This window comes from Hyperolius riggenbachi, chromosome 4 (assembly GCF_040937935.1).
Source record: "Hyperolius riggenbachi isolate aHypRig1 chromosome 4, aHypRig1.pri, whole genome shotgun sequence".
Lineage (NCBI taxonomy): Eukaryota > Metazoa > Chordata > Amphibia > Anura > Hyperoliidae > Hyperolius > Hyperolius riggenbachi.
The window spans coordinates 424,086,038-424,158,126 of record NC_090649.1 but is presented as its reverse complement, the minus strand read 5'-3'; the positions used below and the strand labels follow the sequence as shown (position 1 = coordinate 424,158,126).

The following is a 72,089-nucleotide window of genomic DNA, read 5'->3' as shown; positions in this document are numbered from 1 at the left end:
GGCCAGGAGGACATATGAAGCCTCTGCAGGATTCAGAGGCTTCCTTCCTCTTAGGAAGTGTCTGTTTTTAACCTTAGCTTTGCCTAAGGTACACTTCAGTACAAGTGACACCATGCTCTCCTGCAACCTGTTGCTATGACAAGGGAATGCGGTTTGGAAGAAGATAATTGGCGGTAAGATTTGAAGCCTGTGATGACCATTTTATGGACTCACAGGAAGAAAAATGCCTGTACTGTAACTGGTATTGTTCTCTCTCCTCTACAGGACTACATATTCTATCTAATGGAGTACCTCAACGGTGGAAACCTAAAACGACTCATGCAGAGCCACTCTCTGCAAGGAGAGGCGGGCAAATTTGTGGCTGCAGAGATCCTCTGTGGCCTGCAGTTCCTGCACAGCAAGGGCATCGTGCACAGGTAACACATGGCTGTCTTATGGAATTATGGTTCTCTAGCTGCTAATAGCTCTTACTCACATCTCACTCTCTTTCTCTTCACAGGGATCTGAAACCAGAGAATGTACTTATGGACAATAATGGGCACATCAGAATTACCGATTTTGGCTGCTCTGTAACGGGTGTGTTCGGATCCCAGATGGCGAATGGATGTGCTGGGAGTTACTTCTACATGGCCCCTGAGGTAAGGAATGAACATTTCTATCTGCAGAATGGATTTCAAGTCAAGTGAAGAAAGGTTAGAATTTCTGTCAAGTCTTCATTTTATATGTGTCTTGGTTAACTAGAGACCCGCTCACTTCTAGGACTCAAACAGGATTAAAAGCCTGACAGATGCTCTAACCATTTGACTGTCTATACAAGGCTAAATAGATTGTCCTCGAGATGATCAGTGTAAGTAGAGTTCAGCAGGAGCAGTGAGACTCTGTAAAGCGGGCATTGTAGAGTCTTGAACTCTTGCAGAATGATCTTTGTATTTTGGCTGTGTTTGCTGTTTGTGGGGATGGCCATGCCTAGGAGAACTCAAGGAGAAGCATGTGATAGATTTGTAAGGCTCTGGTTTGCTGGTCATGATCATGCGTTAAACCAGGAAGTCATCACAGCAAATCAGAACGTTACAAATCTATCACCTGATCAAACTGATCACATGCTTCTCCATAAGTTCTGCTAGGCAGGGCCATCCCTAGCGTTGTCATCATAACTGTGCACAATGCACTTACCCTTCTTCCTCTCTCCACAGGTCATGAAGAGAGACTCGCACAACGGCATGGCGGACCTTTTCTCTTATGGCATCTTAGTCTTTGAGATGTTTTTTGGACGCCACCCATTTCGGTTCAGAACCAAAGAAGAGCTGATCAAGGCCGTGTGCAGCTCCAAACCCAGCTTCCCAGCAGATGCCGATCCAGATCTAGTAGACTTACTAAAACGAGTAAGTAAATAGATTTGTTTTATTTAGATTATACAAGGAAAAGGTTGTGTTATATTTCTGACACTAATGCTCTATTTCTTTTCCTCCTCAGCTCCTATGCACAGACCCTGTCAAGCGTCAGGCGCATGTGCGTGACCTCCGTGGCCACCCCTTCTTCAGGCAAATCAACTGGAAGGAGATGGAGGCAGGAGTCACCCCCTCTCCAGTTGTGGTGAAGCATGTAAGTACACGAATACCCCAGCAGTAATACTGCTGTAATTATTATACACTTCTATAGAGCTGACATTTTCTGCAGCACTTTACTGAGAACATCAAACAATTCATGGAATTAAAGCTGCCCATACATGAATCGACTTTCCATCTAGCTATTATGTGATTGACTTTATTGGGCGATCAACAATGTGTTTAATCAAAAGTTGATTAAATAGAGGCCCACACACATTGCAAGCAAGATCCTAAGTGATTCTCCTTCACAAATCAATCAGAAGGATGTCTGTGCCTCCAGGCTCCGAATCCAAAAATCGATTCTGTGTCAATCAAAATCATGAGAACTGTTGCCAATTCCTTTAGGATTAACCAATATTTTCCATCCTGCCCAATCGAGTAAATTGGTGGATTTGATTACATTTTGGCCAATCTTCTTGGCTCAAGCAGAATAAAAAATAAGCAATTCTCCACAGTTCAGATAAAATGTCAAATGGAATGGTCAATCAAGCAGAAGCATTGAGTAATATATGAGCGCCTTAAAGTGAATATATTACTTTCTACCGATCTTCTTCTGTATAATGTTATAATTATCTTTAATCTAAATCTCTCCTGGGGTGACAATTCTGAGTAGGAAACCAATGAACTTATCAGTATGTTTTTGAGATGTGGGAGGAAACTGGAATGTCCAGAGGAAACCCACAAATACTCCATGTGGTGGGTAGGGATGTTCTTGCCTAGGAAGAAATCATGGAGAAGCATGCGATCAGTTTGATCAGCTGGCAGCTTTGTAAAGCTCTGATTTGCTGGTCATGATCATGTGTTAAACCAGGAAGTCATCACACCAAAGCAGAACCTTACAAATCTATCAGGTGATCAAACTGATCACATGCTTCTCCGTAAGTTCTCCTAGACAGAAGCAGAGCCATCCCTAGTGGTGGGAAATTGTAGTGAGCTAGAAAAGAATTTGCCAATGACCGTGTTAATGTGTTTTTGTCTTTGCAGCTCCCAGAGACAATTCTGAGTAGGAAACCAATGAACTTATCACATGCTTCTCCGTAAGTTCTCCTAGGCAGAAGCAGAGCCATCCCTAGTGGTGGGAAATTGTAGTGAGCTAGAAAAGAATTTGCCAATGACCGTGTTAATGTGTTTTTGTCTTTGCAGCTCCGAGAGACTGGGGTAACAATTCTGAGTAGGAAACCAATGAACTTATCAGTATGTTTTTGAGATGTGGGAGGAAACTGGAATGTCCAGAGGAAACCCACAAATACTCCATGTGGTGGGTAGGGATGTTCTTGCCTAGGAAGAAATCATGGAGAAGCATGCGATCAGTTTGATCAGCTGGCAGCTTTGTAAAGCTCTGATTTGCTGGTCATGATCATGTGTTAAACCAGGAAGTCATCACACCAAAGCAGAACCTTACAAATCTATCAGGTGATCAAACTGATCACATGCTTCTCCGTAAGTTCTCCTAGGCAGAAGCAGAGCCATCCCTAGTGGTGGGAAATTGTAGTGAGCTAGAAAAGAATTTGCCAATGACCGTGTTAATGTGTTTTTCTCTTTGCAGCTCCCAGAGACGCCAAACAGCATCGATATAGATGAGCTTGTGCCGCCCACAGATGCCAGGAGATGCCTCTCAGAACAGCAGCAAAAGCTGTTCAGCGGCTTCAACTTTGTCAGCCGCAGATGGAGGGACATGCAGAAGCAATAAAAGTTTCCCAGATCCATCTACCACACAGAGAAGGACGTTATGTTATATTTAAGCAAAAATATACAAAAAATAAAAGGTTCCAGAAACCAAGTGTGTAGTGAGAAGTGTCATTGCTGCCATGTCATAGTAGTAGTGTTGTGTCATGTTATCCATCAGGAGAAGCAGAAATAGGAGGAATGCTAAAAGGCGGCCCTTCTAAAGAGTCTCCCCACCCAGAACTTGATGTCTCCGGTGATCTCTTCCTGGTAGAAAAATTCTATATTCCAAATGTGGCCTTACTAGAGAGTTAAACAGGGGCAATATTATGCTAGCATCTCAAGTTTTTATTTCCCTTTTAATGCATCCCAAAATTTTGTTAGCTTTAGCTGCAGTGGCTTGGCATTGAGTGTGATTATTTAACTTGTTGTCGATGAGTACTCCTAAGTCCTTATCCAAGTTTGTTGTCCCCAACTGTATCCCATTTATTTTGTATGGTGCTAGACCATTGGTACGACCAAAATGCATGACTTTACATTTTTCAACATTGAATTTCATCTGTCGTGTATGTGCCCATATAGCCATCCTATCCAGATCCTGTTGCAATATGAAACTATCTTCCAGAGAGTTGATGATTCTGCACAATTTTGTATCATCTGCAAAAATAGCAACATTGCTCACTACTGAATCTACTAGGTCATTAATAAATAAATTGAAGAGCACTGGACCCAGTACAGACCCCTGTGGGACCCCACTGCTAACAGTCTCCCATTTTGAGTATGATCCATTGACCACAACTCTTTGTTGTCTGTCCATTAGACAGTTTCCTATCCATGCACACAGACTCTTCCCCAGTCCTTGCATCCTCAACTTTTGCACCAGACTTCTGTGGGGAACAGTGTCAAAGGCCTTTGCAAAGTCCAAGTATATCACATGTACAGCATTCCCAATATCCACATTAGCGTTCACTACCTCATAAAAGCCAAGCATGTTAGTCAAACAGGACCTGTCTTTAGTAAACCCATGTTGATGCTGAGAAATAAGATTATTTTCTACTATGTAGTCATGTATAGTATCTCTTAGTAACCCCTCAAATAGTTTGCATACAACTGATATTTTAAGCTTACAGGTCTATAATTTCCTGTTTCTGATTTTTTGCCCTTCTTAACTAATGGGAAAACGTGGGCTGTACACCAATCCACTGAGACTCTGCCAGTTGAAAGAGAGTCACAAAAGATAAGATAAAGGGGTTTATCTGGACTGAACTTAATTCCCTTAGGACCCGTGGATGCATGCCATCCGGGCCAGGTGCCTTGTCTATTTTTAATTTATTTAGTCCTGCCTTTACTTCTTCCTGCGCTAAGTATGTAATATTACAGTTGGAAGATTGAGACTCTTCTGCCTCTGTAATTTGCAACAGAGATGTCTCCATTGTGAAGACAGAAGCAAAGAAAGCATTTTAATAACTCTGCCTTAACACCCCCCCCCCCCCCATCCTTTAGGAGTCCAATACAGTCCACCTTTCTTTTTTTGGAGTTGATGTACTTGTAAAACTTTTTTGAGTTAGATTTGATATCCCTAGCGTTTTGATTTTCAGCTTCAATCTTTGCCAGCCTAATTTATTTTTTACAATTTTTATTGCGCTCCTTATAAATGTTTAACGCAACCTCGGTCCCCTCCTGTTTTAGGACCTCTCTAACCTTTCTTTTCATCCATAGAGGTATTTTTTTATTCCTAGATATTTTGTTTCCATATGGGATATACATACTACAATATTGATTGAAAGTAAGTTTAAAAGCTTGCCATTTCCCTTCAGTGTCCTCCCCTTGTAGTACATTATCCCAGGTCACCAAACTTGCCTGTTTTTTTCTTTCTGTCCTAAATGAATTGTAAATGCCTCTGCAAGTGTCTGTCTGCATGGTGGATTTCACGGCTTGGTTCGCACTGCCTCCCAATTATTACTGGTATCCAATCAATCTCTAACCACTACAGCAAAATACAATCCGCTGGATCACAGCACTGTGGAAACATCACCCTTTATTTGGAAGCCTGGTTCACACCAACTCTCTGCAGTGATTGCTGGTTATTCAGCATAGGGCTGTTAGAAATTTCATTAGGTGCATGTGCGGCCCTGGAGAAGCAGTTTGATTGGTTGCAACCTATATTAACATTCCAGTCTGGATATCCAGATTCCTAGACAAGTCACGTGACCTTGTATTACATGATTAGGATTTAGTGGGCATTCTCTAAGCGGTTCTGGGGTTTTTGTGGAGGGTTGAGAGGCAGGACTGTGGATACAATGATATGTGCTACATAGTTTTTAGTGCTATTTTAAGTACTCAAGCCTCTCACTAGATTCATACGTCGATATTTGGAACATTGTAAGTGCACTTTCTTTTAAATTATTAATAAAACGGAATTACGCTATGTTGAGCCTTGTTTGAGTCTGGTCTGTGCTAGGTCAGCATATGGATCTGGTGAGAGGCTTGAGTACTTACTTGGTGAAGGCACACAGGGTGCTATAGCTACGACCTGGGGAGCACTGGTGGCATTACATGTCAAATGATTATACAGTATTACACTATTGCTGTACACCTCTTTTTTTGCATATGTGGAACACTGAAGACTTTGGTAGGCCAAGTGCAGGACATGTGTTACCTGGCAAGGCCACAAACGTGTTTGCTGATCTTATCTGGTCAGCCATCTGATCTGGTGAGCGTATATCATTATTGTATGAAGGATTTATGAAGAGTATCCTATCTAAAGGAGCCTGAAGGGACTCTGAGAATACTGTATATTGGAGACTTTTATTTTGGTTCTATGTGGATTTTATAATTTTTATGGATGGAACTATCTCTCCCATAGTGTGAAACATGCCCTCAGATGTGATTGTAGTGTGAACCACTAACCCCCCCCCCCCTTTTTTTCTATCTGGCTGTTGTTGAGCACCCTGCTTATTCTGTAAATCTATTAATTGTTTAAGTAAAGCACACACTTTAGTGGCACGTGGCAATCCAACCAGGATGGTGAACTACATAAGAACTGTATATTTATCTTTGCTTTAGAGTGTTTTGAGAAGCGCACGGTCCCCCCTTGGATTTTATAAAGGATCAACATGATAGCCAGGCAACTGGTATTGCTTAAAAATAAATAAATATGGCCACCTCCACATACCTCGTGCTACTGTTTTTCCTTTAAACAAGACGAGAGTTGTGCCCTTTTCAGCCACCCCAAGTCTGATGTATGAGGGGAACTTATGGCAGAATTTCCATCCTGATATTAACTGGATGAGACTCATCTTATTAGAGTTACAGACAAATACGCAGCTGTGGTCCAGGAATGGCTCATGTGGTCTGTCACAGGAGCCCTTAGTGGTCAGACCGCAAATTGCCTTCCAAACGGTGCCAGCGCACGGACCGTGCAAACTCTGGTCGCAGTCAATGCGCAGGAACCGTTGGAGAATGGGCCGCAGACAAACCAGAAGGGAGCCTGTGAGATATGGGTGATTACAACCTACACACGATTCAGGGGTATAACTGCCACCACCACGGGTAGGGGCCAGTGGACCCGACTGCCTGACTGATCCTGCAAATAAAAACGGTTAAAACACGCTGTATTCTGTCTAGCCAACAACAAACAAACAGTAGCGTCTCTTCTGAGGTCTGGTTCAGTTGTGCGGCTGATAAGCAGGGTAGCGGACAGTGAATGACTTTGAGGAAGTCTTTTATTCACAGCAATATAAATAATTAATATATACAGACAATTATTAAAATCAACAATTATTAAAACAGTAATAGCCAGTATGAAAAATAAAAGGGAGAAAATACTTAGGGTTTGTGGAAATATGTCCTTTGGTGGGAAAATCATCAAGTCCAAGCAAAACGGTTTCAAGTTCTCAAAGTTCTTTGTTCCAGAGATAAATTCAAGGTTCAGTAAGATTTAAAATCCAAACAAAATGGAGGATGTCCTTTGTTTCAATTCAGACAAGATGGCCGCTAGCCATGTGCCCTTTGTTTCAGCTCCGGCAAGATGGCCACCACTTGTTCCTCACGGTGGCCGTGTGTTCATGAAGATGGAAAATGGAGGAATGCCTGAGTGGTTCCTTCCAAACACTTTTGAACAATGCCCACCTTTGGGTGGAGCCTCAAGTACAGCCCAGGGGTTGGACAGGGGCGGTGAGCCCCCTGGCTGGGTGCTCTCTGCCCACCAAATATGACATTTGTCATATCTCGGCTTATGCTTTCCTCACACACATGACCATCATATATTCATATTTCTCAGACTAGGCCAGTTCATATGATACCAAACTTGGGCATGTTTGCATTCCCGATTAAAAAACAGTGGAAACCCCCGAATTTTGGTTATGCCAGTGGCCCCAATTTAATATCAAAATACTCACAAGATCCGGACCAGCAGAATGATATAACTTTCACATTCCTCACCTGAACGGTATTCCTTAAATATGCACAGAACCATAATCAACATTCATTTCTTCCTGCTTTTGGCTGCAGCCAGGATGTCTAGCTCCAAGCTGTGACTAGCTTCCTGGGATGCCCTGTATGAAAGGGACCTTATGGTTCCTGTAATTAGCATCTGAATGTGAAATCAGCTGGGACAAGCTTTCTGAACTCAAGGGTTTGTCCCTGCTCATTAGCATATCAAAAAAGCCATCCTGCAGTTAAGGTGATGCTATCTCTCTGCTGAGAAAAGACTGCAGACTCTCCTACACAATAAATCCAGATTCTATTGATCTGAAGCGCAATCGATGCAGAGAATCGAGTGCGATCGCTTTTTCTTCACGGGCGGTTCCAGGACGCGTCTGCGGCCCCGCAACCGTCCGTGACAGCCCCCCTCTTGTCTGCGGCTTAGACACACATCCGCAAGATGTGTGGCGGCGCCGCTAACCTGGCTGATGGGTCTCGAGCTGCCGGCACGGCGGGAAAAACCATTGGCGCCTGCGGCTCGGTTCCACTGGACAGGTCGCGGTCTGCTACCTTCAGGTTTGACCCGACATGGACCGTTCTGGACAGGGCGTTGGCGCCACTGCGGTCAGATGTGGTGTCTGCCGGGACTGCTGACAACGGGCAGTGGTTTGGGTAGGTCAACAGCCAGCCCACGCAGGGGTTCCCTGCGAAGTGGCTGTGGACCTAAGGGAACTCCGCGGGAATCCCTGGACCTTCCCAGCTCCTGACAGACGGCACATGCTTTGCAGTGGTTTGCTACATCCCTGTTCATCCTGGGCCAATAAAACTGCTTCCGAATACATGCAAGTGTCTTGCGGACACCAGAGTGTCCTGTCAGGGAATTATCATGTGCGGATTTCAGCACATGTCCTCTGAACGCACTCGGGACCACAAGCCATTTGGTATACGCATGTGATCTACCGGTAGGGGGCTGTACAGACTCGCTGTACAGTCTCCCACCTTCCCAGTACACCTTAAAAGCGGCCTCGTCTGCGAGGGGCTCAGCGGCTTGCTGCCTGAGCACCTCCAGGCTTGGGTCCCTTTGTAGTGCTGCTGTGAGTACAGCGCTGTCAGTTTCAGCCACCTGGCTCATGTCACATGAGGCCAGCGGCTGAAAGGTCTCATCCCTGCAGTCAGAGGAGGGGGAGGAGGCCGGAACCCCCTCCACCTGTTCTGAGCTCGGGTTCTGAGCAGTACAGCTGCGCGGTACTGCTAGCACAGGTACACCTTCAGAAGGGCACAGACGGGGCATTACTCAAATCATTGTTGCATGCATTAATGACATTGACAGGTATAGACATTTTTTCATTACAGACAGGTTGTACAGTAAACTCAGGTACAGTTACATCATCATCACAACAGACAGTCTGTACATCAAACTCAGGTGCCTTTGAAACAGGCACTATTGAACCGGGTACCCTTAAACTGGGCACATTCAACCCACCTCCCCCTGGTGCTCCCCCAAGTGTATAAAGTACCTGGTGGTGGGTGGAGAGTCCGTCTCCTTCCGTGAGCGACAAGGCGGTCGTGGCAGGTTCGTAGTAGGACACAAGCTTGCCCAAATCAATCCCCAGCAACACAGGGACTGGGAGATCCTTCATAACCCCAACAACCCTTTCTTGGATTCCCACCCCCCAATCCATCTTCACTCTCGCGTGGGCTATTTGAAAAAGGGTGCCCTCTACTCCAGTAAGGGCAAGGGATCGGCTGGAGCTGATGCTCTCCTTTGGCACAAGGTGTGAGTGAACTAACGTGATGTCAGCTCTGGTGTCTCGGAATCCGGTGACAACTTTGCCGTTCACTCTAACAAGTTGCTGCTGGTCGGTTCGGTCGCAGATTTCCTTTCCGCGGGCAAACAGAACAAAATCCGAGGCTCCAGGCTGTGGTTCGCTGGCGGGTTGCCTCTGCTGTGGGTGAGGTACAGGGGATACAGGTGCTGCAGGTGCTGGGGGTGTCTGTCTCCGCTCCGGACAGTCGAATTTCATGTGTCCAGGCTGGCGGCAGTAGTGACAGGTGACCTCTCCAGGGGCTGCAGACCTGGGTGCAGCAGCTGCGCTGAGTGGCCTCGGTGGCTGACGGCTCACAGGGGCAGGAGAGTCTGCCGGGGTATTGGGCTGACCTCCTCTCCAGCTGGATGGGACAGTTCTGCGTGTGTCAGACACCCGGGTAGTTGCAAAGGTCTCAGCGAGGTCTGCAGCGACAGTTGCTGACGCAGGCCTGCGCTCCAACACAAACTGTCGTACATCAGCAGGGCAAATGTTAAGAAATTGTTCTAGGACTATCAAGTCCTCCAGGACACCATAAGACCCTTTGGTGAGGCCTAGAGTCCACTGGCGGAGTGTGGTGAGCAAGCTGCTGACCACATCTCGGTACGAATGAGAAGACTTTTTCTGTAAGGGCCCTGAACTTTTTGCGATAGGCTTCTGGCGTCAGCTGGTATTTAGTAATGATAGCGTCTTTTATAGCGGCATAATCATTATCTTTCTCCGCAGGCAATTCTGCGAAAGCATCAACCACTTTGTAGCGCAGCAAAGGTGTCAGATGTCTGGCCCACTGGTCTTGGGACAGACGATACTGACGGCAGCCTTTTTCAAAAGACCGCAAAAACAAGTCAATGTCTGTGTCTTTCTCAATATTAGCGAATTTAAATTTTGCACTTACAGGTGGTGCAGCTCCTTCCGCAGGGAGGCTGGGCGTCGAACTCCGGCTGGCCTGTTGAACTTTTGCCAGGTTCAGCTCATGCTGTCGTTGGAGCTCCCGCTCTGTAGCAGCCGCTCACCGCTCCCGTTCCTCTCGTGCTTCTGCAGCCATGCGTTCGGCAGATTGGCGCTCCTCACGCATGTACTGCAGGTACTTGTCCAGGTCAGTCTCCATCAGCTTTCGTAATGCCTGCTGCATTACCGGGTCAGCACCCATGGACAGTCCAGTACTGGTCAGTTCCGGGCGAGTACTTTCAGAACCTCTGAGATTGGGGACCACACTGACAGTCTCCTGCATAGCCGTTAGTGCAGGGCCCTCAGGATGCACAACCTCTGTACGGTCAGGATTCTCAGTCTCTGGTTCCCCTCGATTGTCAGATGGGCTGGTATCCACTTCAGCGGACATTCCCGGCTCCCGCAGTTGCTGGGTATCCCATCTGAACAAGTCTGCTATCAGGTCCTGTTGTTTCTTGCGGCCGACATCAATGCCTCTCTCTTGGCAAAGATTTTGCAGGTCCGCCAGGCACATTTTCTTGTAGTTTCCGGACATTTCCATGCCAAATAAAATAAAACTTTTTTGGGGAGGGGTACTGGCTACACAGTCACTCTGTATATATAAAAAATATATTGCCTTCCAGCTACACCAACGAATTAGTTCGTTTCTGGATAGCGCTTGCGCTATCTTAGATACTTTTCAGCACAACACAGGTCCCAACCGCTGCCTAACACTGTCACAGGAGCCCTTAGTGGTCAGACCGCAAATTGCCTTCCAAACGGTGCCAGCGCACGGATCGTGCGAACTCTGGTCGCAGTCAATGCGCAGGAACCGTTGGGGAATGGGCCGCAGACAAACCAGAAGGGAGCCTGTGAGATATGGGTGATTACAACCTACACACGATTCAGGGGTATAACTGCCACTACCACGGGTAGGGGCCAGTGGACCCGACTGCCTGACTGATCCTGCGAATAAAAACGGTTAAAACACGCTGTATTCTGTCTAGCCAACAACAAACAAACAGTAGCGTCTCTTCTGAGGTCTGGTTCAGTTGTGCGGCTGATAAGCAGGGTAGCGGACAGTGAATGACTTTGAGGAAGTCTTTTATTCACAGCAATATAAATAATTAATATATACAGACAATTATTAAAATCAACAATTATTAAAACAGTAATAGCCAGTATGAAAAATAAAAGGGAGAAAATACTTAGGGTTTGTGGAAATATGTCCTTTGGTGGGAAAATCATCAAGTCCAAGCAAAACGGTTTCAAGTTCTCAAAGTTCTTTGTTCCAGAGATAAATTCAAAGTTCAGTAAGATTTAAAATCCAAACAAAATGGAGGATGTCCTTTGTTTCAATTCAGACAAGATGGCCGCTAGCCATGTGCCCTTTGTTTCAGCTCCGGCAAGATGGCCACCACTTGTTCCTCACGGTGGCCGTGTGTTCATGAAGATGGAAAATGGAGGAATGCCTGAGTGGTTCCTTCCAAACACTTTTGAACAATGCCCACCTTTGGGTGGAGCCTCAAGTACAGCCCAGGGGTTGGACAGGGGCGGTGAGCCCCCTGGCTGGGTGCTCTCTGCCCACCAAATATGACATTTGTCATATCTCGGCTAATGCTTTCCTCACACACATGACCATCATATATTCATATTTCTCAGACTAGGCCAGTTCATATGATACCAAACTTGGGCATGTTTGCATGCCCCGTTAAAAAACAGTGGAATCCCCCGAATTCTGGTTATGCCAGTGGCCCCGATTTAATATCAAAATACTCACAACATCCGGACCAGCAGAATGATATAACTTTCACATTCCTCACCTGAACGGTATTCCTTAAATATGCACAGAACCATATACAACATTCATTTCTTCCTGCTTTTGGCTGCAGCCAGGATGTCTAGCTCCAAGCTGTGACTAGCTTCCTGGGATGCCCTGTATGAAAGGGACCTTATGGTTCCTGTAATTAGCATCTGAATGTGAAATCAGCTGGGACAAGCTTTCTGAACTCAAGGGTTTGTCCCTGCTCATTAGCATATCAAAAGAGCCATCCTGCAGTTAAGGTGATGCTATCTCTCTGCTGAGAAAAGACTGCAGACTCTCCTACACAATAAATACAGATTCTATTGATCTGAAGCGCAATCGATGCAGAGAATCGAGTGCGATCGCTTTTTCTTCACAGGCGGTTCCAGGACGCGTCTGCGGCCCCGCAACCGTCCGTGACAGGGTCTGTCACAGGTATATTATGAGCCACAACGGCCATGACCAGATCTCACACAAACCAGAGAGGGCAGAGTCTTGCAGAGTGCCAGTCAGAAGGAATTAACACCACTGCGGTGGGAAGAGCTGTATACCAGAGAGGTTACTAAGTGGATTAGGACCCTCGTGACGTAAGTGTAACCTTTGTGAATTTGGCTGTTTCCATTGGAATAAAGTGGATATGCTTATGATACCCACTGAGAGTACCCCTCTTTGATCTCTTTGCACTGTGAGTGCTCACACAGATTGTGACAGTGTTACGGAGGGACCTCTGATGAGGACTGTGCTTATGATCCTAACTACCAGCGCTGTGGCATATTATTACATAAGATCTCACACAAGGACCACAAGGATCCTGTGGCTTTTACTTCCCTGCCAATAACTGACAAGAAGTGCCACTGTGGGTGTGACAAGTACTGCAGAAAGCAGCCAATCACAAATACAGCTGCCAGCTATGGCAAGCATACACAAAGTCCAAAAGTCCATGTAAATATACCATACTCTCTATTCCTATACACATGTCCACAGAAAATGTGAACAAACCATACAGTGCATGTAACACTTCATTATTCACACTGAAAAGGGGGGCATGGAGGCATAGATGGGGGCAGGATGGAAACCGAACACAGAGACAGGGCAAAAGGGGACAAGGAGCCATAGAAGGGGCCAAGGAGGACAGGGGACATGAGAAAAGGCTAAAGGGGGACAGGTTGGCATAGATGGGGACAGAAGGACATGGGAAAGGGCAGAGGGGGACAAGAGGCATAGACTGAGACAGGAGGACACCGGGCAGAGCAAAGGGGGACAAGAAGGCATAGGCAGGGGGAAAGGAGGATGCAGGATGACAGAAGAGACACAGGGGCCAGAGGAGACAGAAGGATACAAGGGGACGGAGGAGAACACAAGCAAAGGAGACACAGGAACAGAGGAGGACACAGGAGGGACAGAGAAGGACACAAGAGGTACAAGGGGGAAATAATTGTTTAATCTTCCTGGCGGTAAGCCCGAGCCGATTTGCATAATTTTTTTTTTGCTACACGCAGCTAGCACTTTGCTAGCTGCGTGTGCAATCCGATCGCTGCCGCTACCCGCCGATCCGCTGCTATCCATCGCGCCGCAGCCACCCCCAGACCCCGTGCGCTGCCTGGCCAATCAGTGCCAGGCAGCGCTGTGGGGTGGATCAGAGTCCCCTTTGATGTCACGACATCGATGACGTCATCCCGCCCATCACCATGGCTCCAGGAGATCCCGTTCTTTGAACGGGATCTCCTGATCTCCGATCGCCTCGGCTGGGGGGATGCCGCTGAGCAGCGGCTATCATGTAGCAAGACCTGGTCTCGCTACATGAAAAAAAAAAAAATTAAAAAACACGGCTTTGCTGCCCCCTGGCGGATTTTGATAAACCGTCAGGAGGGTTAAAGTGAGAAGATCCACAAGACATCCCTGCACGATGGACCACAAGGTTGTTGTTTTTTTTACCCTGGTTTTTGTCCTTTAAACCTAGGTGTGTCTTATGGTCTGGAGCGTCTTATGGTCCAAAATATATGGTCATCTCTATTCTTGTCTTCAGAAAATGTGTCCAAACTATACAGCGTATGTAACACTTCATTATTCAAACTTGTTCCACACACATCAGCTGAAATGTGTTATCAGGCTAAATAGAGCGCACTGACTGCTGTAACCATAGAAAAATCACAAAGCATGGCAGCTGACATATACAGTAGCTACAGATTCTCTAATCTGCAGCGCTGACAGGGTCATGTTCCATGCATTGCTAATGAGTGAGGCCACTGAGGACTCGGTCACACTTGGTGTCTGCCTGAGGGGGACACTACTCAGCATCACACCTGAAATGCCGCACACAGGCCTTTACACTGGCTTTCATGCTACTTGTTCACACCAGTTCAGAGCAATCTGGTGGGGAAGGGAAACAATGTCACACACTATTACGTGAACAAACCATGAGTAATTTTGGTGTCGCTTTAATGTTTCTTAAAGCTTCACATACAAAGTTATTGGAGTCACTGGTGATTGACCCTATTCCAACCTTATGTCGGACTATGTCCAACACTGGCCTTTTCCAGTATTGGCCCAATGTCAGACAATAGTCCAATATAGGAAACATGGCTGCAGGTAGGTGGCGCTGTTGCCAGATAAAATCCGATACAGCGTTAGTCTCTTAAAATCAGTTTTGGACTAAGCCTGACACTTTGATCACTGCCAGCTCCATCCAGAGCCGGGACAAGGTCCTCCAGCACCCAAGGCTGAGACACCAAAGTGCGCCCCTCCATCCCTCCCACCCCAGCTGTCACACACTGATTGCTATTAGACTAAGAGGGCCACAGGGCCCACAACCTCCCCAACACCTTAATCTCTAGTTATCTGGCTTGCAGTCACTGCCATGTATCCCCTTTTCTTTCTTTCTGCTTCATACACAATTAGGAATGAAAGCTGAATGAATTCTGTGCCCCCTCCTACACGGCGCCCTGAGGCTGGAGCCTCTCCAGCCTATGCCTTGGCCCAGCCCTGTTCATAATGGTGGCATCTAGTAACTGGCACCATAAGACGTTGGTTGTGACTTCCAGTAACTGGCACCATAAGACATTAATTGACATCTAGTAAATGGCTTCATAAGATGTTGGTTGCAAAATCTAGTAGCTGCCATTGTAAGATGTTGGATGTGACATCTAGTAGCTGGCACTGTAAATACTGGTGGTGACATCTAGTGGTTGGAATTGTAAGATGCTGGCTGTGGCATCTAGTAGCTGGCACTGTAGGATGGTGGTTGTGACATCTAGTAGCTGGCACTGTAAGATAGTGGTTGTGACATCTAGTAGCTGGTACTGTAAATACTGGTGGTGACATCTAGTACCTGGCACTGTAAATACTGGTGGTGACATCTAGTGGATGGAATAGTAAGATGCTGGCTGTGGCATCTAGTAGCTGGCACTGTAAGATGGTGGTTGTGACATCTAGTAGCTGGCACTGTAAGATAGTGGTTGTGACATCTAGTAGCTGGTACTGTAAATACTGGTGGTGACATCTAGTGGTTGGAATTGTAAGATGCTGGCTGTGGCATCTAGTAGCTGGCACTTTAAGATACTGGTTGTGACATCTAGTAACTGGCATTGTAAGATGCTGACTGTGACATCTAGTAGCTGGCACTGTAAGATATTGGTTGTAACATCTAGTAGCTGGCACTGTAAGATGCTAGATATGACAACTAGTGGCTCGCATTGTAAATACTGGTGATGTCATCTAGTTGTTGGCACTGTCAGATGCTGGCTATTGCATCTACAAGATGGCACTGTGGGATGCTGGTTGTGACATCTAGAATCTGCCATTGTAAGATGCTGGTTGAGACATCTACTGTAGAAACTGGCATTGTAACATTTTGGTTGTGACATCTAGTAACTCTCATTGTAAGATGCTGGTGGGGACACCCAATAACTGTTACCATAAGATGCTGGTTGTGAAATCTAGTAGCTGGCATTATAAGATTTTGGTTGACATATATATAGTAACTAGCACCATATGATGTTGGTTGTGACATCTAGTGGCTGGAATTGTAAGATGCTGGTTGTGACATCTAGTAGCTGGCACCATAAGATGTTGGTTGTTACAACTAGAAGTAGACACTGTAACATGCTGGAGTTTGACATCTACAAGCTGGCATTGTATGAGTTTGGTTTTGGCATTAGTAGCTTTCATTATAAGATGCTGGTGGTGTTGGGGGCATGTCGTTACCCTCATATGCAGCTATACAATACAATACAATAACATTTGTAAAGCGCTTTTCTCCCATAGGACTCAAAGCTATACCACACACTGCTGGGGACACTTAAAGCGGAATGAAACCCAGCATTTCTTCTTTGCTCTAAAAATTATTTACAGCATATTATATACTACCACCATTTTTTTTTACTAGAACAGCATTCAATTAGTTAAACACAGGGCTTGAAAGTTCAGTGCAGAGAAATCTGGATGCATCCGAAGTTGAGATAATGTTATCTTGTGTTTACTTAATTTTATCAAGTGAGGTATGTGACACATTCTCTGACTGTGCAGAAGCTCCTGGACACAGACAGAAACTCAAAGCATTTCTGCCTTCAATACAAGATGAATAAAAACAGTTAAGAGTAAAATGCAAAGGCAGCTCTCAAAGCAAAAAATGTGCTTTTGGGAACTTGTAATTTCTAAATGAATAATAATACTTATGCACAAATGCAAATGTGATAACCGTATAGTTTATAATAAGTAGGAAAACATGTTTTTATTGAATGTTATGCCAGGGTTTTATAACGCTTTAAAACTGGAGATGCGTTGCTACGGCGACGAGGCACATACCCATTAGGCTTTCTATTCGGTCCAACGCTTGCCTGCCAACGCTTGCCTGCCAACGCTTGCAGGGTCCACTCTATGAGAATCACCCACAGATCACTCTCTCATGTATCCTGCGGCTGTTACAGATAACAGCCAGTGTGCCGCTACAGACAGGTGTACCACCTTCATTGGTATGCAGCCCTTCTTTTATGTATGAGAAAAAATAATGATCTTTTATGTTACCCATTCAGTTGGTAGTGCCTAATCTCCATCAAACATACAAACAATTACTTTCTAATTAAATTTTTACTATAATCATTTATTTATTTTACATTTTATGGTTCTTACGTATTATCCCGTCTAGAAAGTTTGGCAGCTTTTTGTTAAAGTTCTGTTTGATCCCCAGATCTAACCATTTTTGGAAAGCTGAAAGTCCCGCCTTTCCTTTGCACTGAGTGTACCCGAGTCAATGCGATGCCCTATTCCCAAGTTAGGGAGGGTTTGGCAGACGGGTGTCCCCAGCACTTTGCTGCAGAGAGCACAGTAGAATTGAGTCTCCTGCCCCTGCCAGTAAGACAGAGAGGAGACGAGGGTGCATAGCTGTGCTGCTCCTTCATCTGTAATGAGAGACCCATTATTAGGCAGTTGATAGGCAATCCAGTGAGGATAGATGTGTGCTGGGCTGATATGGAGCTGCAGTCCACCAGCAGCCCAAACAGAAAGAGCAGAGATCATCAGCACCACGTTGATGCAATTAAAGCTCTTTATTGCATAAAAGAGATAAAGCCCAGGGATAGCAACAGACGCTGTTTCCGAGGTATGCTCCTTCCTCAAGCTGTGTAGGCTCACTCAAAAGAGTAACAAACAAACAGGCATTTATATATAATCTCTAAAAGGTCACATGGACCAATCAGACAAGTGTGAATACTAGCATCCAATCGCAGAGCAGAGAATAATGAGAGGACCTGATGGGAAACAGGTATGTAAATCACCAGCCGTAAGCTCAGCAAAATATGAAAAACATCACACCCATACTGGCCAATCAGCATTCACCAGCCAGAGAGGACCTGATGGGGAACTGCATCACAGTCTAACTGCTCCTCCCAATCTCCCAGAGGGCAATGAAAGCAACAGAACTCCAGAAAACAGCAAAACCGCAGTATGGGTGTGATGTTTTTCAAATTTTGCTGAGCTAACGGCTGGTGATTTACATACCTGTTTCCCATCAGGTCCTCTCATTATTCTCTGCTCTGCGATTGGATGCTGGTATTCACACTTGTCTGATTGGTCCATGTGAACTTATAGAGATTGTATATAATAAATTCTTACAAAGTGAAGCAGGCACACCATCCAACATCAAATTCTTGGGGTGCTTGGCGAAGTGGTATAGGCAATACCACACGTGTGTATATAATAAATGCCTGTTTGTGTTACTCGTTTAAGTGAGCCTACACAGCTTGAGGAAGGACCATACCTTCGAAACAGCGTCTGTCGCTGTCCCTGGGCTTGATCTCTTTTATGCAATAAAGAGCTTTAAATACATCAACGTGGTGCTGCTGATCTCTGCTCTTTTTATAAGTTTTGATGACACAGATTTATGCTGCGAAGGAAGAAGTCATTTGGGGTACAGCAATCGCTGGAACTCTGAATTACCTTTACGCACTCCACGCACTATAGCATATGTGCATTGGCGACGCCCAGCTTTGGCAATCGGTGCCAAAATCACCTATATATATACTGCTATCTTCTGATCTGTAACCTTCTTTCGTCCTCCATATACTTCTGTCTTGTAATGCCACTGTCTCCTTTATACTTTCACCGTATCTTCTTCTCACATTTTACCCCGTTAACTTCTTTCTGAGCTTCACTGAGGAACAGTTAGTGCCATGACTATGTACTCTATAAGACACAGCTGAAGATGTCAGCACCATATAAATACATAATAATGATGTGTGTTCTACTCTGTGGGAGGACAAACTCAATCCTGGGATGCAGCTCCGAGCCAAGTAAATATTTTTCAGCATATTGGTAAGAAACTGCCCCCCCCCCCCCCCCCGCCTCAGCTTATTGCAGCTACTGACATGTTTGTTTTTTTCTTGAAATCGATCCAAACATTTATCATTGTTGTCCTTCTTTTTCTTTAATTATAGCCCAGTGAAAGGCCCGGAGATATAAAATGGCTGCTTTTAGGAAGATTTAAGAGGTGTACACATGATTAATATTCTGAAATGGCTCCACAATCGCCATGATGCCCAACCGACAAATCACTGACGAAGGAGAAGCAGCCAAGCCTTTAAACCATTTTAAAAATCGTTTACTCGTGTCATTTCCTGTCGCTTACCAAATGTTTTTCTATTACATTTTAGAGGATAATGTTTAAATGGAAATTCATCTAAGTGAGCAGCGTAAAAACGGCTTAAACTACGTAATTACAATGTTAAACCGAAAACCCAAATAAATACTTGGCAGAGGCCGGCGAGAAATAAACAGAGAGACTTTCCAGCCATGAAGTCTAGCGTTTATTCCTCTGGCCCGAAAGAACGGTTCCTTGCCGGTGAAGTACAGAGACCCTTAATGCTTCTTCATTGCCTGCCAAACTGCCGCTTCCCTTCTATGTACTGATGAATCGTCTAGCGCATAAAACCAATTCGCTAACTCAATATTCCGCCAGGCTTTCTGCCAACGGTACATTTACATTTAACACTGCAGCAGCCTGAGAACAGCAAATAAACAACGTAATCTCACTGTAAGGAAATATACCGAGATATAAAAGCATATAAATATTTAAAAGGAGAAACGCAAAGTCTTATATAATGGAGACAGTGGCCAGGGAGTGGGGTTCTAACTAGATGAGTGCGGCGTGCTGACTAGGCAGGTATTCTGCAGAAGAGTTCTACTCCCATTATTTTCTTGTTCGCATCTCTCACTAAGATGAATGACCAACGCTACGGTTCAACGCCTTGTCGTCAGACAGCAAACAAACAGTATTTTTAGACAGAGAAAGTTTGAGACCCATGTTGATCATTTGCATAGAATGTGAATTTTGCCTAAATTGACTATTATTCATTTACGGGTCAGAACCACAAATTGCATTCTAGGCCCCTTTTATGCTAACTGGTACCTCCAGCTTTGCATTACCTTAATTTTCCGCAAGTGGCAGCAAAAGCAATGAAATTCTATGGAGACTTTCACACTTACTGCTGTCCCTTGTGGTGCGCCGGAAGTATCTGAACCGACACAAAGGCAACAGCATGTTACCGCTTAATGCACGATGCTGGGGGTAATGGAAGTCTATGGACGACCCACTTAGTGTAAGCAACGTAAATCCCAGTGACGTACTTTCTGCCCAGCAGGGAATATGTCACTGAGTGGAGGGTGGAGCTATGCATAGGAACCTGTCATCTGACTCTGCCGCAGGGTCAAATGTTTGTCATTTTTTGCACTGTGGTGGGATGCAGCAGGAGCATCGTATTCCCACCGCAATGCAAAAAAAAAAAAATTGTAAAGCTGGCCTCAAAATGGAAGCAATTAGGCCTCCTTTAGAAGAATAGCTAAACGGCACGTTAAACGTAGCAAGTCCCTACTAAAGAATGACAGCGGTCAGTTAGCAAAGAGGCATGGCTTCAGGTAAGATGGAAATCACTCTCCCCCTGGATGCCCACACGACTAAATGGGGTGTGGTCCAGACTGAAAGAGAGTAAGCAGGCATCTATAGATTGCTGAGGAGTAGATGAAGATACATGGAAGATGAAGATGAAGATACATGGGGGCATGATTAAAACATTGGTAAAATTGCTGTATCCAGAGGACGCACAGGAAATGTACTGGTTCTTCTGACAGGTAGTTTTCATTGAGCAGTTTGTGTGACCCGTGTCACGCTAATCTTTTTAATGCACAACTAATTTATGCACTATTAATTAATTTTGGTCAGGTTGAGATGGTGCAGAGGTACTGCTTCTGCTCCCCATGCATAACATTGTGAGTTTGATTCCCATGTCGACTTAAAATAATACACTATAAAATGCACCTGAACGTGAATATATTGTACTATAAGATGCACCTGAACTGTATTTTGTTGGTCTCCTGTACCTGCTGCTGATAGAAACTTCTACTGAGATCCAATAGCAAGAATGAAAAAGGTGGAGATGTGGTGTGTGTCGCTGTGCAGCTGGACTACATCTTGCAGCATGGAGCAGGCAATGTGCTGCAGTGTCTCCCAGTACAACTTCTCTCAGTGGAAGCTCAGATCAGACTGATTCCCAGTTGGGATTCATGTTTTGAAAAAACTGTGATCACCTTGTGTTAGTGATCGCAAATTTTCAGCGTGTATGATGCCTTAATGATTCAATGAGGCTGAGATGCTATGAAATGGTGCAGCAAGAATTACCTGTGGCTTTTTTTTTTTTTTTAAAGGGTAAAATTGGGTGAGGTGGTGGCTCTTCCCTCAGAATTCCGAGCTGCTCCCTATCTATCAGGGATGCTGCTAAGGATTTTGTGGCCCCAAGCCAGGGCTGAATTTACCATAAGGCACTGTAGGCATGTGCCTACAGACACCTGATGGTGGAAAGGCGGGTCACTCTCCTTCCCGAGCGCCTCTCTCCCTCCTTCCATATGCAGAGTCCTGAGCAGAGTGTAAATTAGAGCTTACTTACCCGGGTCTCAGTTTTCCACTGATGAGATCTCCCTTCAGTTACGGGCACCTCTAGCTACTTAATACTGAGGGTACTTCTGGCTACCTAATACTAAGGGGCACTTGTAGCAACCTACAAGGGATTCGGGAAGTAAGGGAGAAGGGACAGCTGGGACAGCCAGCACACTTGTGGTGCAGTTAGGCGGGGGCTTATAGGTTCATGGAGGCGAAGTCTAGGGTGGCAGGATATCTGTGCCTATAGGCTCCTGTGAGGTAAATCCGGGTCTATCCCAAGTGGCACATCATTTGTGGATCTGGGGCATATGATATGAGTACGGCAGAAGGGACTGGGGGCCGCAGACAGCACAGAGCAGCCCAGCTTGTGGCCCATCAGTGACAGTGAGGCCCACTGAAAAGTGAGGCCCCAAGCAGGGTGTGTCGCTTGTACCCTGTCAGCACCCCTGCTGTCTATGGAACGCTTAGTCTCCAGGTAACGGCAAGCTTCTTTGGCAACAACACTCATTTTTCAAAAGGGATTTCCTCTGCAACAGCTGCTTCAAATATGATAACTGTGTGAGTAATGGCCTAGCCTCCTATTCACCTTCACCGACAATAAAAAATCAGGGAGGACGACCTGGGGCTTTAATGACTCTTATAATTTTTGTAATACTTGTAATATTTCATATATGCCTGAATACACAAACATAAAATGCCTGTTTTATTAACGAACCTAATGAATAAAATAATCGACATTACTTTTTACTTATGGGAATGTCTCAACAATTAAAATAACGATAAAAGCCTCAACCAACGAGAAAATGAACGACAGACGGACTAAAGGGAAATTACCTTCAATGATTTATTTTTTATTATTTAGATGCAAGCTTAGCAAGGTGAATGCCAAAGTGGGCTGTTAGATGAGAAGTCTAAATTCATATCCTTCTTTAAGCCTTTAATTAGAATATATCTGAAAAGCGTACCTCTTCATCAGCTGTGGTGGGCGCGATTTGCCATTTAGCACTCTGCTGACAATCCCGCTTTTAAACCTTTGCTCAGTTCCTGTACGGTTCATAAAACCTGCAGATAAAAAGGTATTATATTACATTTATAGCAGCTCTTATTAATTCGCTAGAAATGTCAAATAGTTACAACTTAATTAATTCCAGCTCATTTAACCATATTAATTACATGTCTTAATAACAAAGTATTTGTATTAAAAAAATAAAAAGCTAGTATACCCTAGGAAGACACACTGAAGAGCTTGACAGAAATAGCAAACAGTGATACAAATGACATAAATGATTCATTTGGCCTACTAAAGATGGTTTTAACCACTTGAGGACCCACCCTTTACCCCCCCTTAAGGACCAGCGCTGTTTTAGCTGATCTGTGCTGGGTGGGCTCTGCAGCCCCCAGCACAGATCAGGGTGCAGGCAGAGCGACCAGATCGCCCCCCTTTTTTCCCCACTAGGGGGATGATGTGCTGGGGGGGTCTGATCGCTCCTGCCTGCCGGGTGTTGCGGGGGGGGGGGGGGGGCACCTCAAAACCCCCCTCCGCGGCGAAATCCTCCCCCTATCTCTCCTACCTGGTTCCCTGTGGTGACCGGGATGCACAGGACGCTATCCGTCCTGTGCAGCCAGTGACAGGCTGTCCCCTGTCACATGGCGGCGATCCCCGGCCGCTGATTGGCCGGGGATCGCCGATCTGCCTTACGGCGCTGCTGCGCAGCAGTGCCGTACAATGTAAACAAAGCGGATTATTTCCGCTTGTGTTTACATTTAGCCTGCGAGCCGCCATCGGCGGCCCGCAGGCTATTCACGGAGCCCCCCGCCGTGAATTGACAGGAAGCAGCCGCTCGCGCGAGCGGCTGCTTCCTGATTAATCAGCCTGCAGCTGGCGACGCAATACTGCGTCGCTGGTCCTGCAGCTGCCACTTTGCCGACGCACGGTAAAAGCGTGCGGTCGGCAAGTGGTTAAAGGGAACCCGAGGTGAGAGGGATAGGGAGGCTGTCATATTTATTTCCGTTTAAACAATACCAGTTGGCAGTCCTCCTGATCCTGTCTCTCCTAATACTTTTAGCCATAGACCCTGAACAAGCATACAGCAGATCAGGTACTCCGACTGAGCTGATTCAGCAGTGTTCTCCCCAGGCTCTAGTTTTGGTGACCACCCGGCTGTCATCGGCTCACCTCCTCCTCTGCTGTAAGCAGACTTGTGCAGAGAAGGTAGGCTTTAATCGCATAAAATTTTGGTACTCACAAGATGAAGATAAAATCAGCACTTCTCAGCGGTACAACCACCGCTTAACCCTGCAGGTGATTCAGCAGACCTGACGAAGGCGCAGAGCGCCGAAACGCGTAATGACGCCATACGCACACTGATCCTCAGCCACGCCCACACCCACAGCGAGACGGCGCTCCTAATCCACCGGAGATCGCGCTGCTGGCCACAGCGCGCTGCTGCTGAATCACCTGCAGGGTTAAGCGGTGGTTGTACCGCTGAGAAGCGCTGATTTTATCTTCATCTTGTGAGTACCAAAATTTTATGCGATTAAAGCCTACCTTGGGTAATGCACCATTGTGCGCTCCATTTCCTTCTCTTTAGAATTGTTCTTTGCCCTGATCTATGGAGCTGCACATGGCATTAAGAAGACTTGTATGAGAGAGTGTGTCTACAGCCTCTGAGAAAGGAGCGCAAGGATATCTTGTTTTTTTTTTTGTGCAGAGAAGGGCCAGCCCTGCATTCTCTCATCTCACCCCACCCGGCTACATTTTAATGCCACCCGGCTACTTTTTCATGCCACCCAGCTGGAAAAAATTCAGGGGAGAACACTGTTCAGGTTTTACTGTATTAGCCGCATGCTTGTTACAGGGTTTTGACTCAGACACTACTTATGCCAGAAGATCAACAGTGCCGCCAGGCAACTGACACTGCTTACAAGGAACTAAATATGGCAGCCTCCAGTGCCGTAGCTAAGGAACTGTGGGCCCCGAAGCAAGTTTTACATGGGGGCCCCCAAGCACCCTATACATAACAATTGATACAGTGCACCAAAACCTGCCAATGGCAACTACAGTGCAACTACAGTGTCAGAGGTGCAAGAAGGGGATGGGAAACAGCTTGTTAATGATTATCATTCAAAGCATCTATAGAAGTGATTATTATGATCACAGGACCAATAAAGAGCTAATTTTGTTGTTGAGGGAGGACCCCTTGGGGCCCCTCTGGCCCCGATGCGGTCGCTACCTCTGCACCCCCTATTGCTACACCCCCTGGAAACCTCCATATCCCTCTCACCTTGGGTTCCCTTTAATTCTTTGATTGGCAGAAAAGTAAACTATTGACACATTTATTGTATATAAAGTGCCTCAACAAAAAAGAAGGCTGGCAATAAGGTGACGTCCCAGGGAGCTTTACCAGTGCAGTGCCATAACCAGAAATCATATGAATGGGTCCTCCAATGTTAAAGGGAACCTAAAGTTGTGTCCCCCATGATTAGGGGGTTCACCTCCCAGAGGTCATATAACAAGTGTAGCCACTGTGATCCCCTCCTGTAGCAGTGTGACCACAATGACTCCCTCCACCTGTAACAACTGTGTCTACTACAACAACAGAAAGGGGTGGTAACAGGGGGAGGGAGGGAAAGTAGTTGGGGCTCTCTGCAGTCCTGAGTTCCCTAGCAGCTGCATGGGAAAGCAGCGGCTAGGGTATACTGAGGGACATACTCATTCCTGTTTCAACCACAACCCTCCCACCTCTCCAACTGGTACTGACGTCAACTCAAATGTCAAATTCTTGAAAGCCTTCTGGGCTTCATAGAGTGCTGTTTTCGACTAATGCTGACGGTTCTAAGACTGTCTGGCATACAGCGTTATTTTACAGCAGAATTACAGTCAAAATGTACCCGCTGTTTCAACAGATTTGCCACAGTAAGATAACTAATAGAATAAAATGCTTGTTTTTCTTTTAAAATCCTAAATGGTTAAAACCTTTTTACCTAATTTTTTTTTCATGTAGCTAGCCTAGCGCTAGCTACATGATTCCCCCCTCCCTGCTCTCTCCCTCCCACCCTTCCGATCGCCGCCGGCGTTAATACCCATTAATACCCATCAGGAAATCTAATTCTGAACGGGATTTCCTGTAGGGCTTCCCCCGTCGCCATGGCGACGATCGGACTGACGTCATTGACGTCAGGGGAGTCCCGATCCACCCCATAGCGCAGCCTGGCGGTAATTGGCCAGGCTGCGCAAGGGGTCTGCAGGGGGGGGGCCCTCTTTCGTGGCGGGTAGCGGCGGATCGGCGGCGATCGGGAAAACATGCAGCTAGCAAAGTGCTAGCTGCGTGTTTAAAAAAAAAAAGCTTATGTGTTCTTGTTTAATTGCCTTTTGAGTCATGTTCCCCAAGTGTGTCTGATATGGACATGCAGATCAGATGACTAGAATGAACTACTGCTGCTGTTCGTGATGAAAAGCCTGCTATGTTGCATTAAGAAACCATTATTTTGAAGTCATATGTACCTGTTTTTTGAACTGTTTGTAATCGGCACTTTCAATGGAATACACCTGGCCTGTGAATTCAGCACCTCTGACTGTGAGCCAGAGGCATAATTAAATTAAAATTCATGGGATCCACAGCAAAGCTTTAATAGGGCCCTCCTTCCTATATTACTAGACTCTCCAACCCCTGTGACCCTAGGGTTCATAACAGGGGCTTAGCAATAGGGGTTGCAGAGGTAGCGGCCGCATCGGGGGCCTTGGGCCAGAGGGGCCCCAGGAGGCCCTTCCTCAACCAAAGTATTAGCTGTTTATTGGTCCTGTGGTGGTAATACTCACTTCTATAGATGCTTTGAATAGTAGTAATAATTAACAAACTGTTCCCCTTCCCGTTCTTGCACCTCTAATACTGTGGATGACCTTGGCAGGTTATGTTGCGCTGTATCAAGTGTTACACATAGTGTGTTGGGGGGGCAATGTAAAACTTGCAACGGGGCCCATAGCTCCATAGCTACGCCACTGGGCCATAAATATATAGAGTAACATGAACATAACAACATATAAATGTGGCAAACTTAACCTCCCTCTCCCTGCCATAACAAATGCTGCTGCACACATAGTGAGCCTCCATAACTAACCCACCATCTTTCACTTCCCACCCAGCAACAAGTACAGCCACAATCGCCATTCCTCTCATAACAAGTTAGCCTAGCGTAGCCAGGCCCCCTGGGCCTGCACAGTACTTCCACCTCCACCTGCACAACCTCCCTCTCTTCCTTAAAAACAAAAACATTTGACACCCCCTGTTCTCATTTTCTGTCTAGCCTTCCTCCCCCACGCGCACGTTTTGTAGAATTGCTCATTCTGCAATCTGTTTCTGAGTCTCCCTGCTTTTCGCACCACGTCTTGCAACATGTAGAAGACCAAGAAGACTGAGGAAGAGAGAGAGGAAATGCGGCTGCTGCAGGGGACCACTGAACTTACTGGAGGATCTAATATGCCAGCGACACTGCTGTGCTTCTCTGTGTTCTACTGGGGATATAAGGGGGACACTGGGGAAGGGAGAGATGGGGCCCTTCTCCCCAAAAGGGACTGCATACAGTCATACCGCATTACCTCCCAACTTTTTGAGATCAGAAAGAGGGACACTTAATCCACACCCCTGATCACACTCCCGTCACACCCCTAGTCACGCAAACCATAAAGATTTCATAAGAAAAATATGCACACCTCCCAACTTTTTTAGATGAGAAAGAGGGACAATTAAGCCACGCCCCTGCCACACCCCTGATCACGTCCCCGTCACACCCCTAGTCACACATATCATAAAGATTTCATAAGAAAAATATGTTGTTTTATAATTCAGACAACACTGGTCCTTTCTATCCTGGTTCATTTTCCTTCATGGTAACATTTTCAAATTAGTAATATATTAATTAAAAGCATGGGGATAAAGTTTAGGGTCAATCAAACAAATTTTTTAGTAGAGAAATATATATATATTTACATAGAAAGAGGAACTAAGTCCTGAAAGAGGGACAAATGAGGAGCAAAGAGGAACAGAGGGACAGGGCTCCCAAAGAGGGACTGCCCCTCCGAAAGAGGGACAGTTGGGAGCTATGATTATATGTTGTTTTATAATACATCAATTTAAAGGATGGGAATAAAGTTTAGAGTCAAACACATTTTTAGTAGAGAAATAGACGTGTTTATTATTATTATTATTTTGTTTTTATTTTGCTTTACCATGAGTACAAAGTGTATGGACAATCTAAATCCATGCACAGTATTGTTTCACTGGCTGAATTTATTGCACTGGCTGAAAAAATTCAATTTGAGCTCATAGATGTGGCTTAACTAAACTGTACATAGTTCCACATGTCCCTCTTTGGGAGGGACAGTCCCTCTTTGGGAGGCCTGTCCCTCTGTCCCGCTTTCCTCCTCATTTGTCCCTCTTTCAGGACGTTGTCCCTCTTTCTGTGTAAATATATATATATGTCTACTCCTGTCTCCTGAGAACTACAATTCTTTCTAAATTTCCTAGTTTGCGGCTAAGAGATAAGGAGAGCCCGGCCAGCAACAAAGATGGCCGCCGCCACCTCAGTACGTCATACGTAGCTAAGCGTCGCTTGCCGTAATCTGAGACTGCAATGATTGCTGGAACTAAGCGTGTGACGTCGTCGCGTCGCCGTAAAGCCGCAGATCTCGTGTGGACACGGTAAGAAATGAATGAATGTTGTGTTAGGGGCGATTTATAGTCGTATTTCCCCGAATGGGATGGTTGTGCTGCTTTTATGTAGTGCTTGCTGCAGCCTGGACCTGTATATGAGCCTGAAGGGAATGCAGGGCAGCCCTGTGCTGTGTGGCCCCCTCTAGATGCTGGGAATACAGGGCAGCTCTGTGCTGTGCGGACACCTCTAGATGCTGGGAATACAGGGCAGCCCTGTGCTGTGTGACCCCCTCTAGATGCTGGGAATACAGGGCAGCCCTGTGCTGTGTGACCCCCTCTAGATGCTGGGAATACAGGGCAGCCCTGTGCTGTGTGACCCCCTCTAGATGCTGGGAATACAGGGCAGCCCTGTGCTGTGTGACCCCCTCTACATGCTGGGAATACAGGGCAGCCCGGTGCTGTGTGACCCCCTTCAGATGCTGGGAATACAGGGCAGCCCTGTGCTGTGTGACCCCCTCTAGATGCTGGGAATACAGGGCAGCCCTGTGCTGTGTGACCCCCTCTACATGCTGGGAATACAGGGCAGCCCGGTGCTGTGTGACCCCCTCTAGATGCTGGGAATACAGGGCAGCCCGGTGCTGTGTGACCCCCTCTAGATGCTGGGAATACAGGGCAGCCCTGTGCTGTGTGACCCCCTCCAGAGGCTGGAAATATAGGGCAGCCCTGTGCTGTGTGACCCCCTCCAGATGCTGAGAATACAGGGCAGCCCTGTGCTGTGTGACCCCCTCATGCTGGGAATACAGGGCAGCCCTGTGCTGTGTGACCCCCTCCAGATGCTGGGAATACAGGGAAGCCCTGTGCTGTGTGACCCCCTCTAGATGCTGGGAATACAGGGCATCCCTGTGCTCCTCTTTGATCCCCTCCAGATGCTGGGAATACAGGGCAGCCCTGTGCTGTGTGACCCCCCCTCCAGATGCTGGGAATACAGGGCAGCCCTGTGCTGTGTGACCCCCTTCAGATGCTGGGAATACAGGGCAGCCCTGTGCTGTGTGACCCCCTCCAGATGCTGGGAATACAGGGCAGCCCTGTGCTGTGACCCCCTCCAGATGCTGGGAATACAGGGCAGCCCTGTGCTGTGTGACCCCCTCCAGATGCAGGGAATACAGGGCAGCCCTGTGCTGTGTGACCCCCTCCAGATGCAGGGAATACAGGGCAGCCCTGTGCTGTGTGACCCCCTCCAGATGCAGGGAATACAGGGCAGCCCTGTGCTGTGTGACCCCCTCCAGATGCAGGGAATACAGGGCAGCCCTGTGCTGTGTGACCCCCTCCAGATGCTGGGAATATTGGGCAGCCCTGTGCTGTGTGACCCCCTCCAGATGCTGGGACTACAGGGCAGCCCTTTGCTTTGTGACCCCCTCCAGATGCTGGGAATACAGGGTAGCCCTGTGCTGTGCAGCAGACACCTCTGCACCAGCCTAGGAAGGACAAGGGGTTATAGGCTGAGTACCCAGTTATACCTCATCCAGCTGCTCTGAATGCCTGAATAGTTTCCCAAACAGTCAAATTTGATTTGATAAATGAAGGAAGGTTTTTGGGTAACTACTGCACCATTGCTCCAGTCTTTTCTGCCTCAGTGTTTATTGCTTTGCAATTTTTGCCCAGCCCATAAACATTCCCTGCAGCATTGGCACTAGTCTACTTTAGGTGACCCAATGGGAATACTGGTAGACAAATGGCTTCCAGAGGATTCCTCCAGACCTCCACTGCTGCCCGAGACCCGCTTGAAGTTTGTGCATGCGCTCCCTGCTGTGCACAAGCATTGCTGCGCCTGTGAGCTGCTCATGAACAAGCGACACCTGCTTATTTTATTTAAGTATTTATAGAGCGCTGACATATTACGCATTGCTGAACAGAGTATATTGTCTTGTCACTAACTGTCCCTCAGAGGGGCTTACACTCTAGTTTACCATAGTCATATGTCTATGTATGTATCATGTAGTGTATGTATCGTAGTCTAGGGCCAATTTAGAGGGAAGCCAATTATCTGTATGTTAACCAGAGTGCCAAGAGGAAACCTGTGCAGGCACAGGGAGAACATACCTTGCAGATGTTGATCTGGCTGGGATCGAACCGGGGGACCCAACGCTCCAAGACGAGAGAGCGAGCTGCTGCAATGGCTAATGTTGCTGAGTCTTGGATGAGGTCATATCTTTTGGGCTTACAACAAACAATGCTGGGCATACACGGCGTCGAGGGGAGGATTATTATCAATTGAGTCTGGTGACTCGATTGATAATATCCGACGTGTCCGATCACCACGGGGATCGATTTCGCGCTCGATCCCCGTGGGCAGACAATAGCGGCGAATCGAGCGGGTGATAAGAAGCGCCGGTGGGGACGAGCGGGAATCGATCCGCGTGGACGAGGCGGGAGTCGATCGGATCGACCTGTGTATGCCCAGCATATAAGCCTTACATCACCAAATGCAATGCAAAGCTCTGGATACAGATGTATACTGGACTCTAGAGCAGTGGAGATATGTTCTGTAGTGACAAATCATGCCTCTCTGTCTGACAATCCAATGGACAAGTCTGGGTTTGGTGTCTGTCTAGAGAACTGCATTTGCCTCACTGTATTGTACTAAGACAGTGTAAAGTTTGGTGGAGAGGGAATTATGGTGGGGGGTTGTTTCTCAAGGGTTGGGCTTGGCACCTTAGCTTCAGTGAAAGGAACTCTTGAGTGCTTCAAGGTAACAAGACATTTTGAACAATTTCATGCTCCCAACTTCATGTGAACCGTTTGGGGATGCTCCCCTTCCTGTCCCAACATGGCTGCAAAGTAAGCTCAATAAAGACATGGATGATGAGCAAGTTTGGTGTAGAGGACCTTGAAGGGCCTGTACAAAGCCCTGACCTCAACCCAGTAAAACACATTTTGAGATGAATCTAGCAGACTGACACAGGTCTTCTAATTCAATATCAGTGCCTGACCTCACATATGCTTTTCTGGAAGAATGGACAATGATTCCCATAAACAAACGACTAAATCTCCTGGAAAGCTTTTCCAGAAGAGTAGAAGCTGTTAGGGCTCATTCACACTAGAGGCGCGTTTGAACTTTTTAAAGTGCTGATGATTTTTCAAAAGCGGCCTAAAAGAGGCTACACCATGCTTTACTGTGGTGTAGTTCTCTCGTCAGAGATATATAGGGATGTTTAGATAGCTCTTTTTCTTCTCAGATAAAAATAACTTCACCCGTTATTTATTAAAGTAGTCTATAGACCGTAGCATGAGTGTGCTTGTAAAAAAAAATCTCCTCTCTGAGATTAAAAAGCATAAGAATTCTTCCTTCTTTGCTTCAGATTATGGTTGCAGTTACATGTCTGACCATATATATAAAAAAAAGTTTGCTAGCTTATTTCCCGGGTAAAATTCACAATGATCTATGTTTCCATCACGTGAATATGTAATTCCAGGGTAACTGTTAACACATCTGGGGTGCCATCTGTCAAATATCTGATCGATATCTGCTTAAAATGATTACCAACTCAGTAAAGGACCAGCCTTTAAAGCGTCATAACCAAAATTAGACAGAAGTGGGTGCGTGCTCACTATAAACAGAATATTTATAGGTTAACAGTTTTACCTCTGAAAGAAATACGCAACACTCAGCTGTTGAATTTTATAAAATTATCTTGTTATTAAAAAATTGATAAAGCTTATATACAGGAATATACATCTCTCCAGTTGTTGTCAATCATTCAAAAAATACATTTTCATCCAAAAATACATTTTCAAAGTTCCTTTAGTTAAACCAGTCCATTTCAATATAGCAAATATTCTGCTGTAGCTTTTATCCTTCATCGATAATTGTTGTCTCGAGATTGAACAGTGTATGTTACACACAATATAGCTTTATCCTTAAAAATGATTATATGAAGTTCTATTCTTATATAAAGAACTTAAAGTAGATATATCTTAATCCATCAAAGCTTGATAATTGTTTCTAAGCTTGCAATTGCGTTTGAATAATAAAACTTATAGCACAGAAAAAAGTTATCTAAAACTCAAAAAACTGCTGAAGTTTAAAAAGACAAGTCTTTAACTTTTATATAGACTAATTGTCAAAGAATTCACCAAGAATTATTGCATATTACCTCTCTTGGGTTTCAGAATCACGTCTGTGAGAAGGATAAACGTCGGCCTAGGATGTTTCAATCAGCTAGGGCATCAGGCAATGAATAAATATTCATTGAAAACTCTCTTTTTATAGAGAATTTCTCCCAAGAAATGATATACAGTGGTGTGAAAAACTATTTGCCCCCTTCCTGATTTCTTATTCTTTTGCATGTTTGTCACACTTAAATGTTTCTGCTCATCAAAAAACGTTAACTATTAGTCAAAGATAACATAATTGAACTCAAAATGCAGTTTTAAATTATGGTTTTTATTATTTAGTGAGAAAAAAACTCAAAACCTACATGGTCCTGTGTGAAAAAGAAATTGCCCCCTGAACCTAATAACTGGTTGGGCCACCCTTAGCAGCAATAACTGCAATCAAGCGTTTGCGATAACTTGCAACGAGTCTTTTACAGCGCTCTGGAGGAATTTTGGCCCACTCATCTTTGCAGAATTGTTGTAATTCAGCTTTATTTGAGGGGTTTCTAGCATGAACCACCTTTTTAAGGTCATGCCACAACATCTCAATAGGATTCAGGTCAGAACTTTGACTAGGCCACTCCAAAGTCTTCATTTTGTTTTTCTTCAGCCATTCAGAGGTGGATTTGCTGGTGTGTTTTGGGTCATTGTCCTACTGCGGCACCCAAGATCGCTTCAGCTTGAGTTGACGAACAGATGGCCGGACATTCTCCTTCATGATTTTTTGGTAGACAGTAGAATTCATGGTTCCATCTATCACAGCAAGCCTTCCAGGTCCTGAAGCAGCAAAACAACCCCAGACCATCACACTACCACCACCATATTTTACTGTTGGTATGATGTTCTTTTGCTGAAATGCTGTGTTACTTCTACGCCAGATGTAACGGGACGCGCACCTTCCAAACAGTTCAACTTTTGTCTCGTCGGTCCACAAGGTATTTTCCCAAAAGTCTTGGCAATCATTGAGATGTTTTTTTAGCAAAATTGAGACGAGCCTTAATGTTCTTTTTGCTTAAAAGTGGTTTGCGCCTTGGATATCTGCCATGCAGGCCGTTTTTGCCCAGTCTCTTTCTTATGGTGGAGTCGTGAACACTGACCTTAATTGAGGCAAGTGAGGCCTGCAGTTCTTTAGATGTTGTCCTGGAGTCTTTTGCGGCCTCTCGGATGAGTTTTCTCTGCGCTCTTGGGGTAATTTTGGTTGGCTGGCAAGGTTCATCACTGTTCCATGTTTTTGCCATTTGTGGATAATGGCTCTCACTGTGGTTCGCTGGAGTCCCAAAGCATTAGAAATGGCTTTATAACATTTACCAGACTGATATATCTCAATTACAGTACTTTTGTTCTCATTTGTTCCTGAATTTCTTTGAATCTTGGCATGATGTCTAGCTTTTGAGGTGCTTTTGGTCTACTTCTCTGTGTCAGATAGCTCCTATTTAAGTGATTTCTTGATTGAAACAGGTGTGGCAGTAATCAGGCCTCAGGGTGACTACAGAAATTGAACTGTGATAAACTACAGTTAAGTTATTTTTTAACAAGGGGGGGCAATCACTTTTTTTCACACAGGACCATGTAGGTTTTGAGTTTTTTTTTCTCACTAAATAATAAAAACCTGCTTTTAAAACTGCATTTTGTGTTCAATTATGTTATCTTTGACTAATAGTTAACGTTTTTTGATGAGCAGAAACATTTAAGTGTGACAAACATGCAAAAGAATAAGAAATCAGGAAGGGGGCAAATAGTTCTTCACACCACTGTAAGGGACTTTCCAAACTATGACTTAATTGTTTATAACATCTCTATAAATACAGGTATGATTTCATTTTTATTTTTAGATCGAGTTCTATAGAGGCCCCTTGTGGTTAATAAGTGTTAGTAGCAGGCACAAGAGATGCCCCCTATGGTTATAAGTGGTAATGGCCAACACAAGGCTTATGGCCTAACTGTTTTTATACAATCTGAAATAAAGTGTATTTTATTGATCAGCTTATTAGATATGTGTGAACACTATGTGATTAACATCTTGCGTATAAAATAGGCTTAGCTAAGCAGTGTATATCTTGACCTTAGACGGTTAAATTTACTAACACAACAATAGTACATAACGTGAACATTTCTTCAATACTATCTCATTCTTAACCTTGTAGGAATAAACAGCTCACTTCCAATAATAACACTGTAGCTTACACTATCTAATTCTGATTTCTGCTCATACTCACGAGTCTTGAAATTCACTCAATTTATCTGCAAACCATTTAACATTTGTATACAGTCTGGGCACGGGGATAATCATTTCTCTGCAATAATATGAGATTCTGACAGTTCCATGCGCTGTCAGTTGACGTAAGCGCTGCATGGACCGTTTTCAGGGTGATTTGCCCTGAATGGAAGGTGTAGGAAAAATACAAAATGCTCACAAAATCGCTTTGTGCAGCGATTTCGTTCGCGTTTTTAAGAATACATTGGGCTTGATTCACAAAGTCGTGCAAACTGTTTAGCACGGGAAGTGCCATTCGCGGACTTTTGCGCGTGCAAAGTGCCGCGATTCGCGCGATCGTGGACTTTTGCGTTCGCAATTTCGCAGCGAATCGGGATATGCTGTAGCAAGAGCGAATCGCGGCCGGGATTCTCGCGATCGAGGACTTTTGCGCGTGCAATTTGCCGCGAAGCGGGATATGTTGTAGCAAGAGCGAATCGCTGCAAATTGCGCGCGCAAAAGTCCGCAAACGACACTTCACGTGCTAACTGTTTAGCACACCCGTGCTAAACAGTTTGCACGGCTTTGTGAATCAAGCCCATTGTATGTATTCTTTTTCAGATCAAAGAGTTCACTTCCTGACTTGCGTCAGGGAGTGAATTAAAAAAAAAAGGGCTCTGGAAAAGCGCTTAGAAAAACGCTTTTAACAAAAAACGCATCACCCACCCAAGCGCCAGGAAAGGAAAAAAAATGCCTCAAAACTACCAACGCGAACGGACACGCTATCGGAACGCAATGGGAACAAGGCCTCAAAGGGTGGGCCAACTCCATATTAATGCCTGTAGATTACACATGAAATGGAATTAAAGTTCATATGTGTAAAGACAGGCATCCCGATACTTGTAATAACATTGTATATGAAGTATTTACATTGTTGTGTATGTTTGCTATGTATTCATTTCCTTAATTGACAACTGTAGCAAAAGGGATATGGAGGCTGCCATATTAATTTCTTTTTAAGCAAAACCAGTTGCCTGGCTATCCTACTGGTCGTTTGACTCTAATACTTTTAGTCATAGACCCTAAACTGGCATGGAGCAAATCAGATGTTTTTGACATTGCTGGATCAAACAAGATTAGCTGCATGCTTGTTTCTGGTGTTATTCAGACACTATTGCAGCCAAATAGATCAGCAGGGCTGCCAGGCAACTTGTATTGTTTAAAAGGAAATAGATATCCCTCTCCTTTATCTTATTCATTCTGCTCTACTAAGCATACCACGTGTTTGTTTTCAGGCAAAGAAGATAGTGACAAGATGGATATTCGGCCAAATCATACAGTTTATATTAACAACCTGAATGATAGAATTAATAAGGAAGGTATGGAAAACTCTTCGTCTTTTCTTTTTTTGAATTTTTAAAAACTGCAGTATATTGATTGAGACTCAGCTACTCAAGCATACCTGGGGCTGACTGACACGTGAATTGAGATACAAGCAGCCCTGAAAATAGCACGGCTGTGAAGTCAGAGTTGAAGAGTTGGAGCAATTTTGGGTTCCTGGAGTCGGTGGTTTCAGTAAACTGAGGAGTCGGATGATTTTTGTACCGACTCCACAGCCCTGGAAAATAGACAGCAGTGTCCAGACTGACAGACGCACTCTTGACAAGCAGTTCTAGCTTTATATTTGGCACAGTGTATTACAAACCCATAGTGACACTTGGAAGGACTGTGGTTTTTATAATGCAGGTGACCACATCTTCAGGTGGCTTTTCCACGTGCTGCCGAATTGCTTGTTTGTCGGGCAGTTCAGCCTCCTGGCTGTTGGCTGTAAGCATTATATGCTGTTGCAATAACAAGCAGCTGAATGACAGTGTTTGGTAATACAGCACTTGTCACAGTTGATGTATGGTGGCATTCCCTGGTGGTCCACTGCCCATGCTGAGCGCTAGCTAGGACCCTGCCGGTGGATGGGAGCTGCTGACAAGCAGTGAATCTCATGCCTTCAAATGCCAATGGAAAGAGGCCTTAGTTTAAAAGATAGGCTAGTTTTGCTTTGAGCTCGGTTTTAAAGGAAGTAAGCTTACGTGCGTATAGAAATGTGCAGCTTTGGGGATGTGATGTGTATAACAATATTTGTGGAAATTTCCCAGCAGCGTACATGGAAAAGTGTGTAACATCTGCCTTTTAAAGGGAACCCGAGGTGAGGATATGAAGGCCAAAATATGGATTTCCTTTTAAACAATACCAGTTGCCTGGCAGCCTTGCTGATCAATTTGGCTGCACTTGTCTGAATCACACTTGAAACAAGCATGCAGCTAATCTTGTCAAATCGGACAATAATGTTATAAACACCTGATCTGCTGCATGCTTGTTCATGGTCTATCGCTAAAAGCATCAAAGGCAGTGGATCAGCCGGATAGCCAAGTAACTTGTATTGCTTAAAATGGAATAAATATGACAGCCTACATATACCTCTCACCTTGGATACACTGGATATACGTCTATACCTGGAGGACAAAGTAGAACAGATGCTGGTGTCAGGTCTCTGACACTCTATGCACTCCAATAAAAGACCTTTTTTCAATACACGGGTCTACATTCTTTTAGAGATAAGATTACCAGCTTTAATTATAAAGCTTATAATGATGCTGGGTACACACTATGAGCTATTCTGGCCGATTTACTGTTAGATCGATTATTTCCAACATGTCCGATTTCCGATCGATTTCCTATTAAAGTGAATGGAAATCGATCGGAAAGCAAACCGGACATGTTGGAAATAATCAATCTGACAATAAATCAGCCAGAAAATCTCCGTGTGTACCCAGCATAAGATCAACAACTTTAATAGGCTATCTTTTATGCATTTGGCGCTCCCCCCACCACTGTTTTAAGTGTCTAATCAGAGCGGGATCTATTCCTACCTATTCGGTAGAAGTGCAGATGTAGCGCTTCACCTTATTACTGTAATTCTTTTAATTTATGAATTCTTTACAAATCCCTCTTTTCAGGAAATGAACTTTCTGGATGGTCTATCAAATGTCTTAATGGAATGATTTTGTTTTCTAGAGGTAAAGAGATCACTGTATGCCCTGTTCTCTCAGTTTGGCCATGTAATGGACATTGTTGCCTTAAAGACCATGAAAATGAGGGGACAAGCCTTTGTAATATTTAAGGAGCTTAGCTCAGCTACCAACGCACTAAGACAGTTACAAGGGTTTCCTTTCTACGATAAACCAATGGTAAGTAATACATTTGTCACTCTTTTCTCACACTTCGCAGTTTATCGGGCTCTATTCACAAAACTTCTTATGCATGACTTATTTATCACCTAGCTGATAAAAATAACCTTTCAGCACACTTACAAGCAAAATAATCACTTAAAGTAAATTGTTCCTGATTAACTTCATTTCATTATTTCTTTTCTTACCTTAATTAATATTATTTTTGCTGTTTGAGAGCTTAAAAATGTAACGTAGATAAGGTGAAAAACCTTTGTGAATCATGCCCTTTGTGTAATCCCCAATGTGATGTCCATTGAGTTACGCTCGCTGAATTAAAAGGAAAATAAGAAAGAAAAACTCTCCTGTGGGATACTTACCTTGGGAGGGGAAAGCCTGTGGATCCTAATGAGGCTTTCCCATCCTCCTCCATCCAGGCAATCCAGCGTTGGAAGCCCCTGAAACCAAAGCTAACAAAGATGTCGGCTGTGGCGCATTCGCAGTAGCGCCTGCAATATTTACCTTCTCTGTAGCCAGCGCAGGTGCAGTAGCAGCTTTCTGATTGGGTGGCGATAGACGAGCCAGATCGGGTCCACTCGTAGGTGTGAGCCCGATCGTGAAGCCGCTACTGCGTCTGTGCTGGGTTGAGGTAGATAAATGTTCACCACTCCGGTGTTCGTGGGCTTCCAGCACTGCATCGACAGGCGAGGGGAAGTCTTATTAGGATCCAGAGGCTTCCCCCTCTCGAGGTAAGTTTCCCCTAGGAGGGTTTTTAGTCTTATAGACTTTCTTTAAGTAAAGAGAACCCGAGGTGGGTTCTAAGAATGCTGTCACCACACAGAGGCTGGGTCTGCATAGAATGCCCAGCCTCTGTTGCTATACTGCTCCCCTTAGGCGCCCCAGCGCTCTGCTATGCCCCCATAAACACACAGCGTGTCGCAGCCGGCTGTTTACCTTTTGCAGTGTCAGTCTCGCCACTCCCCCGCCTCCTCTATGTCGCTGCTCCCCGCCTGTGTCTTTTCCTTCGCTGCTGATTGGAGGGAACGGACGCAGGTGGGAAGCGGCACTATGGAGGAGGCGGGGGAGTGGCGAGACTGACACTGCAAAAGGTAAACAGCCGGCTGCGACACGCTGTGTGTGGCTAGCACGGCGTTTGATTTATGGGGGCATAGCAGAGCGCAGGGGGAGGAGCAGTATAGCAACAGAGGCTGTGCATTATATGCAGACCCAGCCTCTGTGTGCTGATAGCATTCTTAGAAACCACCTCGGGTTCTCTTTAAGTAAAGACTAATGCAGATAAACACTGGCTCCTCCTTCCTGTCCCATGAAACAGGCCAGTCAGAGCAGATCCTGAAACCATGGTGCACCTGCAGTGTACTGGGACGTTTTGTGGATGTTATTTCTAGTTCAAAATACAAAAATTAGAACGTGTTCTTTCCGTTTCAGGTGGCAATCACAGGAATTCACACACAGAGAAATGTGATCAGTTCTCTTCTACATGGCCCTTAAAGTCGAATTAAAGAACAACTGTGGAGGCTGCCATATTTATTTCCTTTTAAACAAAACCAGTTGCCTGCCTATCCTGCTGATCCTCTTCCTCTAATGCTTTTAACCATGGAGCCTGACCAAGCATGCAGCAGATCAGGTGTTTCTGACATTGTCAGATCTGACAAGATTAGCTGCATGCTTGTTTCTGGTGTTGTTTGGTCACTACTGCACCAGAATACATCAGCAGGACTGCCAGGCAATCTGCATTGTGTAAAATGAAATAAATATGGCAGCCTCCACATACCTCTCGCTACAGTTGTCCATTAAGGTCCAATAAAGAGCCATAGTATAAATCATGTCGAAAGTGGTACCTTTTACAATTGCATAGTACTGTACTCTAAAGGAGGCCATACATCAGGCGACTTGGAAGCCAATCGACCATCAGATTCAATTATTATAATCGAAACCAGATGAAAATTGGTGCTGCCAAGCGCATACCCGACCGACACTGCGGTAACGGCGAGCAATATTGGGACGAGCAACAAAACCCCTGGAGCTGTGTATGTAATGTGTACAGTGGTTTGCAAAAGTATTCAACCCCCTTGAAGTTTTCCACATTTTGTCATATTACTGCCACAAACCTGAATCAATTTTATTGGAATTCCATGTGAAAGACCAATACAAAGTGGTGTATATGTGAGAAGTGATACAAATCATTCACTGCAAAGCGGGGTGTGCGTAATTATTCAGCCCCCTGAGTCAATACTTTGTAGAACCACCTTTTGCTGCAATTACAGCTGCCAGTCTTTTAGGGTATGTCTCTACCAGCTTTGCACATCTAGAGACTGAAATCCTTGCCCATTCTTCTTTGCAAAACAGCTCCAGCTCAGTCAGATTAGATGGACAGCATTTGTGAACAGCAGTTTTCAGATCTTGCCACAGATTTTCGATTGCATCTAGATATGGACTTTGCCTGGGCCATTCTAACACATGGATATGTTTTGTTTTAAACCATTCCATTGTTGCCCTGATTTTATGTTTAGGGTCGTTGTCCTGCTGGAAGGTGATCCTCCGCCCCAGTTTAAAGTCTTTTGCAGAATCCAAGCGGTTTTCTTCCAAGATTGCCCTGTATTTGGCTCCATCCATCTTCCGATCAAATCTGACCAGCTTTCCTGTCCCTGCTGAAGAGAAGCACTCCCAGAGCATGACTCTGCCACCACCATATTTGACAGTGGGGATGGTGTGTTCAGAGTGATGTGCAGTGTTAGCTTTCCGCCACACATAGCGTTTTGCATTTTGGCCAAAAAGTTCCATTTTGGTCTCATCTGACCAGAGCACCTTCTTCCACGTGTTTGCTGTGTCCCCCAAATGGCTTGTGGCAAACTGCAAACGGGACTTCTTATGCTTTTCTGTTAACAATGCCTTTCTTCTTGCCACTCTTCCATAAAGGCCAGCTTGTGCAGTGCATGACTAATAGTTGTCCTAGGGACAGATTCCCCCACCTGAGCTGTAGATCTCTGCAGCTCATCCAGTGTCACCATGGGCCGCTTGACTGCATTTCTGATCAGCGCTCTCCTTGTTCGGCCTGTGAGTTTAGGTGGACGGCCTTGTCTTGGTAGGTTTACAGTTGTGCCGTACTCCTTCCATTTCTGAATGATCGCTTGAACAGTGCTCCGTGGGAAGTTAACCACTTTACCCCCGGCGGTACGAATTTCTCCGTCCCTTTTTCCATCCTTTCACCCCCAGGGACGGAGAAATCAGCACCTTCCGCGCTACCGCTGCTGTCCGCGCTTCCGCCGCTCGTGCACGCCGCCGCCCGCTCGCCCGGAGATCAATGAACGGGAAAATCCATTCCCGTTCGTTGATCTAAGCCCCCACAATGATCCGCTGCTTCTATTAGAAACAGCGCGATCATTGTGATTCTCCCAGCCTCCTACTGCTTCCTGTAAGCGTCCTTCTGGACGCTTACAGGTCGCATGTAAAGACTCACTGTGGCCATCTTGTGGCCAAATAGTAAACTACACCCTAAAAGCATTTTACACATACAAATAATTTGGATTACACAATAAATTAACTCATTACCTCCCACACTCCCCATTTTTTTTATTATTTTTTTGTAATTTAAAAAAACAAAACAAAAATACAATAAAAAAAACATAAATAGTTACCTTAGGGACTGAACTTTTTAAATATTTATGTCAAGAGGGTATAACACTGTTACTTTATAAACTATGGGCTTGTAATTAGGGATGGACGCAAAACTGAAAAAATGCACCTTTATTTCCAAATAAAATATTGGCGCCAAACATTGTGATAGGGACATAATTTAAACGGTTTTATAACCGGGACAAATGGGCAAATACATTTCATGGGTTTTAATTACAGTAGCATGCATTATGTAAAAACTATAATGGCCGAAAGCTGAAAAATAATTTTTCCCCACATTTTTTCCTATTTTCCCATTAAAACACATTTAGAATAAAATTATTCTTGGCATAATGTCCCACCTAAAGAAAGCCTAATTGGTGGCGAAAAAACAAGATATAGTTCATTTCATTGCGATAAGTAATAATAATGTTATAGACGAATGAATGGATGGAGCGTTGAAAGGTGAAAATTGCTCTGGTGTTCAAGGGGTAAAACCCCTCAGTGGTGAAGTGGTTAAAGGCTTTGTAAATCTTTTTGTAGCCTAAGCCTGCTTTAAATTTCTCAATAACTTTATCCCTGACCTGTCTGGTTTGTTCTTCGGACTTCATGGTGTTGTTGCTCCCAATATTCTCTTAAGGTGCGTACACACATGCGACTATAGTCGTTTGTAACGATCGTTCCCCGATCTTTACCAACGACGATCGTTACAAAAAACGAACCACCGACTATTAAGGCAAACGACGAACGAGCCAAATCGCTACAAAAGAAAGTTCTGTCTCGGCGGATTTTAACCAACGACGATCGTTTGCAAAAGTAGTACATCGTTGGAAACGATCGTTCGTACTAGGCTTGACATGCGCATTTCACTATTTCTCCATGGAACTTCTCATTTTTATGCGCAGGCGCAATAGTTGCTTTCTGTGATGTAACGTTCGTTCTAACGATCAGATCGTTACACACATTTTAAAACTACCTTTACTTAGGTCGTTCTTTCATCAATTAAAAGTTCGTTCGTCGTTCTTAACGAACGATCGTTGTCGCATGTGTGTACGTAGCATTAGACAACCTCTGAGGCTGTCAAAGAGCAGCTGTATTTGTACTGACATTAGATTACACACAGGTGCACTCTATTTAGTCATTAGCACTCACCAGGCAATGTCTATAGGCAACTGACTGCACTCAGACCAAAGGGGGCTGGATAATTGCGCACACCCTACTTTGCAGTTATTTAAAAAATGTTTGGAATCATGTATGATTTTTGTTCCACTTCTCACGTGTACACCACTTTGTATGGGTCTTTCATGTGGAATTCCAATAAAATTGATTCATGTTTGTAGCAGTAATCTGACAAAATGTGGAAAACTTCAAGGGGGCCGAATAATTTTGCAAACCACTGTAAATGTGCATCTGTACAGTACATGTCCCTTGTCGCGGTGTCCGTCCGTCTTCCGCCTCCTATTAGCCTAACACACACACACACTCGCACCAATTCCGAGAGATTTCATGAAATGGATCGGGAATTGGCCTGCCCGTGGGCCAAATGGCCCTCAGAGCCATTAAGTTTGGCTCTCGGGTGGTTTCCCCACTTTGCATTATGTTTGGCCCACTCTAGACCACCAGGGAAGCTATATTGGAGGTGAAGCCCTAGATCACCAGGGAAGCCATATGGGGAGGGGGAAAGCACTAAACACTAGGGAACTGTATAGGGTAGGGTGGGGGTCTCTAGACACCAGAGAATTTTATAAGGGAGGAAGGTGGTCAGTAGACATTGAGGTTGGCCCCGTGACTAGGTCCCAGTGTACAATTTTGGCCATTTAGTATTTGAGTTTGACACCCCTGCTGTAATCGGATTCGACAGAGAGATATCTCTTGGTCAAATCTGCCTATCATCGCTAGATGTATGGCTACCTTAAAGTGGATCCGAGATGAAAAACTAACGATAACCAGTAACTTGTCTATATATTTTATCTCAAGTTTAGATAGTTTACACAGCAAATCTAGCTGCAAACTGCTTCAACAGTTTATGATTATTTATTCCTGTGATACAATGACAGCAGCCATGTTTTGTTTGTCACATTACACACAGGCAAGCTGATAGCATCTCCAGCCCTCAGCCTGTGACAAATTCAGTCCCCTCTCCTCCTCCCCTCTGCCTCTGCAATCTGGCTAGTAACCTCCTCCTGCCAGACTGAGCTCCCATAAGCCCTTGCTACAGTGCCAATGCATTCTCAAAAAGCTGTGGGCGAGGCTTGTTTAGTTTATAGGGAATTGGTGTATTAAAACAAAAGTATTTGGCTTGAGGAATGCCCTGTAAACTATATGTAAGGAACACAATTATGCAATGAGTAAAAGTCTATCTCGGATCCATTTTAACGGTTTGGTGAACATGCCGATTGCAACCATTGTACTTTTTCTCCTGAGCTGGTCCAATAAGCTTTTATTGAAGACCCTAAGAACTGAGATATGAGGCCTCTTCATACTTTCAGGTGAAACCTCTGGTCAGCATTACATTGTGCTATCTTCTGACTGTTTTTATTTAGGCTGTGCCAATCAGACCATCTGGATCACATCTGAATAGGCAGATTACAACCAGGGCTGTGGAGTCGGTCCAAAAATCCACCGACTCCGACTCCAACTCCTCAGTTTAGGATTCCACCGACTCCTCTAATTTGCATATTACAATTTTGTTGATTAAACGTATGTAACATGAAATTCGTCTCTTAACTGCCAACGCTTTGGAATTTTACAAGACAACTGAAGTGAGAAGGATATGTAGACTACTATATTTATTCCCTTTAGACTAAAACTAGTCCTTGGTAAGAGTACTTGTAAAAGGTACAGACCGGAACAAAGAACATCTATCAGGCCCTAGGCAATGTGACTGTGGGTACATGTAAGAGTGATGTGCAGGTGCTCTGCAGGGGAATGAGGAGATTCTTCCTCTATTACGCATTCTTCATGCACAATCTGAACAAGGTTTATGGGTGACAGACAACACCTCTGTGTTCAATGTGCACAGCATTCTCAGTGGATTCCCTGCAGCTCTGTGGGGAGTGCATATGTAGAGTACAGTACTACTGTGTAACAAAGTAAACCTGAGACAGATGAAATTAAAGTTTTATACATACCTGGGGCTTCCTCCAGCCGCCTTCAGGATAATCAGTCCCTCGTTGTCCTCCTGCACCACCTGGATCTTCTGCTATGAGTCCAGGTACTTGAGCCAGTCGGGCGTAGTGCGCATGCACACACTCCGCCGTCAGGAGCATACTACACCTGTGCAGCACTATTGCGCAGGTGCAGAATGTTCCTGGCTGTGGGAGCGGTATGCGGCCGGACAGCGCTGACTGGCTGAATTACCAGGACTCATAGCAGAAGATCCGGGTGGTGGAGGACAGCGAAGGACTGATTAGCCTGAAGGGGGCTGGAGGAAGCCCCAGGTATGTATAAAACTTTACTTTTCATCCGTCACAGGTACCCTTTAATTTGTAGTCACCAAACCAAATTTTAACAACATATCAAATTATTTGATTTTATCAGCATAGGGAGTGCATACATTTGCATAAATCAGCATCAGTGCAGAATTATTTCCATCTCATTGACCATCTCTATTAGTGACACAGCTACACATCAGGTTTTATTCTTACAGCATAGATGTTATTTAGTATATATAAGAGATTCCTGTGTACACATCATATATACAGTCACAATCAGATATGTATATCTGACCTTAAAAATACGGGGACTGCTTTATTGAAGCAGCACAAGTAACTAATTTTGATTGGTTTATTTCATTTTTGTGGACTAAGCACAGCTATTACTGTATATATACTGTATATATACATTCTTTTTAATGACTATTATCTGAGAAATAGAACATTTTATCATATTTTCTATTTTAATTACAGTTACAAATTCATTGGGAGTCGGAGTCGGTGCATTTTTTCCCGACTCCGACTCCGACTCCAGGCACCCAAAATTGCCCGACTCCGACTCCACAGCCCTGATTACAACTAATATTTTTCAGTAATAAAATACATTTACATACAGAGCCAGCAATTGTAAAGTGATCTGTTTATTTAGTTATAGTAGTATGGCAGCCTCGGCTCTTGGCTTTCCGACATTTTCCCCCCTTACTCTCGCCATCCATCCTCCCCTGTCCCCCACCTCCTTCGAGAACCGGTATGAGCCAAACCAATTCCATGTACAACACCTCCTCTTCCCCCCCCCCCCCTCCTTCTTTGTGTCTGACAAAATAAACAATTCTTGATGTCTCAGGAGGTGGTAAGGCTGCATATTACACAGGCCTATCACCTCCACAAAGTTTCCTGTTAGCTCCATATTTAATTAAGCTTTGTGGAGCTTGAGGTTCTCCCAGATGTTACTTGAAAATCCAGGTACAGTCTTAAGCTGGCCACTAACGGTCCAATTTCTAGCGAAAAATCGTTTAAACGGTCAGAAATTCTGATCGCAGTGGTTTTCGTCGAACCAAAATTTAGATTTTCTTCTTGGTCGTGATAGATAGGAAGCAATGATTGGTTAGTTGATGGTGTAGTGAACGATTTTTCATCCGATCAGAATTTCTGATCGCTCTAACGATTTCTCGCTAGAAATTGGACAGTTAGTGGCCACCTTTAGTTACCTGGTCCTCCCCTCACCTGATGTGACTACTTCCCAACCTTGCATCTGTTCACATGCCAGTCTGTAATGCAGAGGGAGGCGTATCCTGGGCAGGAAGGGCGTGGTCAGATGCAGGGAGAACTGTGATTGTTGTAGTTCTGTAGGAGGAAGTCTGGTTGAATTTGGTTTCCCTCTCAGGCCAAGCAGTGGACACGTACTAACAGCAGGAAGTGCTGCAGAGGTGGTTCAACATAATGGCAAAAAAGCTTTACTACAGGTGAAAGCTAGGCTGGTGGTATTGACATTGGCCCCTGCACAGGAAGTACTTGGCTGCTTTTTGTACACAGAATCTGACTATATCGATAGGGCATGTGAAGTTAGCAAGATTCTAGTTACCGTAAAGCAAGCAGTTCTAATCTCAAGTTGCCATATAAATGTTCATTAGTCTAGTCTATCTATAGAATAATAAATGATACATTTGTGCTCCTCTGCAGCGTATTCAGTATGCAAAGACTGACTCTGATTTGGTGTCCAAGATGCGTGGAACGTTTGGAGATAAAGAGAAAAAGAAAGAAAAGAAAAAGAATAAAGCACAAGAGCAGGCAGCTAATGCAGCCAATAAGAAATCTGCACAGGTAAGTCATTGTGCTTTGTGTGGCTGTGCTGCTATTCTGAAACTGGACATATAAAGTGCAGCTAACTTGACAGTTGGAAACAGACATTATTTCCCACAATGCAACAAGGTTCATAGACAGGAAGCTTCCATGACCATGGTTATGACATCACACTGTGGGAGGGGTTTCACCACAATATCAGCCATACATTCCCCCCGATGAGTTATTTGGGAAAAGGTAAAGATTTCTCTTGGGAAAGCGGGTATCAGCTGCTGATCGGGATGAAGTTCAATCCTGGGTTACAGTTCCTCTTAAAGGGGCAGTATTGCAAAAATAGTCCTTTTTACGTCATTACATATAAGTTATGTACAAGTGGAGTAATACTTTAAACATGTTTAGTGGCTGAACAAATGTAATAAGTACACTGGCATTACCTATTTGAAGCAAGGGAGCCACGTCAGAAGAAACCTTTACTGACGCCGATTTAGACAATACCATTATGCTGTAGGAGGCAGCTAAATCAGCTGTTTGGGGTGGCATTATATTTCCCCCTTGAGACGTTAGAAATAGGATCCTCCACCTTGTAACTGCACTCTTGTGCAGTTCCCCCAGCTCATGTGAGCCGTGTGACGTCACCGCACTTGACAGATCCTAATGCTGCCTGCCGAGGCCCCTTCACCGCTGCTGGCAAGGACACGGACACCTATTGCTGTCCGTTGCTGTGGTTACCAGCTTTCAGCTCTGCGCAGCATTGTGGCAGCAGCACGGAGCAGCCAGGAGTTGTAGCTGTGTCCTGCTAGCATCTAACATTACGATTAAAGTTGTTGTTTTATTCACGAGGCAAGCATTCTTAGAAGGAAAGAGTTACATTTTTACTGCTTTCCTTCTAAGAATGCTTGCCTCGTGAATAAAACAACAACTTTAATCGTAATGTTAGATGCTAGCAGGACACAGCTACAACTCCTGGCTGCTCCGTGCTGCTGCCACAATGCTGCGCAGAACTGAAAGCTGGTAACCACAGCAACGGACAGCAATAGGTGTCCGTGTCCTTGCCAGCAGCGGTGAAGGGGCCTCGGCAGGCAGCATTAGGATCTGTCAAGTGCGGTGATGTCACACGGCTCACATGAGCTGGGGGAACTGCACGAGAGTGCAGTTACAAGGTGGAGGATCCTATTTCTAACGTCTCAAGGGGGAAATATAATGCCACCCCAAACAGCTGATTTAGCTGCCTCCTACAGCATAATGGTATTGTCTAAATCGGCGTCAGTAAAGGTTTCTTCTGACGTGGCTCCCTTGCTTCAAATAGGTAATGCCAGTGTACTTATTACATTTGTTAAGCCACTAAACGTGTTTAAAGTATTATTCCACTTGTACATAACTTATATGTAATGACGTAAAAAGGACTATTTTCGCAATACTGCCCCTTTAAGTACGGTTATGCTTCAATTGGTTGCAAAAGCAAGTCAGTAATAACAGCCTCCATGTCCATCTCATTATGAGGTTTTTAATTCACACTTAATATGACTTGGTGAGAAAGTCATTGGCAATACCAAACTCTTTCCTTTCAGCATAAAATGATCTTTTGAAGTTGTAGTGTGATTCAGGTACATGTCATTATGGCACCGGGCAGTTCAGTGCCGAATGACAGATCTCCCTACTGCCACTAAACTCCCCCGGCGGCATTAAATACTATTCCCCCTCCGAGATGTCGCAACTCGGAGGGAGATGTCAGGCCCAGTGCACACCAAAACCGCTAGCAGATCATCAAAACGCTAGATGGTTTTGGAGCAGATTTCAGAGCGATTCTAGGCATGTATAGAGATGTTTTCTAAGCATGCCTAGCGTTTTTGGGAGTTTTTTTGTGTAGCAGATTACAAATATTGTTACAGTAAAAGCTGTTACTGAACAGCTTCTGTAACAAAAACGCCTGGAAAACCGCTCTGATCTAGCGCTTTCCAGAGCTTTTTGAGCTTTTCCTATACTTGAGGCAGAAACACTTCTGCAAACCGCGAAAGTGCTGCAGGACCCACGTTTGAGGTTTGCTAAAAACCGCAAACTGCCGGTGTGCACCATCCCATTGACCTACATTAGCCAAGCTTTTCCGAAGCGGTTTGCGGATCGCTTCAAAAACCGCTCGGTGTGCACCAGGACTAATTTGGGGTCTGGCAACCGCTGGTGCTCCGAATTACCGTTACACGGGGTGCGCAGCGTAGCATTGCTGCTATGAGGGCGCCCAGCTTCGGCATCGGGCACCAAAATGAACTGATCCAGTGTGATTCTGACCTCCAATCCTTTTATTTTCACTTAGAGAACCCAGGGTGGCATACTGCAATCCTAATAGGACCCAGGGGCATGTCATGTGCACAAAGACATGCCTCTGGGTCACTGTATCACCGCTGCCAGCCCTCCTGCGCTGCACCCACTTAAAAGATCTCCAGCCTAGTGACAAACTGCTTGTCGCTAGCAGGCATTATTTATGTGAGGCTGTCAGTCAGCCTCATAGCATCTGCCCTGATAACGCGCTCCACCCACCCCGCCACTCTCCGCCTTTATTAGGTTCCTCTAAAAGGAAGCCAAGCCGTGACTTCCTGGGTTGCGGCTTGGTTTCCTATTGGAGGAAGCTAACAAAGGCGCGGGGGGGGGGGGGGGGGGGGGGGCGGAGCGCGTTATTAGGGCAGATGCTACGAGCCTCACATAAATAATGCAAGCTAGCGACAAGCAGTTTGCAGCTTAAAAGAGCTTTGGGGGGGGGGGGGCACAATGACCCAGAGGCATGTCTTTGTGCACGTGGCATGCCTCTGGGTCCTATTAGGATTGCGGTATGCCACCTCGGGTTCTCTTTAACTGCTTGAACAAAATATTGAAGTTTAGAGATGTCCATATCCTGATGTCTGCTGAACGGAAACGCTGTCCCATCTGCTCTTAATATTCAGCGTTTATTTGGCTCCCATTTGTGAGCTGATGCTGCTTGTTTAAACTCCTATGAGCTCACACAGAACTGTTTGTTTTTAATAGTCTTGTTATTGTACCGTATATTCCGGCGTATTAAGGCGACTTTTTGAACCCTGAAAATCTTCTGCAAAGTGGGAGGTCGTCTTATACGCCGGGTGTCAGGTGCGGGGTGTCAGTATTTGTGCCAAGCAGAGCTTACTGGGTGCAGCAACCTTGGTGGAAAGGTCCGCTCTTGTCCTGGGTCCTTCTATGTCCTCCACTGTCCCCCTGCCTCATTCATGTCCGTGTCCGTGTTTGAACATTCAAAGCTGCAATACATTAGCATCTTGCGAGCAGCCGCTCACGTGGGTAACAGGGCAGCTTCCTGGTCCCGGGTCACCTGATTGGTGACGTGTGCGGAGGAAGACACTGAATTGTGGAGCGAACACGTCACCAGTCAGGTGACCCGGGACCAGGAAGCTGCCCTGTTACCCACGCGAGCGGCTGCTCGCAAGATGCTACTGTATTACAGATTTGAATGTTTTTAAACACGGGACATGGACATGAATGATGCAGGGGGGGAAGTGGAGGACATAGAAGGACCCAGGACAAGAGCGGACCTTTCCGCCAAGGCTGCTGCACCCGGTAAGGTCTGTCTGGTACAAATACTGACACCCAGTTCTAAATGGCACAGCCTGAACTCTTTTCCCTCCACTGGATGACTGCAGCACCCAGTAACATGCAATGGGTGTATACAGGGTGGGCCAGGAGGACAGAGGAGGCATGTTGTGAAGAGGGGTAGTGTTATACGGCTAGTATATGCCAAACTCTTTCTTTTAACTGGAAAAGTTGGGGGGTCGTGTTATACGCCGGGTCGTCTTATACGCCGGAATATACGGTAATTGTATGATTTAGAAATCCTTTAAAGAAAGCTGGTCCTGGATCTCAGTGCATCTGCTGATGTGGCACCTGCCTTTGCTATACTCAGATATTCCCAGTAACCTATGCTGTGGTAAATGTACAGGAAGCCATTGATGAACACTTTTTTTTTTTTTAAAGAAAAAATATATATTAAACAAAAATTGCTGCCATGGTGATCATTTTAGCTTTTCTATTTTCTCTCATTGCCCCAGAATAAGAATGAAATCAAAGCATCTGGCTCTACAGCCCTAATAAGCATGCTAGAGAAAGCGTAATCTCTTCCTGGGAAGCCTTGTTTCATATAGACCCCTTTTTTGGTGTGCTAACCCCCCCCCCCCCCCCAATAGGCAGATGACGAAGCTGTTATTTGTTCCAACTGATGAACATCTGGCTTAGTATCCATAGGACATAGCATCTGAAGAAGCAGCCTTTACGCCGCGATGCTCCTTATCAATCGAGCCGCTGATGTGGCTCAATTGATAAGATCCGACAGGACGGATCTTGCTTCCGCCGATTCCCTGCTCGCTCCCCGCGAGGGGACAATGGCAGGGAATCGAGCGGAAGATAAGCGGGGCCGAGCGGGGAATCGAATGCGGCGCGCGAGCGGGGACGCGGAAGAGGCGATCCGGCGGCTAATCGAGCCGCCGGATCGTCACAACATCTACCCGTGTAGACGGGGCTTTAGCTGTGTAACAATGCACCAGGCAGTACCCACTATTGTTTGACAGTTTGGTGGACATTGGCTGCTCTTTTGATTGTCAGTATAAGCTATGGTTCAGTTGTTGGAGCCTTATACTGGATGCCTTTTTTTTTTTTTTTTTTTTTTTTTTTTTTTTGAGTGTGGTGTTCATAGCTGCCCCTTTTAACATTTATGTGTTAGCCTTTACTTGGGTTATCTACCAATGGTTTGTTGTAGTAATTCATTTGTAATGAACTTAAAGGGAACCTGAGGTGAGAGACATATGAAGGCGGACATATTTCGCCAAGATTAGCTGCCTGCTTGTTTCAGGTGTGTGATTCAGATACTATCGGGGCTGCCAGGCAACTGGTATTGTTTAAACAAAATAAACATGGCTACCTCTTTGCATATCTCACCTCGAGTTCCTTTTAAAGTGGATCTGAAATGAGGTCACTCATTTCAGGACACCATAGAGCCTTCGCGGCCCTCATTCCTGTGGGTCCTGCTATAGACGCCTATTATAAAAGCCACGATTTGTGGCGCTGAGGCAAGTGGATTTGAAAATTGCATAGCGAGCATGGAGCGTAATTTACTGCTTCTTAACGCAAATTGTGGGGGGTGGGCATTAAGATTTGGGCACCATAGGGTGTGTGTGTAGGAGGGGGGGTAATGCGCCACTTGGGGGGGGGGGGGTTAGGTTTAGGCAACACCTTGAGGGGTCTTAGGGTTAAAGCACCACCAGGAAGAGGGGGTTAGTCATCTGTAGTGGAGGGTTCTGTGTGAGAGTAGGGTTAGCTGTAGTAAAATATCTGTAAAGATTACCAATATTTTACTATCTGAATCCAATAGTAAAATATCACAAATTGTAGCGATATTCTACTAGCGGCAATCCCCCTGCACCCTTTTTTATGTATGCCTTTTACCCTATATCCTATATGGCCAAAATCCCAAATCTTGACTTGTGGATCATTCTTCACTGTACCCCAACATTCAGGTACTTCAGTATTGGTCATATGACTGTTTGTGTCGATCAAATGTGTAGAAAGTAGCGTGTTTGCATCGTTTCCTGTATCTGAGTAACTTTTCTTCTCATCTGTTTCCAGGCTCCTGGACAGGAAATGGATACTGCACCTGGAGCAGCACCGAACCAACAGGTAACGCTTAGACTGTTTCATAGTCGACACAATGAAGACCCACTGCACTCAAGTCTAGCTTTATTTTTATGTTGAGCATTTCAATGCGCTGAGCAGTACAATCCCATTCATCAGCATCGCAGCAGCCAGCAATGCAGGTGCCTTGTGTTGTGTAAAACATGTGGCTACCCAGCACACACGTGTGAATGGGTCCTAAGAGCTGGCTCACACTCTGTTTTATGCTGGGCTGTGACGCATTGGACACTGCTCACACATCAGACATGCAGAATGTGTCCATGCTTTTGTATTAATCCTCTCATTCATGTCTGCTTGGTTATATTACAATGCTGCATGTTTTACCAGACGACATTTGTAGCCATTCATCAAACTGATAAGCTTGCCTTCACATGGAACTCTGCACTGGGAACATATATTTGCTAAATACACAATTCTAACTTTGTCTGGAGGAGACTAAATATCGCTGAAACGTAACCTTTAAAAATACATTAAAAACGAAGATGGTGCTGAAAAAACAAAAACAAACTGACACGCACGGACAGACCCGCACATACAGATACACATCCTACATGTTTCACCCCCTCAAATGGGGGACTTCATCAGATATACAAAGTGACCAGTGCTAGAGTGCCAGGTGCTACTTTTCAAATCTACATATAAAGATTCAAATACATTTCACATAGTATCAGCCTGTTGGCTTATTCAGCAATTGCTGATGAATTTGTTTTTAATTATTAAATGTTGGTTTAGTGCTTTTTAGTCACATCCAGACAAGGTTAGAATCGTCATTTCAGGTGTGTGTTTTGAACATATATTTGCTGCACTGAATGAAATCACAACCCATATATGTTAATCGGCCTTAGATGCTTTCAGCAACAGGGATCACTGCTGCTCATTAAAGTGAACCTCCAGACTAAGGCTGCTTTCACAGTGGGACGTTACAGGCGCACGTTAGAGCAGCCTGTAACGCACCCCACCGCACATTAATGAAAAATCAATGGGCTGTTCACAGTGCCCACATTGCGTTACATTGTAACGCTGCACCTCAAGATAACGTACTGCATGCAGTACTTTATACGCGTTTAAGCCGCGTTAGACTGCTTGCACATGCTCAGTAATGTTGGGGAGAGCGGCCAGGCACATGGCTAATATTCACTGCACGGTGTGATGTGCAGTGTTTACTTCCTGGAGCGGCCGCTCTGTGCAGCGATTGGCGGGGCCACGTGATGCCACATGCGTCCAAGAATACGCATCACGGACGCCAGAGTGAGCTGCACAACGCGGCTCAGTCTGACGTCCACATCCAGCACCACCAGGCGTTGCGGGCACGTTATGCGACCAGAACGACGCCTAAAACGCAACGTCCTGGTGGGAAAGTGGCATAAAACTCTATTCAGAAGAACTGAAAAGGCTTGGTGTTTCTTTAAGGGTCTGTTTACACTACACGCAGATTGGATGCAGAAAAACTGACTCCAATGAATGCCTATGGGCCTGTTTCCACTAAACGCGATTTTTCTGATGCAGATTTTCCCATTGGTATTCATTGGAGTCAGTTTTTTTGCATCCAATCTGCGTGTAGTAGAAACAGGCCCAGTTTCACAGCATCAGAACTTTGTTTTTCTTATAGAAGTCTCATTTTTAGCTGCATTTTTAGCTAATCTCAGCCCCATCAAAGAAAACTTCCAGGGCTTTCTCCCCCTGATGCTGTACAAAGCATGATTGGATTTCCTATGTTGTTGTTCGTTGCCTAGCAACTGGACAACCAAAAAGATGGCTGTCCTTATGAAATCACAAACCTTTGCCTGTTCTTTTAAAACAGGGTTGGGTAAGGGATTATATTACCTACCTATTTTAACATAACTAATGTAACTTAATGACAGTATGTTTGTTTAGGGTGAAGTTCGTCTTTAAGGATGAGCAAGAACAGTTTTGTGAAAAGTGAGTGTGAAAGGTCAGGGGACGCAGTAGAGAGGGTTTCGGCTGTGTCGTATCAGTGAAAGGCAGCGACCTAGGCGAATTAACACTTAGTGCTATGGCCTTTGCTCACGCGCATCAGGACAGATTTGCTTTTCATGCGCATGCCTATTGCTCATCTGCTATTATATCATGTCCTAGTTCTTGCATCCTGGCATATGCAGCATATATCTGAATGACCATGTGCATATCTATAGCACATCACTGTAATATGTTTCATGGGAATCTCTACAGATGGATATACAGAAGTCCTGTCATCCATTTCTTTCAAGCTTTAAACAAATCCAGCCACTTTTGTTGAATACCAGGATTCCGCTGTATGCTTCATATGATTTTGTATCTGTGTTTTGTAACTGTATGTTAGAAAAATAATATATGGAGGATTTTAAGATCTCTTCTTGTGAACATATTGTTATAATGTAAATTTGTGGCACATGCAGCATCGTTAAGTTATAGCACACACATAAAGTATATATACACCACTTGAGGGGATACACTTTCTCCTAATTGTATTGTCACTTTTTCGTTACACATGTAGAGAGACTGTTTACATTCTCACATTATTTATTTATTGTATTTATAAAGCGCCAACATTTTATGCAGCGCTGGACATTAGTTTAGGTTACAGACAATATTTAGGCGTGACATACAGCAAAATGACAATACCTGAATACAAGCAAGACCAGATCATGCAGCACAGTATGAGTACAAGGTAATGCCTAGTCACTGGAGGGGAGCATGGAGATTAGGCAAGTTAGGTTCACTAAGATGCATAGCATGGGTTTACAGTAATAGAGGTGCATGATCAGGTAGGACACAAAAGGAGGACCCTGCCCAAGGGCTTACAATTTAGAGAGAGAGGTAAGGGCACGAAGCGTAGGGGACCAGAGTTCAGCTGTAGGTTTAGAGCACTTGTGAGGGGTAGTAGGCCAGAGTGAAAAGGTGAGTTTTGAGGGCCTTCTTGAAGATGTTGAAGGAGGGGGCTGCCCTAATGGGTGGAGGTAGGGAGTTCCATAGTGTTGGAGCACATGAACTGCTTCAGCAAAAACAAAAAACCCTGTAATTAAAATAAGATGTCAAAGCAGTCTCTAGTGTGTTTTTATATAATAAAACGTTAACCATTTCCGCCGCCCGGACGTGAAGCTCACGTCCAGGCGGCTTCTCTGCTGCGCTCCCGTGCGAGATCGCGGGCGCGCCCCCGTGTCCCCGTGGTGTTCTCCGGTAGCCCTGGGATCAGTGAACGGGAACATGGTTCCCGATCACCGATCCCTGTCCCCCGCAGAAAAACTGAAGCGCTCACACATGAGGATTCAGTTCTTCTGCCCGGAAAAATTTCCGCATCTCCCTTGTACTTCCGCTTAGCGAGAAGTACAAGGAGGGAAAACAAAAATGAAGGTGGCCATCTTGTGGCCAAATAGTAAAACTACATCTACACATTTTTTACAATAAAAAAAAAAGAAAAGACATAGTTACCTATGGGTCTGAGCTTTTTTAAAGGCGTACGTTAAAAAGGGGCGCTGGAAAAAAAGGGCGCCGGGTTTTTAACGATAAGCATGGATAACGTTTAAAAATGTATTGTACTATATTTCGTTTAAAAATAATGTTTTTTAAAGTTATAAATCATTAAATAATGTGCATTAAATCGGCAATTGTAAAAACGTTAATCTTTCGTTTAAATACTGAAACGTATAATAACGTTAAAAAAAAAAAAATACTAAGTAACCCTCCCTGTACCTACCCCTAACCCCTAGACCCCCCTGTTAGTGCCTAAACCTAAGACCCCCCTGTTGGTGCCTAAACCTAAGACCCCCCTGTTGGTGCCTAAACCTAAGACCCCCCTGTTGGTGCCTAAACCTAAGACCCCCCTGTTGGTGCCTAAACCTAAGACCCCCCTGTTGGTGCCTAAACCTAAGACCCCCCTGTTGGTGCCTAAACCTAAGACCCCCCCTGTTGGTGCCTAAACCTAAGACCCCCCCTTTTGGTGCCTAAACCTAAGACCCCCCCTGTTGATGCCTAAACCTAAGACCCCCCTGTTGGTGCCTAAACCTAACACCCCCCTGTTGGTTTTTTCGTTTAAAAATAATGTAAAAAAAAAAAAAAAAAAAAAATGTACTGTTTTTCGTTTAAAAATAATGTTTGAAAAAAAATATTGTACTGTTTTTCGTTTAAAAATAATATTTAAAAATGTATAAATCATTAAATAATGTGTAATCATGAGAAGCAGTAATAAAACATTAAGTCTCCGTGCGCCGCTTTTAAAACGTTATTTTTCACCGGCGCCCTTTTTTCCTATCGGGCGCCCATTAAACGATATTTATTATAGGAGTGAATGGCGGCGCCCGATTTGTCCACTAGCCTCAGGCGCCCGAATTTACTGTTTCCTTTTTAAAGATGCATTTGAAGGGGGTATACTACAAACATTTTTTAATTTATAAGCTTGTAAATAGTGGACGCAAAATAGAAACAATGCACCCTTATTTCCAAATAAAATATTGGCGCCATACATTGTGATAGGGACAAAATTTAAATGGTGTCATAACCGCGACAAACAGGTAAATAAAATACATAGGTTTTAATTATGGTAGCGTGGATTATTTGAAAGCTATAATGGCCGAAAACTGAGAAATGAATTTTTTCCATTTTTTCGTATTAATCCTGTTAAAATGCATTTATAAATAAATAATTCTTAGCAAAATGTACCACCCAAAGCAAGCCTAATTAGTGGCGGAAAAAACAAGATATAGATCGATAAATTGTGATAAGTAGTGATAAAGTTATTAGCGAATGAATGGGAGGTGAAAATTGCTCTGTTACATAAGGTGAGAAATCCCTGCGGGCTGAAATGGGTAATACACTACGGAGCGATCCCCATCTTTTTATTTTTCCTCTTAACGCTAAGCCTGGTTTTCCAATGGAGTTGCTTCCATATTTAAATAGACATGGCACCTGTGCTAATGTGAATTTACCACAGAATCATGTACCATTAATGGGGATTTGGATGCGTTGTGAGGAAAACTGCAGCAGGCAGCACTTTTCTTCCCCACACGTGATTGGTGCCTGCACAGTAGAGCAAACCCGACCGGATCGGGTTTCCATGCGTAATACACTTCGGAGCACTCCTCCATCTTTTTGTTTTACCTCAGTAACACTAACACCCTTCAGCCGGGATACAAGAGCTGCTACAGTAGTGTTTTCCTACACCTACCATCTCTGTGTTTGTTTAGGGCAACATTGCACATCACTTTTTTCTAGTATTAACAGGGTCTAAAACACACTCAGCTACTACACTACCTAGAAGAGGCAAGGCATTCCTTCTGTAGTGGTGTTGTGCAATATATTTGTTACTATGTCTTGTACTGCTGTATGTATACAGCAGAATACCATTTCTTCCTGAACATACTGTAACAGCTGTCATTCTAATCACATTGTAATATTTTGCATATGTTGAAACAGGTGCCTGACAACCCTCCAAATTGCATCCTGTTCTTGAATAACCTACCCGAAGAAACAAACGAGATGATGCTGTCCATGTTGTTTAACCAGTGAGTATTCTGCCTTTTTACAGTAGTTTTGTGTCTGTGTGGTATGAATTACATGTGACCTCCCCACCCACCACACACATGCTGAACACTAGGGTGCATCAGCCCCAGGGATATAGCGGGCTTAGAGCTCTGCTCTGTAAGTCCCAGTGCACATATGGGGAAAATGTGTGTTGCCGGCTGCTATAGTAGACTGCATACCTCTGAGAGGCTTCAGGGGTATATAGAAGGAAGCTCATCCTTACAAATTCCTGAAGTAATGACATTTCTTTGCTTCTCCTGGCTTCCATTTATCATCATATAAGGGCTGGTGCACACCACAAGAGCTTTTTAAACGCTAAAACTTTTAAAGAGAATCTGTACTGTTCGATTTCTACAATAAAAAAACATACCAATCGAGTCACTGATCTCCTGGATCCCTCTTTGTCTTTTCCTCCACTCCCTGCCGCGATCCTGGCTTTTAATCGCCAGTTTTAAGCAGTGTTTACAAACAAAAAACATGGCTGCTAACCAGGAAATGATGTGTGTGTGTGCGCGTACACACACACACACACACACACACACACACACACACACACACACACACACACACACACACACTCACACACACACACACACACTCACACACACACACACACACACACACACACACACACACACACACACACACACACACTCACACTCACACTCACACTCACACTCACACTCACACACACACACACTCTCACACACACACACACTCACACACACACTCTCACACACACACTCTCACACTCACACACACTCTCACACTCTCACACACTCACACACACTCACACACACTCACACACACTCACACACACTCACACACACTCACACACACTCACACACACTCACACACACACACACACACACACACACACACACGTATCTATCTGTCTATATCATGTTACAGTATACTACAAGTTTTTATTACATAGTGAATTATCTGCACTCCAGTCTGGGATTCACACAGTTTCTCAGCATGTGACAGGCAGCTCCCTCAGCCTCACAAACTGCATCACAGACCAGATGAAATTGAGAGCAGAGAGTGAGGAGTATACAAAGCACACAGAGCCTGCAGGGGGGCGTGCATAACTTGTATTCATTACAACAGAGGCAGCCCATAGCTCCCTGGGTCCACAAAACGTGACAAAGAAAAGATTAGATATATTCATGAGACAGTGCAACTAGAAAAAGCTGCAGTAATCCAGACCACATTAGAACAGGTATAGGAATTTATAGTATGGAAGAAATAAGGCTAATAAATGTTAGTCTCTTTAAAAGCTCTTGCTAATGCAATGCTATGGGGAATTTTAACAAAATCACATTGCTCCAGTGTCCACACACACATAGGATAACATTAGCAGGAACTTTTAAAATCACAAAGCACTCAGAAAAGCTCTTCTGGTGTGCGCCAGCCGTTACAAAGAAGTAAGCTAGGATGGGTGGAAAGTGTGCTTATTGTTAGCGTTATGTGGCTTGTCTTTCGGAAAGGATGATGGGATTGCACTAATGAAGTGTGAACATGTTTGCCACTAAACTGTATAGACTAAATATACTGCCAATATACTCCCCCAGATTTTTCAAAATGTCCAAATAGACTTCCGGCAAACTGTTCAAATTTGACAGGAAGTGACTGTAACTTTTCGCAAATATGACCAATGTACCACACACCTATGTTCAATTTTTTCCTCAATTATGATAAAAATGATTGGAAGCTCAGAGAAAATTGCTAGTGTGTGTATATGAATAAATTATCAATCCAACACACACCATACAATCTTTAGTAAAAAATGAAGAGAAATATCTGGCATTCCGGATCGTTTTAAATCGAAAAAAAATGGGAATTTTTTTTCTACTGCTAATTGCAGTAGGGAATGCGTCCAATAATACGCATGGCGGCCAGCCGACTAGTGAGTCGTCAAAAATGAAACTAAGTGACAGCGGGGAACCGGAGGATTCCAGAGCGGCTCTGAGGGCACAGGACTGCTGCAGGGGGCTGGTAATAGCCCCAAGTAAGTAAAACTCTTTAACCCCCGTTCAGTTAAGGTTCCCTTTGAAGGGATACTGTAGGGGGTCGGGGGAAAATGAGTTGAACTTACCCGGGGCTTCTAATGGTCCCCCACAGACATCCTGTGCCCACGCAGCCAGTCCCCAATGCTCCGGCCCGCCTCCCATTCACTACTGGAATTTCAGACTTTAAAGTCTGAAAACCACTGCGCCTGCGTTGCCGTGTCCTCGATCCCGCTGATGTCACCAGGAGCGTACTACACAGGCCTAGTATGGTCTGTGTCTGCGCAGTACGCTCCTGGTGACATCAGCGGGAACAAGGACACAGCAATGCAGGCACAGTGGTTTTCAGACTTTAAAGTCAGAAATTCTAGAAGTGAACCGGAGGCGGGGCCGGAGCATCGGTGAGTGGCTGCGCGGGCACAGGATGTCTGCGGGGGACCGTTAGAAGCACCGGGTAAGTTCAACTCATTTTCCCCCAACCCCCTTACAGTATCCCTTTAAACATAAGATCTGTTCAGGCATGTGCCAACATGTTCCATCTGGCGTGTCCATTAGTGACAACATCAAGTTCCAGTCAGTCTGCATCAGATGGAAGTCGGACACGTGATAGCAGTGCTGTGTATGATATGTCCGGAACAACTGAGTCACTGTGAACAAGAAGCTCTGCAGTGGGCGCAAGCACTTTAATTACAGCGCAGGTAGATTTGGGCGCAGCCGCCGCCACCACCATAGGCTGTAATAGGAATTACAGCTATAGCACACCGAGTAACTCCGGCGCCATCAGAAGACTGAGCTGAAGTTGCTCATAAAACACTATAATTCGGCCTCCAGCAATTGCTGGAAGCCGAATTATTTCATTCTTCATCATCCATGGCGGCCTGGAGGGGGACTAGTATTTAGCGCGGCCGTAAACTTCTGCAGCAGCAGGATCAGGCATATACAGGCTGTATCCTGCGCCCAAGTCTCCCGGCGCCAATTTTATATGTATTCCCCTGAACGGTGACTGGATCCGCCATGGCTCAAACCCATTGGTCATAGTTAGAAAGTTGTACAGAGGACGTATAAGGAACACTATTTCACTTCTCAGTGATTTTTATGACCTAGATCGAGCTAACAATTTTTTTTTCTTTTTAAGATGAGAAATTGCCGTCTGTTTACTTTTTTTTTTTTTTTTTTTATCTCCACCAGATTTCCTGGCTTCAAAGAAGTGCGCCTGGTGCCCGGGAGACACGACATCGCCTTTGTAGAGTTTGAGAATGAGACGCAGGCAGGATCTGCGCGGGACGCACTTCAAGGCTTCAAGATTACGCCATCTCATGCTATGAAGATCACATATGCTAAAAAGTGAAAACACACGGCCGTTTCTGGACTTATTTATAGCTGTTCCTTGTTCTTGCCTCCAAGAATTCACATGTTCTGTTCAGACTCTGAACCTCTATTGTTGCTCGTTTATGGCAGATTTCTAGTTTTTTTTTGTACAAATAAATGTTTTCAGGGTTTTTTGTTTCTTTTATATTATCACTTATCTTTATTGTTGTAAAAAAAAATCCACATGGGAAATGTGTGCTTTCATGAAAAAAAAATCCCCCCAGGACAATTATATGCTATTTTGATAAATATTTTTGGACGTAGCTGAAAAACCTTTGTTTGCACTCTTAGCTGAAGCATACAGTCAATGAAAAGTATGCTTCACTTTTACTATTAATACTGCTGCAACCCGTTCTACTGCAATGCTCTCACCACACTGTGAATGTAAAGTAGGTGGTGCTTTGCAGTGCTGAACCTACCTTACCAAGTGGTCATTACACCTCACCTGGTGAGTGTCCTTAGCTTTTTTGCACTGAGCATGTGCGCAGCCAGGGCAGTTAGGATACAGGGCCTGATCTGACAGTTTGCTGTGTGTGGTTCACAGAGGTTCTCATTGCATTGTGGGAAATAACAGCTTTTTCCAACTGCCAAGCAAGCAGCTCCCTGTGTGCATATACTTCAGACAGAGGCAGTGAACGAGCAAGCGGGACGCGTATGTGCACGCATTGCGGGGGGTAGCGGCTGTGACCTAGCGCCCGTTCTTTAACGAGTGGGCCTTTTTACTAGTAATAATAATAATGTGGAACATAGTTCCCCATCCCTGTCCTCAAGGCCCACCAACAGTACATGTTTTGCATGAAACCTCAACCATGCACAAGTGGGGAAATTAGCGTCTCAGCAGAGCTGATTAACCTCCTTGCCGGTTATCCCGTTACCTCGAGGTAACCTGCGCAGGAGGATTTCTCACGCCCCGCTGGGCCGATTTGCATAATTTTTTTCCCCTACACGCAGCTAGCACGTTCGCTGGGCTCGCTACATGATTTGAAAAAAAAAAAAAGTGCTGCGCTGCCCCCTTGCCGGCGGGAATTGGACCGGCAATGAGGTTAAAGGGAACCTAAACTGAGAAGGATATGCATTTTTCCTTTTAAAATAATACCAGTTGCCTGACTCTGCTGCTGATCCTGTGTCTCTTATACTTTCAGCCACAGCCCCTGAATAAGCATGCAGATCAGGTGCTTTGAAGCCAGACTGGATTAGCTGTATGCTTGTTTCAGGTGTATGATTCAGCCACTGTTACAGCAAAGAGTTTAGCAGGACTACCAGGCAACTGGTGTTGTTTAAAACTACCTCTGAGGATTTTCACAGAACATGCACTGTTGGTGGGCCCTGAGGACAGGGTTGGGGAACACTGATGTGGAAGAGGAGCTGCATGAAAGTTGGGCTAGGGGGCAGAAAAAGTATAAATCTGGCCTTACTGAAGCAGCTGAGTTGAAGAATTTGGTGTGGACTACATTATCCTTTCATTCAGACTGCTAGGGGCAGGTCACAAACTGAGCTGTGTAATGCTGGGCATACATGGCTTGATTTTGCCGCTCGATTCTCCTGCTCGATCGTTTCACTGCTCAATTCCTCAGTCAATTCTCTTCTTGTTTTTCCTTATCTTTTTCCATTCGCTGCAATCCGGAATCGAGCTGCGAAATGATCGGGCGGGAGATCGGACATGTCGGAAATTATCTATCGAGCTATCTTAATGGCTCAAAAACGAGCTGTGTATTTCCAGCATTAGACGATTGCAACCTAAAGCAGAGGATGTTTGCAGTGCAGGAAGTGGTCAGTGACTGAGCACCTGACCAGTCATGTGATTTACTGATATCAGCTATTCAAGATAAACCAGCTTTGCTGTTGGATGCCACACAAAACTGGAAAACAAGTGCTTGGAGCAGGACATTAAATATTGATATACAAATCAACACAATGCTGTTACCACGGTTGGGGACAGGGTTTGACTTTAATAACTCACAAATATTCTGCGTCTTTAAATTCTGTTTCTCACAGTTGTCTTATTAAAATGTTCTACTAGGCTGGTTTTTCCAATATGCACTGTGACTGCTTGCCATTGTTCAATCTCATTCTGACACCTGTCAAGATTTACAGAGACTGCTCATGTGTAAATGAAGGGTGCCCCGCTGGCTCCTGTTTTTAGCCTCCATTTTCTTTATAATTCTCTTTAACACAATTCATTGAACTAATTTCTCCAGTTAAATGGTTAAATTGATGGGTAAGCTTCAGCTAAACTTTGGAAACTTTTTTTTCCCCCCTTTGAAATAACTTTATCTCTGCATATTTTGTTTTGACGCAGCCATTCTAGCATAATAAAAACAGGCTGTTTTTTTTTTTACACGCTTCAGTGTTTTGGTTTCTTTTTTTGCTTCCAGTCAATAAATTACAGGATGAGACTTATTGTGCAGCGTTGTACTGCGCACCCTTCAAGGAGAAGCAGCTCTACCGTGTCATTCGGCTGCACATGACGACAGCCGTTAGGTGACCATCAGCCCAAATACCGTATCTGGGAGTCCTACTTTAGAGACCATCTGCGGCAATCATAAGGTGAACACAGGGTCTCTCTGATCTGGATGTTCTGCCGTCAGAGTGCTAGAAAAATGTGTTACAGTATAATCTCATGATAGTAAACTGATGTAGTAAAATTTGATATAGTAAACATTTAGGTATAGTACAAAAGTGTCCAGCCCTGCCCTATTATAAGTATATGGGAGTAACGCCTGGTATAGTAAACCCTGATATAATAGAACTTCTATTATAATATACCTGAGTTTTGGCCACTGTGGTACGCTGTATCCGGCTATAGTGGTAAGTGGGGCGGGCGCATGCGTCATTTGTCAGTCGGAGACCCATAAACTGTGGTCGGTGGGTTGGCTGACAGCTACTTGTAGCCTACTCGCTATCTGCACACTATTCTGGGCCTACGTGGATTACCTCAAAAGCACCAGCCAGTGAGACCTATGCTTCCTGTGTAAGCTGCTGCCTGATTTGGCCTTGTTCACATTATAGAAGCGCAAGCGCTGAGCGATTTATAAGGCTATTTTTGAAGCGCTTTTCAAATAGCTTTCTGAGCGATTTTCATTTAGACAAGCTCTTTTCTAAGCGCTTTTGTATAGTGATGATTTTTTTTCACTTCCTGACGTTAGTCAGGAAGTGAACCCTTTGACCCGGTAATGAATAAATACATTGTATTTATTCATTACCGGGTCGGTGCTCGGGAAAACGCAATTAAAAGCTCTATTGAATCGCAAAGTGCTTGAAAAAGCAAGTATAGGGAAATCCCAAACGCTCAGAAAATGCTGCAGGAGCCGTGTTTGCGATTGGATAAAAAACTCAGCGCTTATATGAGAACACTCACATAAGCGACTATTGCACTTGCGCTGTTAAAATGATTTTTAAAATCGCCAGCACTAAAAAAAGAGCGAAATCGCTCTTAGTGTGAACAAGCTCTTACTCAGGGAATTGCCTGTCTTCTGTGACTTGCTTGTGCATGGCTGCAACACTACAGTATCATCCAGGCTGCCCAGAAATGTGGCCAGAGGAGCACACTATCAGTGTTGTATCTACATTAACTGGTGAGACATATGCTTCCTGTGCAAGCTGTTGCATGATTATTGTATACAAATTCCTGCATATTGAACAGAGCCGGATCATCCACAAGGCAATTCTAGGCAGTTGCCTAGGGCCTGGAGAGGCTTTGAGTCCTATGGGAGAAAAGCGCTTTACAAATGTTATTGTATTGGAGAGAGACTAGGGGCCTGGTGGGTGCAAGCCCCACCAAATCTTACTAAAAAAGCCAAGTAACCATCGGTGGCAAACAAAACTGCTATCTTGCCTAGGCCCCCAATTCATCTTAATCCTTTTCTTATATTGAGCTCTGTCCATTTTGACCTAGCTCAGGCTCGGAATTCACTACAAATCGCAAAAGCACTATCACAATCGCTAAAGTTTTTAATGAGCGTTTTATAAGCAATTTCATAAGCTTTTTCTGGAGATTTTGGTAGCGATTTTAAAAAGTGTAAGCGCGTCTAATTGAAAAGGGCGCCTGGTGTATCCCACATATGCCAAATTTGGCTCCAAAGGGCGCCCGATGTAGCCCATATATGCCAAATTCGGCTACAAAGGGCTCCTAGTGTAGCCGAAAAAGCTAGTTTTAGTTTATAAAAAGGAAGCTGTTATAGGCGATATTTGTTGGGCTATAAAAGGGCTCTAGATATAGCTGAGAAAAGTGATTACTATGACCTAACTTCTCCCTACTCTCACACAGAACCCTCCCATGATGGTGCCTAACCCTTACCTCCCCCCCCCCCCCCTAGGGGTGCCTAAACCTCACCCCTCCCTGGTGGTGCCTAACCCTAAGACAGCCCCTGGTGATTACTATGATCTAACCTCTCTAAGCTCAAACAGAACCCTCCCCTAACCCTAACTCCCCTGGTGGTGCCTAACCCTAAGACTCCCCTGGTGGTGCCTAACCCTAAGACCCCACCCCCCTCTTGTGATGCCTAATCCTAACCCCCCCTGCATCCCCAAATAAAAAAATCTCAGCTATAAAAGGGTGCTCTTTAGTAGCAGAATCAAAAACCTTGTAGCTGAATAAAAAATATGGGCTACAAAGGGGCGCCCTTTTGTAGCAGAATCAAAAACCTTGTAGCCGAATAAAACATATGGGCTACAAAGGGACACCCTACTGTAGCCAAAAACCTTGTAGCCAAATAAAAATAATGGGCTACAAAGGGTTGCCCTACTGTAGCCGAAAACCTTGTAGCTGAATAAAAATTATGGGATACAAAGGGGTGCCCTACAGTAGCCAAAAGTAGCCAAATAAAATATGGGCTACCAAGGGGAACCCGCTTGTAGCCTATATCAAAACGCGGGTGCCCTTTTCACCACCTTGTAGCCGATATTTGCAGAAATAACATTGATGTCTATGGAGGCGCCCTTTTCAACTGATCCCGTGTAAGCTTTTTGCCAGCAATTGTGTAGCGATTTGCGATTTTAATTCTTATTGATGCTTTCAATTAATTTTCATTTTCTTACAGTGTGCACTAATTTAAAAACGCTAGCAAATTGCTCTGTGTAGGTTTTGACGAGTGATTATGCCAGCGTTTATATACTTTACATTGCAGAACTGCTAACACAAAACGCTAACGCTCAAAAATGCTGCATGTTCTGCATTTGTGATTTTGGTAATCGCAATCGCTCCAGTGGAATGTGGCCCATCCATTAACATTAGCTGAGCGTTTAGGGCAGGGGTCTCAAACTCACGGCCCGCGGGCCATTTGCGGCCCTCGATACAATATTTTGTGGCCCTCGCCAGCAAAAGCTTCCTTATAGTTCGCTTCAGTGCTCCCAAGTAATCTGGCGCATCCCTGCCGCTAAACGAGGGCTGCAGAGCCCCCAAATCACTCGGGGGCAATCCGCCGGCATTTCCTGAAAGGGGCAGAACTTTCAGCTTCAGCTCTGCCCCTCCTGACGTCAATCGCCGCACGGATCGCCGCCTCTCCCCGCCCCTCTCTGTGAAGGAAAAGTGAGAGGGGTGGGCAGAGGCGACAATGCGCCGCGATTGTGAAATTCCTTATGCGGCCCAGCCTCATCCTGACTTTGCCTCCTACAGCCCCCCAGATAAATTGAGTTTGAGACCCCTGGTTTAGGGAAATTGCCAGCATTTTGAAAACCTCCCTTAACACTCAAAAAAGCGCTCTAGTGTCACTGTGCCTGTCCGGTACCTGTCTGTGTGTGACAGGTGCACATTGTAATACCCATCACTGCATATACCTACTACCTGTTGTTCACTTCAGTGCACCCACCTACCTACGTGAGCACATGCAGTGTCACTGTGCCTGTCCGGTACCTGACTGTGTGACAGGTGCACATTGTAATACCCATCACTGCATATACCTACCTGTTGTTCACAGTGCACCCACCTACCTACGTGAGCGCATGCAGTGTCATTTTGCTTGTCCAGTACCTGTCTGTGCGTGACAGGTGCACATTGTAATACCCATCACTGCATATACCTACTACCTGTTGTTCACTTCAGTGCACCCACCTACCTACGTAAGCGCACGCAGTGTCACTGTGCCTGTCCGGTACCTGTCTGTGTGTAACAGGTGCACATTGTAATACCCATCACTGCATATACATACATACCTGTTGTTCACAGTGCACCCACCTACCTATGTGAGCGCATGCAGTGTCACTGTGCCTGTCTGGTACCTGTCTGTGTGTGACAGGTGCACATTGTAATACCCATCACTGCATATACCTACTACCTGTTGTTCACTTCAGTGCACCCACCTACCTACGTGAGCGCACGCAGTGTCGCTGTACCTGCTCGGTACCTCTCTGTGTGTGTGACAGGTGCACATTTGTAATACCTATCACTGCATATAGCTACCTGTTGTGCACGCAGTGTGATATACCACTCCATGCATACCTGTTAACTGCACCTGTGTGACTGCACATTGTATTAGTCAAGTCAGTGCATACCTTTCACTTCATCCCCCCCGATATGGACAAAAACGGACATAACAGGTAGAGGTAGAGGCAGACCCAGAGGAAGGCCACCTGGCAGGTCTGTGCGAGGTCGTGCTGATGTGATTTCGTGCGGCCCTGGACCAAAGTACAGTGCTCAGAAGAAGGCACGTCCCATCAACTACCAAGATTGTCAGGACATGGTTGACTATTTAACACAGAACACCTCATCTTCCGCAGCCACCAGCGGTACTCCAAGTACCACATCCACTACATTTGACAGTTTGCAGGAGTTATTTGGTGGGGAAATCACTGATGTACAGCCATTATTGTTACAACCAGATGAAGGCGCTAAGCAAGTTACACCACCTCATACGTCTGAGTTAGGGGACACTATGGACATAACGTGTGAGGAGGAGGATGAGGAAGTACCTGCTATTGGTGCAGTTTTGGAGGTGTCTAAGGCAAGCGAAGCTGGGCAGGATGATTATGATGATGACGATGATACGGATGCCACGTATGTTCCCAATAGAGGAGATGGACAGGGGGACTGTTCAGAGGGGGAGTCAGAGAGGAGAAGGAGGAGACGAGTTCCTGAAAGAAGCAGGGGGAGCTCGTCATCAGAAACAGCTGGTGGCAGTGTCCGGCGCCATGTATCACCACCTATGGACAGCCAGCCAACATGCCCATCAATGTCAGCTGCTGATGCCACCACAATGCCATCACCCCAGGGGGCTCAGCGGTTTGGACATTTTTTAATGTGTCTGCCGTAGATCAGAGCAATGCCATCTGTTCTCTCTGCCTCCAAAAATTGAGCCGTGGAAAAGCCAACACCCACGTAGGGACAAGTGCCTTACGAAGGCACATGGAGAAAAGGCACAAACTGCAATGGGAAGAGCACCAGAGGAAAAGCAGCACACAAAAGTAAAGCCACCCTCCTTCTCCTCTTCCTCCTTCAGTTGCATCATCTTCAGCCTCTTTCTCCCTTGCACCTCCACAATCACAGCCACCCTCCTCCACTCCACCTCTGACCTTGAGCGGTTACTGCTCCTCTGCCCACAGCAGACAGGTGTCTGTGAAGGAAATCTTTGAGCGGAAGAAGCCAATGTCTGCCAGTCACCCCCTTGCCCGGCGTCTGACAGCTGGCTTGGCGGAACTGTTAGCTCGCCAGCTGATACCATACCAGCTGGTGGACTCTGAGGCCTTCCATAAATTTGTGGCCATTGGGACACCGCAGTGGAAGATACCAGGCTGCAATTATTTATCTAAAAAGGCGATACCCAAACTGTACCGTGAAGTTGAGAGGCAAGTGGTGTCATCTCGGGCACACAGCCTTGGGTCAAGGGTCCACCTGACCACGGATGCCTGGTCTGTTAAGCACGGTCAGGGCAGGTACATTACTTACACAGCCCATTGGGTCAACCTGGTGACCGATGGCAAGCAGGAAGTACGTGGCTGTGCAGCGGACCAACTTGTGACACCTCCGCGGCTTGCAGGCAGGCCTCCTGCCACTTCCTCTCCTCCTGCTACATCCTCTTCGCTGTCATCATCCTCCTCCTCCTTGACTGAGAGGCAGTTCAACTCTACTGGTGCTGCAATCTCCTCTCCAGCTACACAGTCCCAGCTCCCCAGGGCCTATGCTGCATGCCAGGTACGACGGTGTCACGCCATCTTAGACATGTCTTGCCTTGAGTCCCACTGGAGCAGCTCTCCTGGCTGCTTTTAACAAACAGGTGGATCAGTGACTGACCCCGCACCAGCTGGAGATCAGCAACATGGTGTGTGACAACGGCAGCAATCTCATTTCCGCTTTGAATTTGGGAAAGCTGACACATGTACCCTGCATGGCACATGTGCTGAATCTAGTCATTCAAATATTTGCGTCAAAGTACCCAGGCTTAGAGGACGTCCTGAAGCAGGCCAGGAAGTTGTGTGGGCATTTCAGGAGGTCTTACACAGCCATGGCACGCTTTACCGATATTCAGCGGAGAAACAACTTGCCTGATTTGCGATAGCCCAACTCGCTGGAATTCGACCCTCCTTATGTTCTCTCGCCTGCTAGAACAGGAGAAAGCCCTCACCCAGTACCTCTACAACTACAGTAGAAGGAACCAGTCTGGGAAGATGGGGATGTTCTGGCCCAAAAACTGGACACTCATGCGAAATGCATGCAGGCTCATGCGGCCGTTTGAGGAGGTGACCAACCTGGTGAGTCGCAGTGAAGGCACCATCAGCGACTTGATCCCGTATGCTTACTTCCTGGAGCGTGGCATGCGTAAAGTGATGGATCAAGCTGTGGAGATGCGTGAACAGGAACAGTTATGGGAGGAAGCATTGTGGGATCAATTCTCATCAGAACCAGAGGTTTCCTCAACACCTGCGGCAGCACAGGGGGGGAAGGAGGAAGAGGAGGAAGAGTCGTGTGGGGAAGAGGAATCAGACTCAGATGATGAGGAAGGTGTTTCTTTGGAGGAGGAGGCGGCGGCAGAAGAACAACCGCAGAAGGCATCACAGGGGGCTTGTGCTGCTCAACGTTCCCGTGGTATTGTTTGTGGCTGAGGGGAGTAGGAGGACTTACCTGACGACACTGAGGAAGAGCAAGAGGAGATGGATAGTACGTCTGGATCCAACTTTGTGCAGTTGGCGTCTTTCATGCTGTCCAGCCTATTGAGGGCCCCTCATATAAAAAAATCTCAAGGGGAATGACAACTACTGGGTGGCCACGCTACTAGACCGTCGGTATAGGCACAAAGTGGCGGACATGTTACCAACTCAGCTGAAGGCATAAAGGATTCAGCAGAACAAGCTGGAAACTATGCTTTACAATGCGTTTAAGGGTGATGTCACAGCACAACGCAATAAAGGTACCACTGCCAGTAATCCTTCTCCCATATCCACACAGGCAAGGACAGGACGCTCCAGCGATCTCATAGTGATGTCGGACATGCGGACATTCTTTAGTCCAACGCCTCGCCTTAGTGCTTCCGGATCTGCCCTCCACCAACGCCTCGACCGGCAGGTAGCCGACTACTTGGCCTTAAGTCTGGATGTAGACACTGTGAGCAGCGATGAACCCTTGGACTACTGGGTGCGCAGGCTTGACCTGTGGCCAGAGCTGTCCCAATTTGCCATCCAACTTCTGTCTTGCCCTGCCTCAAGCGTCCTGTCAGAAAGGACCTTCAGCGCAACTAGAGGCATTGTCACTGAGAAGAGAAGTCGCCTAAGTCACAAAAGTGTTCAGTACCTCACCTTTATCAAAATGAATGAGGCATAGATCCTGGAGGGCTACTGCCTGCCCCAAGACTAAGTCAGTCCCCACACACAGCATTTCTGCCTGCACGCCATGGGACTGCCTGCCCCAAGACTAAGTCGCTCCCCACACAGCACCTCTGCCCGCAGGCCGATTGACTGCCTTCTCCGCCACCACCAACAGGGTCCAAGACTCCAGGTGGATTCCTGAATTTTTAAGGCGGGCCGCTATAATAATTTTTCTGGTGCATGTACATGCCTGTCTAATTTTTCTGGCTGCACTGCAGCTGCAACAACAAAACATAAGGCATGTACATGTGCCAATTCCCCTTCGTGATCATTACCTTGCCGCCGTGAAGGGGCTTGCGTATCACAGTGAAGCAATGACCGACGGCTATATGAGTGTCTCGGGGGCGGGGGGCACAACGAAGATAATAAGGTCGTTGCTTTATTGTGGACAGACCAAATTTGATCAGCTGGACAGTCACTGTTGTTCTACCATTGAGCTACCACAGCCCAGCGACCATATGGGCTTGAAAACTGCCACGGCCTGCACTCTCGCCATGGTGCGCACCAGTCCAGCACAGCCGTCACAACACAAACAGCTGTTTGCGGTGTGTTACACAGTGCGTTAGGTGTGTCAGTGTGAAGCAGTACTCTAATTACACTCCCTGATTGATGTATACACATGCAAGATGTTTTAAAGCACTTTAGCGTTCAATGTGATTTCTGCCCTTAAAATGCTGCTTTGCGTCAAATCCCGATTTTTCCCCGGGACTTTTGGCATCTATCCCACTCCGCCATGCCCCCCTCCAGGTGTTAGACCCTTTGAAACATCTTTTCCATAACTTTTCTGGCCAGCATAAGTGTTTTTAGCTTTCAAAGTTCACCTCCCCATTGAATTCTATTGCGGTTCGCAAAAGTTCGTGCAAACCGAAAAATCGGAAGTTCGGGCCATCTCTAATCATAATTACTGTCTCTTTGAGCCCCGCCAAAGCATCTTTGAAGCTTTCGCCAAGGCTCCC

At 45.3% G+C, this 72,089-nt stretch overlaps 1 protein-coding gene across 1 annotated transcript; it reads left to right on the top strand.

Moving 5' to 3' along the window:
- Positions 1 to 28,274: 28,274 nt before the first annotated feature.
- On the top strand, positions 28,275 to 61,486 carry SNRPB2 (small nuclear ribonucleoprotein polypeptide B2). Its single transcript, XM_068232447.1, has 7 exons — positions 28,275 to 28,355; positions 35,952 to 36,035; positions 37,726 to 37,898; positions 46,625 to 46,765; positions 52,379 to 52,429; positions 57,854 to 57,942; positions 61,162 to 61,486. Exons 2-7 carry the CDS (start codon positions 35,972 to 35,974, stop codon positions 61,319 to 61,321), a joined length of 678 nt encoding a protein of 225 aa, XP_068088548.1. The 5' UTR covers positions 28,275 to 28,355; positions 35,952 to 35,971; the 3' UTR covers positions 61,322 to 61,486.
- Positions 61,487 to 72,089: the final 10,603 nt, after the last annotated feature.

Bases quoted from the DNA above. Each gene is read 5' to 3' on its own strand.
- SNRPB2 (XM_068232447.1), top strand. From the start codon at position 35,972: ATGGATATTCGGCCAAATCATACAGTTTATATTAACAACCTGAATGAT. The intron at 46,766-52,378 runs GTAAGTCATTGT...ATCTGTTTCCAG, and splicing joins CCAATAAGAAATCTGCACAG to GCTCCTGGACAGGAAATGGA. The intron at 57,943-61,161 runs GTGAGTATTCTG...TATCTCCACCAG, and splicing joins CTGTCCATGTTGTTTAACCA to ATTTCCTGGCTTCAAAGAAG.